The sequence below is a fragment of the Monodelphis domestica genome, chromosome 2 (assembly GCF_027887165.1).
Source record: "Monodelphis domestica isolate mMonDom1 chromosome 2, mMonDom1.pri, whole genome shotgun sequence".
In the NCBI taxonomy this organism is placed as follows: domain Eukaryota; kingdom Metazoa; phylum Chordata; class Mammalia; order Didelphimorphia; family Didelphidae; genus Monodelphis; species Monodelphis domestica.
In genome coordinates this window covers 423,399,667-423,471,755 of record NC_077228.1, presented here as the reverse complement: position 1 = coordinate 423,471,755, position 72,089 = coordinate 423,399,667, and positions in this window count along the sequence as shown.

Sequence of the window (72,089 nt, the reverse complement as noted above, 5' to 3'; positions counted from 1 at the left end):
ACTGTTGCTAAAGATGACAACAGTTTAAAAACATTCACAGAGTTGCAGGTCGCACCAAACTTAGTTAATTCTGTAAATAGCTTTGTGGCACAGGTACCTTTAAAAATTACATTTCATTTTAATCCAGAAGCTAATAAGAACAGTTCAGGGCTTCTTCCCCCTACAGCCAGCCACCAAGAAAAGTCTCTCCTTCAGCCTGGCTTTCCTCCAACTCTTGGTCAGTAAAATACCAGATAGACCAGAGGTCTCTCCCTTGGTCAGAGAGCCCAAAACCAAGCCAGCCCCCCAAGGGTTCTTCAGCCAGCTTGAACTGCCTCTCCTCCTGGGAAAATTCCATTTGGAACCTTCTTGATTTACAGACATGTCCCCAGCCTTGTTTCTTGCATCTTGACTTGTCCTGCAAAACCTCTCTCTCTTGAAGTCTCTATCACATTCTGTAGATAATGGGAAACCACTAGAATTTATTGAATAGGGGGGTGCCTTGGGGGAGGAAGGGTAATAGTCAGATCTATACTTTAGAAAAATCACTTTGGTGGCTGAACAGAGGATGGATGTGAGTGGGGAGAGATTTGCAGAAGGCAAAACAATCAGCAAGCTATTATGCTAGTCCAGATTGAATGACAAGGTCAGAAACTAGGTTGTAGAGAGTTGCAAAGAGAATGAGATGAAAGGAAATGGAGACATCTATTACAAATGGTCTTTTCAAGTAGATTAACAACAAAAGGAAGGAATTATATGGGACAATTGCTTTCAAAGAAAAGAGGATGTGGGAGACAGGGGAATATTTATAGGCAGTAGAGAAGCAGCCAGTTGACACAGAGAGATCAAAGATAAGTAAGAGTATAAATTATAGTGAGAGAAATCTGCTGGAAAAGATGAGATAGAATTTAATCACTTGTGCAATAGAAGAATTTGCCTTCACAAGAAGAGCTACCTCATCATATGAATCATGAGTGAAAGAAGAGAGAGAAGTAGAAGGCATTTGGTGACATAAAAAGAGGATAAAGAGGGCTCAAGAGAGAGATCACAACACATGGTCTATAATCTAGATGGCACCAAGGACAAAATATTGGGCTTGGAGTCAGGAAGATATGAGTTTGAATTCTACTTAAAATCAATTATAATCTTTGTAGCTCTAAATGTCATTTAATATTCTCTTAACCTCAAAGTCTTCATCTATAAAGTGGAAATAATAAATATATCACAGGTTAGGAAGATATAACAAAATAGAATATTAAACTACTACTTTGCAAAACCTGAAGTAATATATAAATTCCATATAATCATATCATCAACCACAAACCAAAGAATCATATGCCTATAACTAAAAGGCACTTCTGAGACCTAGACCAACCTTCTCATTTACAAATAAGAAAACCAAAGCTCAAAGAGTTTGTAACTCTGTCAAGGTCACACAATTAATTGGACTAAATAATCTCTATTGCTTCTCATTTCTATTAATAATATCCTATATATGAAAAATCTGGAAGGTTCCAAAACTCCCAGATTAGTTAAGGATTTTAAAATTTCATTAAATTCTCAAATGATACTGTGTCTTTAGGTGCCTTCCTTCCCAGGAAAAAGAGAAAGTTCTTCAAAATTCACCTGTATAAATGAAAATCAGTTACCCTAAAAAAGAACTACATTTCCCAGGAGCCCACTAGCTTCCTGTCATTACGGACTCTCTATATACAGGGAATAAATTGAGTGGGCAATGTTACTTTCATGCTCTTTGGCTTGCTGGCAAGGATGGTGATGGTAAGAAGGGATTTTGAACAGGCTAATTGTCCATGGGTGCATGGTTTTTACTTTGTATCCCTTTTATTCCTTTATTTCTAATGATCATTAATAAATCTCCTAAAATATAACATTCTACAGTATTATAGATTAAATTTTAATATTTTACAATTTGGCATCAAGAAGTTGGAGAAAAGAATTCTCAGTTTTTTAAGATAGCCTAGATAAAAAAAATTAAGTATTTCTCCTTCCATGTCTTTTTGCCCACCCCACCCCTCACCCACCCTCTCAAACTCCGAGAGAACACCTAACTCTCTTTTTGGAGCTGCTGCCTTACATCTGCCATCCCTACTTTTTTCCAGTCACCTGCCTTACTGCTGCCATCCCTACTTTTTTCCAGTCACCTGCCTTACTGGCCTGACTGTTTTAGTTTGAGGGACTTGGTAGAGAAGGGATAAGCCACTTCTCTCACACATCGGCTTGAGCCAGTGTTCTCTGCTGCTGCCTCTGGCATTTGTGCTGCTATTCCCATCTGTTCCTGATACTGCTTGCTCCTGCTCCTGCTTCTGCTCCAACTCTAGCCCTGGCTCTGGCTGCTATTGCTGGCCCTATTGTGCTCCTGTGCCACTGTGTCTTTGGAACTCACAAACTGGGATTCCTTCAAGCCACTCTACAGGCAGCTGGTAAAAAGTGGGGTGTGTTTTTCCTTAGGCAATAATTAGCCTCCAAACTCCTTGTCCACGTGGCAGGGGAAGCAAACTGCTCCCTAGCATTTTACCCACCAAGTGGGAGGGGAAGGAAGGTTACTCTTCCAAAGAGGAAGTAAAATTGCAAGTGTGGCACACTCCATGAAAGAGCAATGCATTACCTATCTCAAACAGCTCCCAGTTTTATGATGCTTTTTCTTCCTACCATTCCTGGGTGCACTGATCCTTGCCTGAGATTCAGGGGAGAAATTCACCTCCCTACAACCCTTTGCCATTTGGGCCTGCCCAGTCTCTAAGATTCATCCAATTTGGTATTCCTCAAAACCATATTCTCCCTCACTATGGGAGATCCCAGAGTTCTGACAAAAGGAATCTGAATGGATAAAGAACTTTAAAGAGATTGGAGGTGAAAATTTAAAACCTTTTCAGACTCCATTGTTTTATGAAAGTCTCTGTATTTTATTGTATTTTGCTGATTGTTTGGTTTACAATTTAATTTGGTCAGTTTTAAGTTCATATATCAATCTGATCAATACTATTCTGTTATACTGAATCATTTTAATCTACTGTGTTTTCACTATTAGATATATTTTGTTACCTTTCCCCTATGACTACTGATCAAAATATTGTAAAATATTATAAAAGCCCATAAACAGTCCCCCCCACCATTTTGGCTCTATTAATTGTCACATAAATGATGGATGGACTCTGAGAATTTAATGAGCTAAATATCTCAAATTGTTTTTAAGGAGTATTCAGACATGATTTTTTTAGATTTTTTTTCAATAGCTCTGACTGATCATCTTGCCTGCCTATGAGTTATTTATAACAAGAGGTAAAGGGTCCATTTAGTAGCTGAAGTAAAGCATAATTGTATATCCCCACACCTCTGTCTCAGGCAAGGTCCAGCCTCACTCATGAGTCCAGGGGTTCCTAGACAAATGAACAGTCAAGAAAATAACAAATGGAAGAGAGCTGTATATTTATGGCCATGGGTATGCTTTGCATCTGATAGCTGCAAAACCATCCCCAGGCTTGATGTTTATTTTATTCCTAATTTCTTGGCACACAGATATATTACCTAACACACATATCTAAATAGAGATAATTGGAAAAGTGATACATTAACTTTTAACAAATCACTTGATTAAGATTCTATATTCTTGTATTGTAATTACAGATTCTTGACAGCATAAAAGTTTCACACAAAATAATTGATTTTGTCACAGGTGGCTTAATTTTCTCATTACCCTGTGAGAAGTTTTGAGCTTACAAACAATCAAGAAAAATTACTTATTGCTTTTAATAAAAAGAAATAATCAAAAGTTCTTAAAAGACAATTCAACCACCATATCATTGAGGTTGAGGGGTACTGGGAACACAATTCAGATTTAATATTAGACTGGTCATTTTTCAGGGTTTACTAGGGAATTTCTGAGTTATTGGTTTGTGAAATCAAGTCCCTAAGGCATATTGAAGCTTGGTGTACCTGCACATTTTGTATGGGCCTTTATAATTAATTTGTGTGCTGGCTTCATGAGAATAAGTTTCTGTAACTGGGAAAGTCCTGGTCTTGGCTTGTAGCTACAGTTTTACTGGGAGTTATGTACCTAAGTAAAAGTTAACCCATGGTAGTCTTTTGGGATTGGGATTGAGGGTCTGATCTTTTGTTGATGTATTAGAGAAACAGAGTGCAGGTATTTTGCTCTTGTGTTATTCCTTCTGAGGTTAAGGGGAAGAGTAATCATGTCAATTTCATAGGTAAGGGATGTTGTTGAGAGAGGTCATGCAAGGGGGACTGAGAGGGCAATCACATCTTGCCAAAGGCCACTCTATGGCCTCCTTAGCTACCACGTGTGACTTTGTCAAGGCATCGTGGCCTTATGGCTCCCAGCACACCTCTGAATTTGTAAAAATGTAAATATATGGTATATATCACAGTCTCATACCAGAGAAGCTGGGAAGTTATTCCTAGGGAGTAGTACCTCTGGATGGTTCCCAAGAGGGAGCATCTCTCATTTGTAACTCTTCAGCTTATTCTACCCTTCTACCAAAAGGATCTAGATTCTTGATGATTAGTTTTAGACCCAACATAAACAGTGCAGAGGTTTTGTTTTTTTCGAGACTCCTCTACCACATTTTTGTAATGATGGCAGTATAGATTTTAAATATATATATATATATCTCAGCCAAGGTTGAAATATTTCTACACCTGAAGAACTTAAGACAAGTATCCATTAGCTTTAAATGTCATGCAGCAGGCTCATGTGAATCCTAATATTAGTGGGTTTGTTTGATGTTATAATTAAATGGGCTATAATAACTTTGGGAATTTTGATACTTCTTGAATGGCCATTACATGTTATACTACTGCTTTATACAAAAAGCAAAACAACAACAAAAAAAAACCAACCTGTTACTTTGTGAAAATCATTTGCACTCACACGGTGGATCATGACCAAGTTAAAAAGAAAACGGATCTCATTTTTTTATGAGAAAACCTTGTATTCTACCTTTTTCTTAGTGGACACGGTGTGTCAATGATTGTAAGCTATATATATATATTTTTTTTTATTTTTAAAACCTTTATATTGTTGTTTTTTTCTTGAATGTGCAATATAGTAATTGAGGTTCATTTTTTCTCTCCTTTTTTATTTGAAGCACATGTCAATAGTATTGAGAAGATTTTCTTTAACTTTTTTTTGATTTTGCAGAAATATAAGTTTAAAATACATTTGCCCTAATGTCAAAGAATACCCAAAAATCTTTAGACTATAAAAACAAGGGCAAAGAATACCCAAAAATCTTTAGACTATAAAAACAATGTCATTGATTGTTTTAAAAAAAAATATGGGACTTTGTTTAATAATTCTTTCTGATTCCAGGAGAAGTAAATACAAAAAGAATCATTTCACAGTGCCAAAGAAGCACAAAGCTACTTGCATAGTGCCAATCAAGCACAAAGTCAAAGAGACCAAACCAATTGTACGTGGATTTATGACATTCTGTGCAAAGAGTGCAAGGACTTGATCATGTGTGAGACTTGATGTTGAGGCTGTTTAACATGTGTTAAATGCAGGCTTTCCTTATACCACACACTTTATATCAAATACATAATAACATCAATTGCTCTGGATCCTTCCTAGCTCCCATTTGCTGTTAAAATCTAGTCCCTTTTCTGTCTTTCATAGTGTGACAAATTTTCTGTAGTCCTGGCTACTGATTGAGTAAATGCATAATTGCTTAAATCACTTTAATTGGGCCCTAATTCAAAGATCTATTATAGGTTTATTTTCCTTTTCTTAGAATCTTTACACATAAGATTTTGATAGTCTGTATTTCATCCAGAAGTTATCTTTTCTCTTTTATTTGAATTTTTTTGCTGTTTTTTATTTCTCTTGCAAATTGATTCATGTACCTCATAATTCAGCCATGCATCCCTAAGTGATCTCTATGTTTTTCAACATCCTCTTTGGGGGGGGGATGTATTATTATTATAAAATTCAAAGTTTAAATTCTTTTTGAGAGTCATTTTAGGATAAGAAGCTATCTACTTCTCTGAATCCAGAAAGTGAACTTTTTTGGAGAAGGTGCCATGAAGATGCCTGCACAGACCATACAGTGCACCAGAAGATCCAGAGTGAACTTTGGGATGTGGTCATTTGAACCGTGTGGGATTGAATGCATTCGTTTTTATATTTATACTCTTATGCCGAAGGGGACTGCCCCTTAACTGGCTTTCTGTCAAGCAGTCTAGCAATCATGGGTTTGTTCTTTTCCCTTTTAACCTCAAATTATTGAAATTTAAAATTTGATGTTAAATGATCAATTGGGGAGACTAATCTCCCCCATCCTGGAGACAGGGAATAAATTGAGTGGGCAGTCCTACTTTCATGCTCTTTGGCTTACTGGAAAGGATGGTGGTAGTAAGCACAGGGATTTTGAACAGGTTAATTAGCCGTGGGCACATGGTTTTTATTTTGTATCCCTTTTATTCTTTTATTTCTAATAATCATTAATAAATCTCCTAAAATGTAACATTCTACATTCTTATAGATTAATTTTAATTTTTACACACCTCACCAACCTATAATCAGTAACACATTTTTCATACCCAAAGTTGCTATGGAACATATATTTACTAAATGTAAAAATAAGTCACCATTACCTTTTTGCTCCTAATTTGTTGTAGATAAAAAAGACTCTGAGACGGCCAGATCCATGTTACTATCTCCTATTTATTTTAAATCTCAATAGCATTTAGTTCAATGTTGGGCACATATGAGCACTCTAGAAATACATATTACTATAGAATGTTTCTTTGGGAAGGACCTTAGAGATCTTCCAGTCCAATCCCATCATTTTAAATAAGAGAAAACAGCTCCATAGAGTAGAAATATTTTGCCAAAGGCCATGACAAGCACTCAAAATGAGTATGTACAAACTGGATTAGTTTTTGACATTCAGTTTAGAATAAGATGTGAAAACTGAATAGGAATGAGGGATAGAATACATGCAGGGATAAACCATATAAATGGGCTCAAGATAAAAAAAATTGTTTTTAAGCACATGAAATTTGGAATGCCATTCTAAGTACAAGTTCACTTTCAAATATTTTAACCTAATCAATTAGTTTACAGACACATTTAGTATCTATAGAAGCACATGTGAGACATACTGAGTCACACAATCCCCCTATGTGGTAATAGCTTTCTGGGAAGTCACAATACTTCATTTTGACAGAGGCTACTCAAGTCTCAGTTTTATGTCTCAAATTAGTCTATATTTTCTTTCCAAAAAGGAAGAAGAAATATTCTATTGGCATTATAGTATTGGCTTAAAGGAGATGCTAGAGCTCCTGCTAAGGAGAGGATGAGAGACTTGATTAATTTACCTTTATTTTATTTCCCAAAATTTCCCAGTTCAGCTTGATGTCTTTTTTTGCACCTCAAACAGTTGGCACATTTTCCTTGATGTGTAACCACAGGGAGTTTAAGCATATGCCACCTTCATGTTTGTAGAAAAGGAGAAAGACAAAAGGAAAGGCTGACATATCTCACATGCACTATAGTTTCCACATATTAGGTGTCAGAACTCCTTACAAAGGAAGATTGAAGTCATCATTCCTAGTCTTCTTTCACAGTAATCCCCCTCCCCACTCTGCAATCCATCCATTCTAGTCTACTTGGCATTCAGTTCACATAATGTTCCAATTCCTTTTTTTTTTGTATTTGTACTTATCCCCCCCCCCCACCTGAAATGTACTTTCTCCTTAACTCCAACTCTTGGAATCCTTGGTGTCCACTAAGATTCCACTCAAGTATCATTTACTGGAAATCTTTCCTGGTCTAGTCTTCCTCTATGCCCCTACTGCTAGTGAACACTCACCTCAAGCTATTTTGTGTTCATTATATGTAATGTACATGTGTATATGTAGTTACAAGGTGTCTCAGAAGTATTAGTATAATTTTAGGCTTTAATAACTTCAAAATTATAACTGTAATAAACTAAAAAACTAATATTTGAGAGTTTAATTATTTACATTTCTTTTACTCTTATATAGTCATAAATTTTTAAGAAAAAATTGTAATTTTAACTGGACAGAGCATTCTGTCATTATGCTCACATGCATAAGAGTTTCTGTATGGTATTTTATTAGAGCAATAAAATCTAATTCCATTCCAAAATATCTTTAGGAAAACTAGAAAATATAATAGTTAGAGCTACAGGAAGTCAGGAAGACCCAAGTTCAAATCCTACCTCAGTTGCTTACTAGCTATGTGATTGTGGGCCAGCCACATAATCCTGTTTGACTCAGTTTCCTCATCTGTAAAATGAACTGGATAATTAAACAGTTTATTAAAAAGACACACCCAGAAAAAGTTGCAACAGGTCATATGTTGAAGCTGTGTAATGACACCTGTTTTGTACATTATTGAAACATTCTGAGAGGAAGAAACAAACTTCCATGAAAAGGTTTTTGTTGATCTTCTAAGTGAAATCAAGAAAAATGTGGTAAAGTAACTAGAATTCAATGAATACAATTATGATAATTAAGTAAAGTAAAAAAATAGCAATTAAGTTTAGCAATAAATTTACATATCATAAGTAATGTGTAAAGTCAATTTTGCATTTAAATGTAGCATTACATGTTTAGAGAGTAAGTTATGTTAAGCAATAGCAAACAAAATGAAAACCTTCTCCACCAGCATCTTTGCCTGACCTTGAAGGTAGGTGACGTTTCATTAGCAAGTTTATTTCCTTACATTCGTTCTTATTATCTATTAATATAATTATTTGTCATTTATAAAATATATTTTCATATTTAAAAGCATACAAAACAAAAAAAGTCATGTGTTTTGGGGGGGCCAGAACATATTAATTGCATTTCCATTAACTTAAATGGGGAATTAAATTTGACACAGGAGCAAATTGAATTATGAGCTTGGCCATGGAATGAATTAAACTTGTATGTCAAGATAACACTGTAATACAAATTTCCATTTTTGTCATGTTGTAAAACAAGCCAAATGTTACTTATGGTAGAGAAAAATTCATGAAGGAAATAAAGTGAAAATTGTATGTTTCAATCTGTGTTCAGATTCAGTCTGATTTTTCTATAGTAATGGATAGCCTTTTTAATCATGAATCACTTGAAGTTGTCCTGGATCCTTGTCTTATTGATAATAGTTGTCAATCACAGTTGATCATCATATATTATTGTTGTTACTGAATCCATTTTCCTGGTTCTACTTACTTCATGTTGCATCACTTCATATAAGTCTTTCCAGTTTGTTTGTTTGTCTGTTTTGTGTGTGTGCTTATCTTATTTGTCATTTCTTATGGCAAAATAGTATGGCATTACAATCATATACAACTCATTCAGTCATTCCCCAGTTGATGGATCCTTTCAATTTCCAGTTCTTTATCATCACAAAAAGAAACTGTCAAATATGCATCAAAATCTTGTTCTTTGGATGATCATAAGATTAGGAATATATAATTCAGGTACTGAGCAATAACTGATGAAAGATTTTTACAAAATTCAAAAATCAATTAGAGTAATATGTAGCACAAGATGGTGGTTATGTTGAATTTTAATAAGAAAAATACCAATATTTTAAAGAATTTATGTAAATTAACCTTTCAAATATTTGTTTTAAGCTTGCAGTCACATTTATACTTCAGAAGTTTTTAAAGTAACATTGCATTAAGACTTTTGGGATACCCAATACATTCATATATTTGTGTTTCCTCCCCCACTAGAATGTAAGGACCAAGAGGGCAAGGAGTAGTTTGCTTTTGCCTTTGTATCTCAAGACTGTAAAGATAATTTTAGCATTGTGACTTAATATCTAATTTTAATTGGTCATCAGGGAAAATCACAAATAATAAAATACCCAAGTCAGCTGGAAATTTATGGTGATTTAAATGATGTAGTGGAAAGAGATTAAGAAGAAGGAGGAAGAAAAGGGAGTAGGATTTCTCCCACCTAGCTAGTGCCAGAAGGAAGACCAGAGGCTCTAGAAAGTAAGGAGGAAGGAATCAGTCTGAACTCCAAAAGGGCTCAGCCAAAATGCCTGAACCTGAATCAGCTCAAGGGCAAACTCACCACCAAACCCAGACAAATAGCTGCCACCACGCCAAGATGTCGGAACTAGCACACTGCCAGCCAGAGTCACCTCTCTGGGGAAAGAGAGAGAGAGAGGAAGTGATGTGCCTTATATAGACAGCTTTATGCCACTTTTCTGCATCTCATCTGTACCAATGATAGCTTAGCTTGACTTAGGACAGCCCAGGGGTCTGTCCTCTGTTTCTGATTTGTCATTTGCTAGCACATGCCCATGTAATGTGGGTATGCACATTCCTGGGTGCTAGACCAAGCAAGATGGAGAGAATCTAAAACTCACAATCCCCCCTGATGATGATTGAGGGACTAGGCTCCCCAAGTGATCACTAAACATAAGCATCCTACACCCCAAAAATTTCTAACTACAGGTGTATCCAAAATTTTACCCTCTAAGAGGAAAACTACAATAGTTAGAGATAAGGGGGAAATAGAAGAGAGAGAGTCAGCAAAACCAATGTTTTTGCTGGGCTCATTGACAAAAGCCAATTAGGGGGCAGTCCCCTCTGGCATAAGAGTGTACATTCAAAATAAATGTTCGATCAACCTTCAGTTCAATCAACCACACCCCAAGGTTCATTCTAGATCTTCCTGTAGTGTAAAGGTTTAGGTATCTTTCTGCAAACAGTTCATTCTCTGGATTTAGGAGTTAGCAAGCTTCTTCTCTGAAGATCTTTCTCAAACAAAAATTTAATCTTGGATTTTATGAAAATACAATCCCCCCTGAAGAAGGTGTTGAAAAACACCCAGTTCAGTTCAAGATGTAAGGTTTAGTTATGGGGGTGTGTGAGTCAATTTTAAAAAAAGCAAAAGCAAAAACAAAAACAAAAACAAAAAGAAAAAACAAAAGAAAAAATTTTGAAAGAAAATTAAACCCTTTTATTTTATATATATATATATACACACATATATATATATATATATATATTTCTAGACAAGAATTCAAAATCGGCATCAAAATATCAAAAATCTATGTATACAAAATTTTTAGTAAGAATAAATTTCTCACAGAACCTTGTATTAAGGTCCAATTAAGTAATTTCTAATCCCACAAGTCTATAGGACAGAATTCAGTAATATTTCACTTACCCATTTGCAGTCAAGGCTACAAGACTTTTGCACAATGTCTGGCACATACTAAGTGTTTAATAAGTGCTTAAGGACTTATTAATCAGTCCATTAAGAGTCAACAGGGGAAGAAAAGTGTCTTTATTAAACTACTTGTTTTTGCTATGAGACTATGTACTTCATAATAGGAAAAGAATATTTACTAATATCTATAAAAATCCTGATTTCAGGTAAGGTAGACTACAATGGTAAATAGAATTTAAAGGAGTTTGCTAACCAAAGTCATAGAGGAAAGAAATTACTTGGACAGGATCTCCGCTTTTAAACTTATGTTTTAATATTCCATCACTGTTGATCCTTTCTCTGCCAATAGATTGAAACCCTTTCTATAACTTAATAGACCATCTTCATTGGTTGCTGTGGCTGAGATGAAATTCATTATCCAGTGAATAACCTGCTTATTATGAGCTTTTGGCACTCGTGATATTGTGACAATAGCCAAGTAGTGTCATATTAGGCTCACATTCAAAGCCTTTCTAGACAATGGTGGGACCTGGCAGAACTAATACTTTTCTAGTCTAGACTTTAAGAACTCATGGTCACATCCAGACTACAATAAGTTTGTGAAACAGAACTCCAGTGGAGCTATTACTATATAGGTGGTAATGTTAGTAAAGGATTGGTTAAGAAGTAAACAGATCTATTGTGTGCCAGGGAACTGTCATTGGGAGTGAATAGCAGCAAATCACTAGCTTTAAGTGGGATAATTATATCTCCAGAGGTAATTACAGGAAACACATACAAAGCATCACCAAGAGTCCCCATTGATTTGAATGAGACAAAAGGATGGGAGCCTTATTAAAATGCTGTACAGGATGCAAGGACTTGGTAGTTACCTGGCTCAGGATTCAGGATCACAACTGCAGCTCAGGGTAGTAGTATGTCTTTATTACCCTTTATGTGAATATATAACTTCCTTTGGTTTTGTCTATTTCCCTTCTTGTATATCTCCTAAAAAACTAGGATTCCCTGGGAGTAGTCACTGCTGGTTATGATAGATGGAAATAAACAGCTGACTAGTACATTCCTGATCTTAGAGTATTTTCTTCCTCAGAGCACAATCAGTCAATATTTATTAAGCATCTGTTATTTGCCAGACACTATGCTAAGTGCTAAGAGCATAGGAATGACATCTTTATCTCTACCTGCTGCTCCCTGTATTTTTTTTATAGTGATGATACTGGGATTTTATCTACTCAGAACCAAAACAACCAAATTAAAAGTTTTTTTCAAAAGGCAGTCCAGTTGTGTGTGTGTGTGTGTGTTTTACACAGCATATATTTGTTCAATTCTGCCTCCCAATTCTCTCTTTGAGAACTGTTGATTTTTAAAGATACCTAGATGAATTGATTAAATGTTCTCTGATAACTAAAATTCACCCATTCCCAGCACATCCTATGAAACTTACAAATCTCTGGGTTCTCACTTAAGTCCTGTTGCTTATATTACTTTTGACACTTTCAGTCTTACTCTTAATTCCTAGAGGAGTTCTTGGGTGTTTTCCTTTGATGGTATTCTATTGATGAATACTTTGAGAATGAGGCACAATCTTCAGAACTGAACCACTATTTCTAGCCAAGCAGTTGTTGTGTATTTGGTCAACAAGACAATTAAGGAAAAGAATTGGAATGTATTGACCAAACCAGAATATATAACCATGGTATAAAGAGTCATACGCCAATCAATAAATCTTTTAAAACATCAAATGGAACAGCACTAGTGGAAAGTCTCTCCAGAGTTAAAATGATTTCTCTTGTACTAAAAGAGGTATTCACACACAAAAAAATTCTATGCTTTTTCTTATTACACATTATCTCCTATTCCACTTGAGTCTGAATGCATGACCACTTGGAATACTATTTTAGGAAATTGAAAATAATGTTAAAAAGGACATAAACTTTGGAAAGATTAAACAGCTCAAATCAGGCCTCAGACATAACCATTCTTCCAGGGTAAACTGACATTCAATTGAGGCATTTTCATGGTGTTCAGAAACAAGTTAAGAGTGAGAAAAATATTAACATGTACAGTGAAAGTGGTGGGAGAAATTCTAAAGAAAGCTATGTTTAAAGCTAAAAGATTAATTGTTTTTATCTGGAGCTGTGATTTCATTAATGGGGAGAACTCACTGTTATCCAAACTCCCCTCTAAAATACAATTCAGTAACTCATTTATTGCTGTCTTAGAGAACTACCTGTGAAAGAGCTGAGTGACTTGACAGTGTTCACATAGCTAGTATGTGTAAAGGAGAAAGTGAACCCAGGTCAATCTGACTCTAAGGTTATCCTCTAGCAACTACACTAAAGTCCTAAATCTTTTGAGGGTTTTAAGAGATTACTACCAAGGAAAAATTAGAAATATTCCTTTTTGCCAAATGCAGTCAGTCAACACAAAGGACTCAGTGATTCAACTAATAGAGCTGGGAGTGGGTACTGCAAGAGACAAAGACCATCCTATATCAAAAATAAGAAATATGGGATGATTAATTTGAAACAAAAATAATATAATATAAGTTGGTTTTAAAGAGGACCTATTTCAAATAAGTTACAGAATAATGTTCCTATGGTCATGATATAAGTGACAAATAACTCAAAGTATTACAATCCAAAATCTAATCAATGCATTTTAATGCAAAGGGGTAGGGCAAATGAACATTATCTGATGTTTCTGAAATGCTGGAAGGTTTGAATACTAGTGAATATCAAGTTCTGTTATATATGTCCAATTTCTATTAAATTAGCTTACTCATTCTTAAGAGATTTGTTTTCCAATGATGTTCTAGGGGAAAAAAAGCAAGTTAGGATTAATTAATTTTGTTTCTATGAAACTGGACAGTAAAATAGTAACTTTTGATGTTTAAACCTACTCATTTGTTAACACTGGAAAAACGTAGGGATTTATAAACTTAAATCAACCCAATGCATATGCTACCTGGAGAAGTTTTCTGATGTGGATTTATACTTCCAGAATTAGTGTTCAACCATTGTTAATGTTTAGTACATTCATTACAAACCTAATTATGATTGAGATATACTACATATTATTTCATTTTATATCTAGTGCCACATTCCAATGCACTGGTCCTTTTTCAAACTAATTGGACATTTCTTAAAGTATTGAAATAAAAAATTGAGAATATGCTACAGTATTTTTATGTGGGTATTCCTTCTAATGCTGGGGGGGTTCAATCTATTCATTCATTCTAATCTTGTGGAACTCTCACTCATAAATTGACCACAAAAGGTTTACCAAATAAGCTAGAGATTTTGCCCTGAGTTTTATTTTAATCTCATGTAAACCAGTGAAACACTCAGAATGTCTATCTATTACTTCTCATTAAATGAATAAATGACATTTAACTCATTAAATGAACATGTCTTTTCCCAAACCCATTTTTAAGATAATTCTTATGGCATTTCTTACATGCAAGTCAGCATTGGTAATGATCATCTGTTTCTACATTGCCCTTTAGAACACCTGAAACTTTGATCTTTCTGAGAATGTGTTGTTCCATGATTCATAGTCATAAATCATCAATGGAAGAATCAGTAAGTCAATTGATTCCACTGATATCAAAATTTTCTCCACCAAAAGAGTCAGCAATCCATTTATAAATCTTATTATTAGATTTACTGGGATTAAATGACTTGCCATAGTTATACAGTTGGTAGATAATTTGAACTCAGGTTTTATTGAACTTTTTCTGCTCTAGCATTTTATTCAATATGCCTCTCTGACTATCAACAAATACACTAAATGATGTCTGGGTACATTTTGTGTGTTTGCAAGCAACTGTTCTACAATTTCATGAATCCAATCTAGAAGTTTTTTCTTCTGATTTAATTCTGGGTCATATAAATGCAAAGTATATATACGTTTGGATGAGTTCAAGGTCATAAGTACATCATAAGCAAGATAAGCATTATTCATCCATTTGCCTTTTCCTGTGTGGATTATTAGACTGATGTCTTTTGAATAATCATACATATTATTGAAGATAATTTGTAATAATCTTTGGCTGATGCAATAAGCACAAAATTATCTATAAGTAGAAGTAGCTATCTGTATAAAATTCCATTTCTGTTTCTAATTGGTGAAAGACGTCCTCCACTGAAGATGACAATCTTTGTTTCAAACTAATAATTAAAAAATCATTGAGCAAAGTTACTTCTCTGGTTATTTCTATAACTTATGCCTGAGAAACACTGCTGGGGGACAGTTTTCAAAATTCCTTTTTGCTCTTCAAATCAAAGGGTTTTTTTATAACTAATAAATATTTAATATTTTTGTGTCTCAGTTGTGTCTGACTCTTCATGACCCCATTTGGGGTTTCTTGGCAAAGATACTGAAGTGATTTGCTATTTCTTCTATAGTTCAATTTATAGATGAGAGAACTCAAGCAAATAGTGTTAAGTAACTTGCCTAGGGTCACACAGCTAGTATATTGGAGGCCAAATTTGAACTCAAGATTAGTCTTCCTGACTCCAGGCCGAGTGCGCTATCCACTTGCTACCAACTGTCCTGGAGTCAGAAACCATCAGTACAAATCAGAATCTGTTGTTTACTACCCTGGTAACCTTGGAAAAGCAACTTAAGTCTCTAGATTCCCTCAGTTTTCTCATCAGTAAGATGAGGGGGTTAGACTAAAAAAATCACTGCAATAAGCACAAAAATCATCTATTAAGAAAAGCACTGTTTAAACTGTGTAAACTCAAAGAACCCAAGAATGGTTTCAAAATCAAATAGCCAAGTAGTAATGAAGACAAAACTAGAACCCACATATCTAGACTCAATCTGATGCTCTGCATCTATCATTTAATAAAAATTTCCAGGCACACTGAGCAACTGCAATAGAGTGTTTTTCAACTATTTCTTTCTTCTTGAAACATTTCAAAGTATTCATTTTTTAAAAATATGATACGGTTTTTTAGCTCTGTGCAATCATCCATCTAAACTATGAAAAGAAATCTGTAGTCTGCACTACAGCTGATGATGAAAACCAAATTGCCTCATTCCCAGTGTTTATTATTAATGACCAGAGTATTTGTGCAATGATTAGTGGAAACTTTCTTCCCTGAATTCCAATGACAGCAATTATCTCATCCTAACAGGTATTGTGTTGGCATAGTGTTTTTATAAAATGCAATCTACTTCTGATTATTACATTGTAGCATATGAGTGATTGTCCTCCATCATTTCATATACTACTCTTGTAGGAGTGGGTAGCTATTGCTTTAATGAGGACTTCTTAAGGAAAGGAAAATGAAATTTTAATATCTGACAAGCTTTTGGTTAAACAAAATGACTCATTTACAGCATGGTGCTCATATATGATCATTATGCAGAGCAAGACAGAAGAACTGGAAAGAATGCCAAATTACATCATTTATCTTTGTAAAAATGCATTTTTGGAAAAATCAACAAAAAAGGTAATTATGCAAGACCCATAAGCTAAGGATTTGTAAGCTTTGAGCATAGACATGAGAATGGTCTTTCATGACTTACACATTCAATGCTTTTTTGTGTGTGTTTCTTTGTTGGGTTTTTTTAACAACTGTCTGGAACCTTTTGTCAACCTTCACAGAAGATTTTGTGGCCAATTTCACATCCTGCTCTGTGTTTTGTTTTGTTTTGTTTTTTTACTTACTCCCCACATCACCATCCTAACAGAGTCCCTGGTGTGAAGAAAGTATCATAGATGGAAGTAGGAAATTTTGCCCACTATATAGGTAGTAAAGACCTCATTTGGGGTATAGTCAGTGAGGAAGAAGCAAAACCTGGGAAAAACTAATAACATTCAGAAGAAAAACAGGTAATATCATATTAAAAGGAAGCACCCTTTAAATTGTGGAGTAAAGCTCCAGCTGTCCTGCCATAGATAAGACTTTAAAAGAGGACCTCTGCTTTGATTGTCATGAAACCCTTTGGCATACTGGTGTAGCCTATGGACTCCTCAGAATAATGTCTTTAAAAGTATAAAATAAAATTCACAGGATTGCAAGGAAATCAGTTTTACTGAAATAATTATCAAAATATTTTAAAATATAAGCTTATAGACACCAAGTTAATAAGTCCACATTTAAAGGGTAGTAGGAGGTAGGTTCCATAAGTCAAAAATCATTCAGAGAGCATTGTGTGTACCTAAGTTTGTAATAGAGGTTATGGAGATTAAAAGACATAGACCACCTGTGATAGGAGAAATATTACTATGTTTGGTGCCATTCGGATAAGCTAGTTTTCCCCTAAAATATAATGAAACCATCTTCAAGATTTCATTGGTTCAGGTGACTAAAGTTCAAACCATTGATGTAGTTTCCTGGTTTCCTAAGTACAAGAACCCAGAGCAGAGGAGGTGAGAGATCCTCAAACCTCTCATATCTTTCAAACAAGGCATATCACCATGACAAAATGAGCAGTATCCATCTGAATTAAGGTTGCATCCTTGTTGAACATCCTTTCCATGTTCTCGTTGAGTAAACCTCCTTTTGTTAAATGTTAGAAGTCCCACACGTAATACCCAGTGGAATTGCATGTCAGCTACGGGAAGGGAGGGAGGGAAAGATTATGTTTCTTGTAACCAAGGAATAACGTTCTAAATTGACTAAATAAAAATTCTTTTTAAATTTTAGATGTCCAAACCCTGAACCACCAGACCATCTCAAGCCAGGTCAGGACACTATTTCTATGCTCAGGGGGCATATTAAAAAAAGAGGGAGAAACTAAAGAGCAACTTATTATCTTATCTTATCTTTCAAACTGCTAACTACTGTTTTGCCTAGATCACCAGCACCAGAAATTTGACCTTAAGAAATGAATGCTACTAATAACAAAAGGAATGATGGAAAACTGAATTGGGCACAATATCATTGATATGCACAAGCACATAATAAATAATATTCTTTATACTCTCATGCTCTATATAATCCTGTTATTCAAACTAATCAAGAGGCTTTTCTCCCCAATATTATTTTGTATAAATCTGGAAATGCAAGCGATAACAAGAGCACAAAATGAAAGATATTAAGATAAATAGAGATATAACTATACCTCTTTGTTCTGACACAATGATTTACTTGGAAAATCCTAGAGAATAATAAAAAATGCTCATCAAAGAATCAATAACTACAGCAAAGGTGAAGACTACAAAATAACCTCTCAAAAATCAACTTCATTTCTATATAAAATTAATAAAATCCGAGAGGCAATAATAGGAAAATCCTATTCCAAATGTCTACAAAATGCAAAAAATATGACAACAGCAGAGATAAGGTTTATAGGGATAATAAATTACCATTTGGTAAAAAAAATATTATAAATAAAAATTAATCTTGGAGACTTTATACTAAATTTATAAGTATTTATTAGTAAAGGGCAAGTAAATGAGAAATAAGATTTCCAGCCTTTCAAACTTAAAGTAAGATACAGTTCTGGATTTCAGCCCATTGCTTGACAAAAATAACCAGATAGATAGCACCAGGACTGCTTGAGAGAGACCAAGAACAGAGAGAGGGACAGGAGCCAAAAGAGTTGCCATGCAATCTGCACTGACTTTTCAAAGCTAAGCTCCTCCTGAAGATCCTTCAATTGGCCAATGGCCTTCATACATCCTGGACTCTGTGGCATCATCACTCAATCAGGCTGGCAGACTTGTGACTCTGTGACTCCTATGGCTATTCCCTCTGGTTAGTCCTTCTGGGATAGGACTATGCTGAGGCCCATAGATATTTAATTCACACAAATTGTTGGAACACTGGAAAATAATTTGGCAGAAACTAGTTATATCTTGCACCATTCACTAAGATAAGACCAAAATGGATACTTGATCTAGACATAAAAGGAAATATCATAAAGTAAATTAGAAAAATAAGAAACTTATTTATTGCCTATCAGATTTGTGAACAGGAGAGGAATTTAAGAATCAAAATGAGATAGAGAGCATTGTGACATGTAAAATGTATAATAGAAAGTATTTTAATTTGAAAAGATTTTGTATGAATAAAACAAATGCTGCCAACATTAGAAGGGAAGCAGGAAGTTGGAGGGACAGGGTTTATAGATGGCCTCTCAGAAATCTCATGTCTAAAATATATAGAGTACTTTGCCAAATTTATAAGAATAAGAGCATTCCCCAATTGATAAATAGGGAAAAGACATAAAAAAATAATTTTCTGATGACAAAATCAAAGCCATATACAGGTATAGGGAAAAGTGCTCTAAATCACAACTGATTGGAGAAATGCAAACCAAAACAATTCTGAGATATCTCACAACCATCAGCTTGGCTAAAATGACAAATGTTGGAGTGGATGTGAGAAAATGGTGAAACTAATACACTGTTGGTGGATCTATGAAGTCATGCAATGATTTTGGAGATCAATTTGGAATTATACCCAAATACTTATAAAACTGTGTATGCCCTTAGACCCAGCAATACTCCTTCAGAGTCTATTTCCCAAGGAGATCAGGGAAAAAGGAAAAGAACGTTTTTGTTCCAAAATATTTATAGTAGTTCTTTTTGTGGTGGCAAAGAACTGGAAATTGAGAAAATTACCATCAATTGGGGAATGGCTATAGAAATTATGATAGAATATTAGCCATAAAAAATCATGAACTGTCTAATTATAATAAAACATGGGATAACAAATAGTGAAATGAATAGAACTAAGAACACAATGACAGATTTAATTCTTGAAAAAAAAATTGTGAATGTCATCTCTAGAGAGTGACCTCAAAGGTAGAAACATAAAAGATAGAATTTGTATAAACATATCAACATAACTCTCCAACTAGGCATTGCCACCATGATAGATGAATAAGCAAAGGTGGTATCTTATCAACCTAAAACAATGTTTTATCATTATTGATTTTTTTTTATGGCCGAGTAAACTTCTTTTTAAATGTGTTATGGCCTCCTAGTATCTCATGGTATTCCAATCTGGAATCTGAACTATTGGACTTACCTGAGTCAGACTTGATCCAAGACATGAAGAATAACAGATGAACAAACTTTACAAGCAATAACATGAAAGCTAAACATGTGGGCCCAAGGTATATGAAATTAGTTCCCCATATTTTGTATGGAAAATGCCATACTGGCTCTCATGAACTGCCATGTGCATTAACACTTCAAAAATTCAGCCAGAATAGACATAGCCATCATGGAACTCTTGTCCTTCAGTATGAATATCCACACTTACAATAACACTATATTTGTTGAACGTCAGTGGAAAAATTTGAATATTTTTCTGATATCTGATATTAAGCTGTGATATCAACATTATAAAAAATAAAAACCAAGGAAACAGGGAGAGAAAGAGACAGAGAGTGAATGTGACTTCCTAAATTACCAAATCCTAGAGATGGAACATGGAGTGAAGAAGACTAATGATAGTCAACTTAGAGAGATTGAGCTTCAGTAGAAGCACAGACACACAAAACTTGGTAATTTAAATTTTTAGCAAAAAGAGACAGCAAGTAAAATGTGAAGGGTGATTTAAAGAATCAATTTCAGAGCTAAATGAAAAGACAGAAAATAACAAGATAATGTAGGGTTTACACTGAGCTAAGAAGCTATGAAAGTCCCAAGGAAAGCTGTGATTTAATTTCCATTCATAAAAACATATTTAAAAATAATATCATAAGGCATTTAAAATAATATTTTAGATTCTATTTTATAATGACTTAAGGTAAATTTTGAATTGAAGATGTGCCTATAACAGGAGTTCCTTTTGCAAGCTTGGTATCAGGTCTTTCATACTAATGAGAGCTCAGCTGGTGCTCTCTACCCCTTCTGCCTGCAGACATTAGAAAAATGATCCTTTTTAAAAAATGTAAGCCTTATTTTCACTTTCTCCTCAACCTACTTCCTGGAGCAGGGCTCTGGAGGTTTGCATGCTCTAGGATTCATCAGACATCAGGGACACCGCTGATGTTCATGGATAAAGGATACATAAACCCCTTACTTTCTGTGGTGTTATTGGGGAAACATTTGCTTGCATTTGCAATGAGGGAGATTCCTGGAGGGCATCTCTGAACAGAGTGCAGCAGCAGACAGAGAAAATATATCCTATCCAGTGTATAGGATGGAAATGATGGAGAGAGTAATGCTCTTGGATGCAGAAGACTGAGGTTCAAATTTTGGCTCTTGTACTTAGCAGATCTTTTGACATCAAACAAGTCACAATAGCTCTCTATTCCTCAGTTTCCACACCTGTAAAATCCTTGCAATACTATGTAAGTCTTAAAGTACTTAGGTAGATATAGATATATTCACTTATGTATTAAACATGCATGCACATATATGTATCCATATAGATAATATGCTAGGTGGCACAGTGGACAGAGAGAAGGACCTGAATTCAGTAAGACTTGCTTTCCTGAGTTCAAATCCAGTCTCAGACATTTGGTAGCCAAGTGACACTGGACCAGTCACTTAACTCTTTTTGCCTCAGTTTCCTCATCTGTAAACTGAGCTGGAGAAGGAAATGGCAAACCACTCTAGTATTTTTGCCAAGAAAACTCAAAATTGGACCATGAAGAGTCAGACCACAACTAAAAAAGTCCTTTAAAACAACAGTACATATATCACATGTTATTTGGGCAGGAGATTAGATGAGACTTTAAGATGTCTTTCAACTCTAATTCTGCCCTACATGATTCATATTTTCATAATTTATGATATTAGAGCTGGAAAAGAACACATTGCATTTTATAGATTGAAATACTGAATCCAGGGAAGCTGAAATATACCCAAGGCCTGTCATATAAGCAATGACTGGCAGTACTGAGATTTGAATTCAAGTCCTCTCCATCTAAAACCTAGGGTTTATATCACTACACCACTCTGATTGAGACTACCTGGATAAATTTGACTTGAGGGAGTGTTCCTACAACCCCAAATCTTAGATTAGGATTTAGAAAGAATTAGAATAGTGAAGATAGATTAGGATTTTTTATTTTGGGGGGTAGTAGAATATTTAGGATAGTATGTTCTCATAGAAGAGATAGTTAGAATAAATTAGCATATAATTTAGGTAAGTATTATAAATAATGTACAAAAGTCTGGTTGACCTTTGTATGAAAACAGGAATGGGAGATTGTAAACAAGGAATTTGCCAAGAACAAGAGAGGTCTGCAAAGGTTGAAGAAAATGTGTCTGAAGAGGCAATGGAACATTTGGGAAGCCAACAGGGGAAGGAAGAATTCCATGGAAGATTCAAAAAGCAGAAACTGTTGGCCAGGAGGAGTTTCTGGTCACTCTCTTGCCTAAGACTCTGAAAAGAGCTGGTTAGGAGAGTTGCTCTTCTAAAACCCTTTTTTGCCTGGCTGAGCTGAAGAAAAGTGTTCCACCTTAAACTGAAGATCACCCTGGATCACAGTTTCCCTGAGGGGAATTATATCCCTTGAAAGATAGTTTTGATCCTACCATAGTAGCCATAGAGAATAGTTGGCAGGGTCTCTTTGGTCCCTCTCTTCTCTACCCTCTGCCCTCTCTCTCTCCCTTTTCTTTACTAAAAATAAATTAGCTAATTTAGATTACAGAAGAACTGTCTCAAAGTTTGTGTAATAGGAGGGAGGATTTTCAAATCCAAGAAGAAGGCTGGGAGGGGTTGACTCACTCTCTGGTCAAGTCAAGACTTCATTAAAGTCTTCATCATTAAAGACTTCATAAAGACTTCATGTCCAGCCTGGTGGAGGAAAAAGGAATTTGCTACCCAGAAATCTGTCCCCAACAGCAGCCACTTTTCTTGTCCTATCATATTTCAAGCCCCCTCTCCTTTTTCTCTCTCTCTATTACAATTTGCAGCTATGTAAATTCCATTAAAAAAATAACCTGTAATTCCTACATATCATACTTTATTGTTATTGTGGCATTGTTGCAGTAGTGTGCAACTCTTTGTAACCCCATTTGGGGTTTTCTTGCATAGTTTTTTATTTCTTTCTCCAGTTTATTTTACAGATGAGAAACTGGGGCAAATAGGGCTAAATTCCATTCAAAAAGTAGGAATAAGTACCTATGGAGCTGGTAGGATTTTTCAGGACTTTCAGATATGTCTATTTCCTGACACCTACATTTAAATCTCTGTAATCAATGGAAATTCAAAAACAAGATGGTGGAGTAAATAGTCCAGAAAAGTAAGCCTGGTGGAGGCAGCCTCTTATCATGGGCAAAGAGCACAGTGCTGAGCACATACTGGAAGACCTATATTAGGAAATTGAGAGAGATTCTTGGGGATACAAAAAAACATTTAAAATACAGCCCCTGCCCTCAAGAATGGACAAGATGTGTACATGGAAATCAGCAAGGTAAAGGGAAATGATGAATTTGGAATCATGAGGCCTGAGTTTTAATCCTAATCTCTGTTACTTACTATTTAAACTAAAGGAAAAAGACTGTGTTAACAGCTCAAAAAGATATCTCCGAATTTGAGTGCCTCCTTTCTTCTAAAGCCTTTTTTGCACCCTAGTCTTCACAACTTCAGGAGGTCTCTTATGGGCTATCAGAATCATCTCCCCTTTTTTTTCTAAGCAGATTTCACTCCTAATACCTTGTATATTCTTGGCACTTCTCAACCGATCCTCTTCAGTCGACCAAAGCGCCCTTGATTAGATCCCCCAAAACCGCTCCATTGAACAACTTGACGTCCCTCCTTCAATAGAGGAAGTCCAAAAAGCCATTAAACAAATGAGTGCAAGCAAGGCACCCAGTAAAGACGGGATCCCAACTGAGGTGTACAAGGCCTTAAATGGAAAGGCACTCCAGGCATTCCACATAGTGCTGACCAGCATATGGGAAGAGGAAGACATGCCCTCAGAACTCAGAGATGCCTCCATCATAGCCCTATACAAGAACAAAGGCGCACGAGCAGCCTGTGACAACTACAGAGGCATCTCACTACTCTTAACTGCTAGAAAGATCCTCGCCCGTGTTATACTCAACAGACTCCTGTCATCTGTTTCAGAGCACAACCTGCCTGAATCACAATGTGGCTTCCGACCAGATTGCAGCACCATCAACATGGTCTTCACGGTGAGGCAAATGCAGGAAAAATGCCTTGAGCAGAATCTGAGTCTCTACATTGTCTTCATAGACCTGACAAAGGCTTTCGACACAGTGAACAGGGACACATTGTGGGTGATCCTCAGCAAGCTCGGTTGCCCAGCAAAATTCGTCAAACTGATCCAGCTCTTTCATGTCGACATGACAGGGGAAGTCCTATCTGGTGGAGAGACTTCCGATCGCTTCAACATCTCCAATGGTGTGAAACAAGGCTGTGTCCTCGCTCTGGTACTATTCAACCTATTTTTCACCCAAGTATTACGACATGCTGTGATGGATCTAGACCTGGGCATCTACATCAAATACCAACTGGATGGCTCACTATTCGACCTTCACTGCCTGACTGCAAAAACAAAGACAACAGAGAGACTCATCCTGGAAGCTCTCTTTGCAGATGACTGTACTCTCATGGCCCACCAAGAAAATCATCTCCAAACCATTGTGGACAGGTTCTCCATCACAACAAAACTGTTTGGCCTGACTATCAGCCTCAGCAAAACAGAGGTGCTGTTCCAACCCACACCAGGGAGGCCAACGAACCAGCCATGCATTATAATCGACAGCACGCAGCTTTCTAACGTCAACACTTTCAAGTACCTGGGCAGCACCATTGCCAAAGATGGGTCCCTAGACCACATGATTAAAGCCAGGATCCAAAAGGCCAGCCAGGCACTCGGGCGGCTGTGCTCCAAAGTCCTCCAACACAGAGGTGTAAGCACCGCCACGAAGCTCAAAGTGTATACCGCAGTGGTCCTCAGCTCCCTCCTGTACGGTTGTGAGACATGGACACTGTACCGGAAGCACATGAAACAGCTGGAGGAATTCCACCAACGATCCCTCCGGTCAATCATGAGGATCGGATGGCAGGACCGAATCACCAACCAGGAAGTCCTCGACAGAGCCAACTCCACCAGCATCGAAGTCCTGGTCCTCAAAGCCCAGCCAGGATGGTCTGGACACGTCATCCGCATGGACCCACAGCGAATACCAAGACAGGTATTCTATGGTGAACTGTCAGCTGGACTCAGGAAACAAGGCCGACCAAAGAAAAGATTCAAGGATCAGCTAAAGTCCAACTTGAAGTGGGCTGGCATGACACCAAAGCAACTAGAACTCGCTGCCTCTGACAGAAGCAGCTGGTGAACCCACATTCACCATGCCGCCACCACCTTTGAAGATGAGCGACGTCGACGTCTTGATGCTGCGCGTGAACGCTGACACCAGGCCACACCCGCACCTCCCGTAACAACGGGCGTCCCAGGCCCCATGTGCCACAGACTCTGCACCTCAGCCTTTGGACTGCAAAGCCACATGAAGGTACACCGTAGATGATAATGCACAAAGACAATCGTCATTCTCGGTCACTGAGAGACTACCACTATTACCATGTGATACTCTCTCTTTGCACTTGAGCACTATAAGTTCCTGCTCAAGTTATCACTTTCTTATGGGTCTAGGTTTTCAAGGGGAAGGGCTTTACCATATCATTCATTCCATGATCCCTGATACATCCCTTACACGTCCTCCTGAACAACTAGGTAGGGTTAGTCCAATTGCCACTGGCTGCCTCTTGCCCCTGTGGACAGCCTCAGTTTTCTCTTCTGTAAAAAGGGGATTAGACTAGATGAGCTATAGAGTTTCTTCTAATTCTATTTCAAAAATCCTCTGAACAATTAGAAAAGAGAAGGAGAGATGAGGCAATTTCTCCCACCCAGAGCTCGGTGCTAAGAGGAAAATATCTACTATAAGAAGCTGGGTGAGATTACCACATGTAAAAATGGAGATTTGAATCCCAGACTTCAATCCCCAGAAGTCCTTGGCATTTCCTAGAATGCCCTATAATCTCACATGAGATTACCACCTGGGCTGAGATCACAATTTGTATTTAAGCTGACTATAATACCTACTCCTCTCTCTTCCTGTACTTGGAGATTGTAAGGATGTAGTGAGTAGACTAAGTGCAGGGGTTCTGAAGTTGGCTAAATCAGCTTTGGGCACATGGATTATTATTTTGTATCCTTGATTTCTAATAATCTTTATTAAACCTCTAAAAATATAATACTTTTAGTAGAGAAAATAATTTAACTGCTACACACAGTGGTTTGGCTCTTAAATGTTACATTCATTCAAATGTTTAAGGAAATGTTTGTTGCTTTCATTCCTTTTCCCAACTCAATACAAAATATCTTCTTTATTTTATCATTGGTGTTCAGAGGTACCCAACTCTTTGTGATCCCATTTAGGGTTCTTTTGGCAAAAATACTGGAGTGGTTTGCCCTTACTTCTCCAGGTCATTTTATAAATGAAGAAACTGAGGCAAACAGGGTCAAATGATTTACCCACAGTCACACAGCTAGTAAGTGTCTGAAGTCAGGTTTGAATGCTGGAAGAAGAGTCTTCCTGACTCCAGATCCCACTCTAACTGCCCTCTTTATATCAGGTTCTAACTGTATAGAAAGGAGAGCTAATTATCCACTGGAACTTGAAAAGATAACAGGTTCTCCAGTGTCAGGGGTTTTCTAGCAGCAGCTGATGACCAGTCAGTCAGTAAATATTTATCATCAATCAATCAATAAACAATTACCAAACACTAAACAATCTACCTGACACTCTGATAACCCCGGGGGATATAAAGAAAGGCAAAAGATAGTCCTTGTCTTCAAGAGGTTCACAATCTAATGACTGGGCTATTTGTCTAGGATATGATTGAAGGAATTCTTATCCAATTATAAACAGTATTAGATGACTTCTGAATTTCTTCTCTACTCTGAAATTCTGGCATTGTATTAAACAAAATTTAGTTGAAAGTTACCTTTCAATAACATTTGGGTCGCTCAGTTGATGAAGAGCCAAGCCTAGAGATGGGAGGTCCTAGGTTCAAATCTGGCCTCAGACACTTCCTAGCTGTGTGACCCTGGGCAAGTCACTTAACCCCCCATTGCCTAGCCTCCACCACTCTACTACCTTGGAACCAAAACACAATACTGATTCTAAGATGGAAGGAAAGGGTTTAAAAAACAAAAGCAACTAGTTTCATGGGACATAAGACAAACTCTCGAGTTTGTCCCATAATTTTTTAAATAAGTAGTGGCATCATTTTTATAGTCACAAGCCTTTTGGAGTATGCATTGGCAAATGTATCTTAAACTTATAGTACTGAAAAATCAAAAAGTTAAAGAAAATCTTAATACTAGTGACATGTGCTTCAAATATAAAAAAAGAGAGAAAAATAAAAAAAACCTGAAAAAGTATATTGCACATGCAAGAAAAATATAATAATAAAAGTCTTTTAAAAATTCAAAAATGTAGCTTATAATCAGTGACACTCTGTGTCAGCTAAGAAAATATAAAATGCAAGGCTTTCTCACCAAAAATGAGATCCATTTCCTCTTCAACATCTGGCCATGATTCAAGCAAATGAGTTTAGCAGTAGTACAAATATGTAGTTATCAATATTATTTCACCTTCACCAAAGGCCATCCTCATACCAGAAGCAGGCATCTTCTGATATAATAGACTGGAGAAGATAGTTAATATCATTAGCTATTACTGTTTATAGTTACTGTTATTAACTCTTAATGGTGATAACTTCTAGAGATGAAAGGTTGAAATGAGTAATAAACACAAAAAAGAAAGATATCGACCTGAAGAACTTATATGAAGAGAATGACTAAATTATATTCCTTAGTCACCTTTTTTTTTTAATGCAGGTAATGCTAAGTGGTTTTGGTGCTAAAAGATTGTAATGACTACAGTTTTTACATTTCAATTAATGCTGGTGATTAATTAGCATGTTATCTTACCATTAATGAACTAGACATTTGTGACATGCTGAAGACATAATGGTTTCCACCACTTCTTTTGTGGTAATAAATGTGTGCATTTTAATACTAATATTTCTTCTAAGTTGTCAAGACAGCAGCAAATCACCTGTTAAGTGAGTGATAATTAGGGAGGGGATCTGAGCATAAGAATTCTAAGAATAAAAAAATACTCACTGATTTGCAGAAGATGAGAAGGGAAACAGATGGCATAGTCAATGCCGCGGTATTCCCTTTTTGGCATAGACCTCAGACTGGTGATTTTCACTTTCTAGCTTACTTCATTTAGCTGTTGCTAGCCTGTGTGGGAGGAAATGGATTTAAGTAACTCAGCAGGTCATGAAAATATATTTAGACTCCCTGACCTGAGTATATTTTCCACCTAATTTCCAATGGGAATGTATTTAGAAGGTAATTCTCATTAAAAGTGTGTAATTAAGCAATTACAATATTTGGCCTAAAATGGGCCTGTGAGCATCATCATCAATTCAGACTATTAACTATCACCAGGCTGCATGATTCTGAATAATAGGCGTTGTCATTAAAGACACAGCTCTTATTTAGGTGTCCCATTCCTTGACTTGTGTGCTTTTCTCTCTTCTCCTACAAGCTGCTCCCTTGGGAGGGAGGGAGCTGTATAAAGCTGGCTAGGTTGCCATAAACAATGAACTTTCTGAAGCTGAAGACATATTAATAGAACCTGAGTTCAATCTTAACTGGCAACATAATAAGAACTAAGAAAATTAGTCATTCTTTCAAGACCTGATATCAGATATGAGTAAGAAAAGCCAAAACATTTAGGTTAAGTCAAAGATAAATGGATGCTATTCAAGAGCATACAGAATACTATAAGGGGACAGTTCCAAGACCTTATGTGATCATAAAAGAAGTCATACAAGTCATTTAAGAAGAGCTACATTCATACAACCTTATAAATTATAATATAATTATTTTATAACTATAACCTAAGAATTGGCAACATACTTTACATTATAACTATTTCTGTAACTTTATTATAATTCTATCTCTATAACTATTAGAGATAGTATACTTTACAGGCATTATTTCTTTTCATATGTATGTTAAGTATACGAGGTAAATATTAAAGGTATTATCCCCATTTTAAAGATGAGAAAACTAAGATTGAGAGAGACTGATAGAGGCCAACTTTGAGCTGAGACCTCTTATGACTCTAAGTTCAACTCCTCCTCCCCTCTATCACATTGTCTGAATCTGTGAAGGACTCATGGGAAGTCATGGATAAGCCTTATATAGAAGATTTAGATGAGTTGTAATCTGCAGAAGAAAATACCCATACCAATGAGATCAAAGTCATTAAAGTTTTGACTATGGTAGAATCTCATTAGCTGTATACAAACAAGTCAAATGTTACTACCTATCATGGTGGAAATAAAGAAGGAATGTAGGGACATAGAGGGAGTGGACATTCTGGACCTACCATTACAAAAGGGATATAGGTGAGCTATGGAACCAAAACTAAGTCGTAATCCTAAACTAACACTGTCTAGAGAGTTCAACTTAATTTAGTTCAACAAAGGATTTACTGATATAATAGGAAGAGAACAATTTAGTTCCTCATCCCACCCTCCAACTAGCTAATGTAGTACTAGAAAATCAGGTGCAGATGACAGAGGTAATTGGATATTAATACATTAAGAAATTACAAAGCTGTGTCTACACCTGTCATCCATTTATGAAATAAGAAAAAGTTCTGTGATTGAATTGAAAGTCAAGCCTGGCCATTGGTTGGGAAAAAATTGGCTATAACCCAAGTGGCTCTTAAAAGCCAAGCCTGTCAAGCCTTAGCAGTATTTCAGACAGCTTAAGAGTTTTAGACATCCAAGTTGGGTAGCAGCTCCGTAGAAAGTGACGTCTGCAATTCTATCAGATGGCAAAGGAACTACACTCTTCTCCAGTTAGCCATGGTGTCTAGTAGCAGAACATTCACCCAATAAGAGACATCAAATTCAACAAGGAGACTCAAGCAATTCAACAGCAAGGGGGCTGGATAGATTGGGGGTTGTAGAGAGGCACAATGTTTAGAGAAATATAAAAACAGAGGCTATATTCAAGACAAGAAATTTTAAGAAATGTAACCCCTGTCAATCATTCAATAAACATTTATTAAGTACCTACTATGTTTCATGGGTGCTCAGAGAGGACTAGAACCTCTGGTGTGAGGGCATCCACTTTCACTCAACTCTCCTCTGTGGTTCCAAGAAGCTGTAGCATTCACAGGGGCCAAGTAAAACCATCTCCACAGGTGGCTTACACTAGGTTAAGGGTAACTGATATGCTTCAGACCCATCAGTGACTTAAGGGGATATCTATTCCATGAGGTCACTTGTCTTCTTCAAAATGAAAAATAAATAACCACTATGTTCAGACACTGTGCCTACTACAGGGTATACAAAAGAAAAGAAGAAAGATCATCCTTGCCCTTAAGGAACTTACAATCTAATGAGGGAAGACAATAAGCAAAAGGAAGCTGAAAAGGGAATTAGAGGATGAAGAAGAAGGCATTAGGGAGTAATCCAAAAGTGTATTGAGGGGGAATTGAAGAAATGGCAGCCAAGTTGGATGCCTTCCTTCAATGGAGGTTTGAAGAGGCACTCTCCACTCCACCTTCCATACACAGGGATCTCTATGGTTAAGGGTATTGATGAGATGTGACTACCACAGCTGATTTCATCTTCCCAGATAATAAGCTTCCTATTGGCATGATTGAGAAAACCAAAGGAGGGCAATCAGGTGGGAAATGAAGAGAAGATCTCAATAAAGAAGAAAGTCAACTGTGAATCCAAGAGAAAATTAACACTCATATTTAGCAGCTTACCTGTGGAGAAGAGTAGATATAGGGAGCTGGATGAGTGACCCACCCATTAGCAATAGAGGGGAGTAATGCAAAGATTCTGCAATGAGAAAAAAGGGACATTGCAACCTTGAGGAAGTAAAAACATGAATTATCTTGTATACATGTGTTCACTACATGTGTGCTTGTGTATCAATGTGTTCTAAATTCTGCCCAACCTTTCCAATAAGCACTGTGTAGTTTTATAGAAGAGATAAATGATCAACTGTGAATGATTTAACTATTATCAGCAATGCAAGGATCCCAGACAAATCCAAGGGATTCACAAAGAAAAAGACTATCCACTATCCATAGATGGAGTCGGAATGCAGATTAAGACATACAATTTTCACTTTATTTCCTTCATGAGTTTTCTTCTTATATAGTGACATGAGTCTTCTTTCACAACATGATGAACATAGAAATATGTATTTGATGATAGCACAGGTACAACTTATATTACCTGCCATCTTGGGGAGGGGAAAAAGGGAAAACATGGATCACAAAATGTCAGGAAATGACTATTAAAAATTGTATCTACACATATTTGCAAAAAAAAAATGATTAAAAAGTGTATACTCAGAGCTTTTGAGAAGAACGTTTTAATTATATTTCTATTCATGCCATCTTAGTATGTCTTTACATTCAGCTAAATGGTATCTGTTAAAAGTACCAATGTTGGTATCTGAGCTTCAATGATTTAGAAGTGGGGACCCATAGAAGTATGCTAGAAACTTCAACATGAAGGAAAACTTCCTCAAAATTAGAGCCATCTAAGAATCAAACAAGCAGGAACAGCTAGGTGACTCAGTTTATAGTGAACCAGGCCATAGATGGGAGGACCTAGGTTCAAATTTAGTCTCAGATACTTCCTAGCTATGTGACACTGGGCAAGTAACTTAACCCCAATTCCCTAATCCTTGGTACTCTTCTTCTATTGGAAGCAATCCATAATATCAAATCTAAGAAAAGAAATTAAATATTTTTTTTAAATCCAATAGGATGCCTCAGGGCATGTGGAAGACCAGAAGTCTTCAAGTGAAAATTGGTTGACTACTTATGGGGGACATGACAGTTAAGGTTCCTGATTTGGATAGATAGAGAACCAAAAGACCTCTGACCTCTCTTCCAACTTTTAAGATTCAGGAATTTGATAAGTAAGGTCAGAGATGTGGTATCTATATTCAAAGAGTTTACAGTCTAAATCTGGAAGACTGAGCAAGATATCATACATAGTCATCATACAAGTCTAAAGGAAGTCTCAGGACATACTTCTATATATTTTCATGTGCTTTCTATTATTTTTCTCTTTGTTCTCTCTATCCCCGATATTCTTAGGCAGTCAGGCTGGACTTCCTTCCATCAGTATCCTATATGTTTTTTTTTCCCACCATTTTTATCATCAACTTGGATTAAGGCATAGACAAGATGTGTATCCTGCCTGTAGATGTTACAAAACTGGAAAGCGAAGATTATATGCTGGGTGATAGAAGTAAAATGCAAAAGACCTTAATACACTAGATTTATGGGGTTGAATCTAGTAAGATTCAATTCAACAAGCTACACAAATGTTATTATGCCCATTTTACAAATAAAGCAACTGAGGCAGAGAATAATTAGAGTAACAGGTAGTATTTTTCTTGGGGAATATAATCTCTGTATATCTGCCCTGGAAATAGGAAATAGGAAGGGGAAATTGGAAAACATTCACCCTGGTCTTCTTACTTCTCATTAGGGTCCAAAGACTATTCCTATTTCCCCTCGGAGAAAGGGCAGAAGCCTTATTTTTTCTCCAAATGCCAAAGGGGGAAAAAAAGGCACAAATGACACAAACCAGTATAAATGACAGCTCAGATCATAGCTATGAACGTGTTATAAATTTGTTGTTTTATATGCAAATGACAACTCAGGATGTGTATTTACTTTTATGTGTCCATGTAGAAGGAAGATTTAAATTATTCAATTTCTTCTGCTTTATTTCAGAGGGTTCAATTTGGAGTAACAGATATTAGTTACAAAGAACCAGATTTAGGCTCAATGTTGCAGAGAGGGGTCGGGACAAAAACAAACAAACAAACTTTCTTTCAAATAGAGGTTTCTAAAAAATGAAATGTGATGAGTCTGTTCATAGTGGATGGCCCATCATTGAACCTCTTAAAATGGAAACCAGATGATCATTTGTCATAGATGTTATAAAGGAGATGTTTATCAACCTAAACTAGGTGGTAGGTGAGATTCTTTCCAACACTTAACATTCTCGGGTCCTGTGAAGTCTCCTTTGGCTCTAATTAAGCAATGTTCCATAAGCAGAGTGCTTTTTCTTTTTCCCAAGCCACACCACAAAATGAATTATTAGCTTTAAATGTTTTAAAAGTCACCTGCCACTCTGGAAATAGCAACCAATAAATTACACATTCTGCTGCACATAAGATCTCATTGGAAAGGAACCATTCATTGCAATGTGTCCAGAGTCCAAGTTGTCAGACTCACCAGACTATTGGCACCTGCAAGAGCAATAAACATTCTGAAGCTCACATGGATGAAGAAGGCCATTTGCTTTGTTGTGGTAATAGATGGGCAGAACTGGATTCCAAAAAGGTTCCATTTTCAGGAAGAGTGACTTGCCCAAAACTATAACATCTGTTCCTACTAGAGCCAGGATTTCTTTGGCAATACCCAACTACTGCTTTCATTCTGAGGGGCTGGTCTATTCAACCATCTCACTACTTCTAAAAACAATCAACTTTGGGGGAATGGGATTTGGGCAAGGAAAGCTTTGTAAGAGTTTTCTGTTTTCAATACTAGCTTTTTCATGATTGCTTAAGACCTACAGGAGAGGGGAAGACAAGGGAACAAGCATTTAAATAATGCCTAGGACACATACTAGGAACCATGCTAAACATAGTGCAAATACCTTATCTGAGATTCACAATTCTGGGAGGGAGGTGCTATTATTAGTCCCTTTTTATAGTTAAGGAAATTGAGACATCAGAGGTTAAGTGGCTTGTCCAAATCTACAACCTGAACAAGTATATAGGACCACAGTTGAATTCAGATCTTCCTGACTCAAAGCCCAGAGTTCTAACCATTGTACCACCTCACTGACCCTACAACTTCTTCATATTTTAATTTTATGGGTAAAAAATTAAGGTATGGCAAAAAGAAAAAAAAGCCAGACTCAGAGTCAAAACATTAAAGAAATGTATAAGATGCTGTCCTTTTATGAGTGACAATCAGATGAGTTGTTAGCTTAGCATATTTGGATGAAGCTATAAAGTCCATTTTTATATTAAGGAACTGTACAATGATGATATCTGGTTGTCATGGGAATGAAGAGACAGGAAAGGAGCATTTTCTAGGTTCTAAACATACAAATAAAGAATAAAGTTAACCAACACGCTTAAGTCAAGGAGTAGTACAGTTGTACATTCTGGAAGCTATGCATCTAAAGCTATTAGGGTAAGTTTTGTTTAACCTCAGTTAAGTTTCTGATTATCCTCTCTTGTAGTCCAAGATCTTTTTTGAAAAGCTTCAGTATAGCACAGTCAATTATATATTGCAAGAATCACAAATTGTCTTGGGGCAGAGAGAGGGAGAAAAAATTGCTCAGATTTGCTTTTGATTTGGTTTTTAAAGATAGCATCAATGTTGCATAAAAGATACCTAACCATAAAGCTAGGAAAACCTGTTTTCAAGTCCCACCCACATATTAGGTCTTTGACTTTTGGTGTTCTAGGCAGCACTGTAAGATTACACATTTCAGAGAAACTAGCAACCTACAATGGCAGCAGAACTTTTTCATCTTAGATTTCCCTATACTAAAGAAATCAGAGGTTTAATCCCTATCCTTATCATGGACTCAGAATTAGAAAATGAGTATGAGTCTTGGTTCTACCATTTATTATCTATGGGACAATAGGCAAATCATTTAACTCTTCTATGCCTTATTTTCTTAAGCTGTATGAGTCAACTAGTGACATTTAACCTATATAACAGAATGTAGGAGTTGGAGAAAGAGAAAAGAGAGCAATGTTGTCTTAAAATATTTGAAAAGGAGCCTTGGAACCAATACACAGTATTGATTCCAAAGCAGAAAGTAAGGGTTTTAAAAAAATATTTGAGAAGTGTCATGTTGATTAAAAGGCTGATCTTCTTCTGCCAGGTCCTAGAAGGCAAGACTAAGATGAGGAAGGAAGTTGCAAAGAGGCAGATTTGTTGTCAATATAAAGAAATAAATCCTAACAAATTTTCATTTGTAAAATTGTGACAATTGGGGTGCTCTTGAGTAAGTCAAATGTCATATAACTATAAAAATCTGAGAAGCACCAGTATTCTTCTAGGGATGATGCTATATGATTTCCAGTAACAGAAACCCCTAATCTCAAAGGAATCAAAAGTGTAAGGGGCACAAAAGGCATTGGAAAGACACATGGTAAGTAGACAGCATATTCTAATAATAACTTGTATGCTAAAAGTAACATAAAAGATACAATCATGGATAAAAGATCACAGATCAGTTCATGCAACATTTTCATTGGACAGATGAGGAAGCCAAAGTCTTGAGATTTTATGTGACTTGTTTGGGATCCTACCAGAGCTCAAATTTAAACCTGATTCCTCCAATCCAAAATTTAGTGTTCTTTCTAGTATATAGGAGGAGTGGCAAACTAGGGCCACAACCAGCTACCTGTCTTGTATGGTCAACCAGCTAAGAAATATTTTTTAATGAAATTTTATTGTAATTAAAATTATGAAAGCTACTTTTAGGACACAGGCTTACAAAAATAGACCACAGGATGGAATTGGTCCTTGGGCCATAGTTTGCTAAGCCCACCATGATTACTCAACTGTCAGGGATATACAACATGTGCCCAACTTCTATAAGTTAATAAAATAGTTACAATTATTGTTCTGAACACTTTTTACTGAAATTGCTTTTATTAACTTACAGAAATTGGGCACATGTTGTATATCCCTGACAAAATGTAAAGTTGACGGCAGGTATTATTTTATTTTTGTATTTAATTCTGAGCACCCAGGACAGGGTCTGATATATGATTGGCTCTTAATAAATGTTTGTTGAATTGAAATAACTGAATTCTAAGACTACCCTCCCAAGATCTGATAATTGTATATAGGTGTAAAGTATGGTATCTAATCTATTTTCTATCTCCAATAGCATAATGATGGAAACAAATGGAAAAACAATACATTTGAAGTTAAGGGACTTTGGTCCAAATCCTATCCTTGATTAAAATCCCAGTACTGAAGGGGCAACTGGGTAGCTCAGTGGATTGAGAGCCAGGTCTAGAGACAGGAGGTCCTAGGTTCAAATCTAGCCTCAGACACTTCCCAGCTATGTAACCCTGGGCAAGTCACTTGACCCCCATTGCCTAGCCCTTACCACTCTTCTGCCTTGGAGCCAATTGGCTCCAAGATGGAAGGTAAGGGTTTAAAAAAATAATCCCAGTACTGAAATTTACTACCTATATGTAGCACTGGGCAAGTCACTTAAACTTTCTAAACCTTAATTTCTTCTTCTATAAAATTAAGGCGTCTCAAGCTATGATTTACTGGATACTTAGATCCAGTTAATATACAGTCAAGTTATATCAAATGTGTCATATACTGCTAGCTTCCAATGATGAATCAAAACTAAAATATGATTACCTTCGAAAGCCCTTCGACTTTTATTTAAGTCTTTCCTGTTCAAAGAAAATAGTTTCAATTGAAAGAAAAAGTCTACTAAAACTTAGGATACTTGACCTGGGGAGGTCAAGACTTATATGTTTCATGGTTATTACACAGTATTCAAATATGTGAAGGGTTGTCTTAGGGGAAAGAGATTAGATTTATTTTATGTTTCTTCATAAAGCATGGCTAGGACCAATAAAAGAAAGATTCAGGGAATCAATATGGGTTCAATAAAAGGGAAGACTTCCTAATAACAAAAATAACTTAAAAAAAAAAAAAAGATTGGTCTAACTATTGAGAAACTAAGTTTCCAGTCACTGAAGGTGTTCACAAGGCAGCGAAGTGACACATTGGATAAAGCAATGGACCTAAAGTCAGGAAGATCTGAGTTCAAATGTGGCCACAAATACTCATAGCTATGCTAACCTGAACATATCACTTACCCTTTATGACTCAGTTTCCTCTCCTGTAAAATGGAGATAATAGCATTTACCTTCCAGAGTTGTGAAGATATGAAGAATTCATATTTTTAAAGCACCACTCAAATTTTAAAGTAGCATGTAAATGCTAGTTATTTTCAAGTAGGGTTGATGACCATTTGTCAGGGAAGCTATAAAAGAAATACCTGCACTGGGAAGGAAATTGGACTAGATGACTTCTAATATCCTTTCCAACTACATCTCAATAGATCCTTTCTAGAGTAATTCATTCATCCATTACTTCACTCACTCACTCAATATACATTTACTGAGGCATACCCCTATATTTGCACATTCCATTCCTTCTCTAGCAGATTATTCCATCCCATATACTCTCTTACTTATCTTCAATTTTTCCTTATATATGAGCTACTTTTCTGTAATCTATACATATGCTCATTCCCAATTCTCATTTGATCTATCCATGCCTGCTAGATTTCATCCCATATCTCTCCTCTATTTTATGGTTAAACTGGTAGAGAAGGTCATCCATAGTAGATGCCTCTGCTTGTTTTCTTCTCACTCTCTTTTTAACTCCTAACAACCTAACTTCTGATCTCTTCATTTATCCACAATTGCTCTCCCCAAAGTTACTAATGATGTCTTAATTGCCACATCTAAAGGTCTTTTTCAGTTCTCATCTTTCTTGAATCTCTGCAGCCTCTCACATGGTCAGTCACCCTCTATTTCTTGATACTTTTATCTCTCTAAGTTTTCATGACACTATTCTCTTTCTTCCTACCTATTTAAATACTCTTAGGTCTCCTTTGCTGGACCTTCATTCAGGCCTTGCTTATTGTCCCAGGTCTTTTTTCTCCTCCTTCTTAGTGATCTTAAGAGTTCCTATAGATATAATTATCATCTTTATGTGAATGATTCTCAAATCCACTTATCCAGCCCTGACTCTTCTACTGATAACCAGTTTCACATCTCCAACTACACAGTGGACATTTCAAATTGATTCCATAGGCATTTTAAACTTATTCAAATCTAAAGACATTATTTTTTCCCAAACCTCCCTCCTTCCCCATTTCACTATTACTAATGAGGGTATTAACCTTCTCCCATTTACCCAGGCTCACAACCTAAGTATCATCCTCATCTCTCAACTCTCTTTATTCCCCTATATCAAATCTGTTGTCAAGGCCAATCAATTTTACATTCATAATATCTCTTGGGCATGGTCCTTTCTTTCCTCTGACACTGACACCAACCACACTGGTACTGACCCTCATCATCTCACTCTTGGACTACTGTAATAGTCTGCCGGGCATTATGCCTCCCTCAACTTCCTCCTCCTATAGTCCATCCTCTATCGAGCTACCAAAGTTATATTCCTAAAGTATAGGTCCAACTATGTTATTCCTCCATATTACCTCCTAAATGGAATCTCATTTCCTTGGTCAAATAAAAAAGAATCCTCCACTGGTGTTTAAAGCCCTCTAATATCTCACTACCCTCATCAGTCCAGTTTTCTTGTACGATTTTCTCCAAATACTCTGAGTACCAGGGATACTAGTCTCCTTGTTCTTCTTTGAACAAGACGCTCCATTTCATTACTCTTAAAAATGTTCATTGATGGCCCTCTAACTCTAGAATACTCTCTGTCTTCATTTCTACCTCTTGACTTTCTTCAAGATTCAGTTAAAACTCTACCTTTTAAAGGAAGCATTGTTGATTTCCTTTTAATGCTAGTACATTTCTTCCATCAAATATCTCCAATTTGTCTTGTATAGAGCTTGTTTACATATTAATATTTGTACATTATAATCTTCAATAAGGCTATAAGCTCCTAGAAAATAAAAACTATTTTTTTTTGTTTTTCTTAGCAGGATTTGATAATGTCTCTAGCATAGAGTAGGTAATTAATAAATGTTTATTGACTAACTATTGACTTGTAGAGTTTCTCTTATATGTAAGATATTGTTAAAAAGGAATTAATTTATGTAAGATTAATCCTAATTTTATGAATTTTAGCAAGTTAATTCTCACCTTCTGGAAGATGTGCAAAGGGGATGATGAATTTATATTCAACATAATAGTGGACATTACCAATGAGTCAGCATGGTCTTAAGTCATTTAGCAGTCTAGACCAAAGAAACCCGACAAGCAACCAAAAATATTCATCAGTAGTACAGAGGTGAAAACCATTCCTGAGCCTTTGTTCAAGGCTGTCTCACTGTCCAGCCAGATACTGCTACATAAAATGTAGGAAACTGAATTAAGAAGGACAGCATGTCCTTTGGGAGACAGGAAAGTAATGAATGTAGTTGATGTGGCATCAAGCTCTAACATGATGTGCTATTATTGCCTCTTCTTCAGACAAAGCTCAATTTGTCACAAGGGTCCTCTGAACAGTACATTCCAAATTAAATTGAAGGTCTTCTTTACCTCTAAAATACTATAATTCTCTGACTGCCAGTCTTTGCTGCCAACACTGATTTGCTGTATAATCCATTTGTTTATTCATTCATTCAACAAATATTTAGTGAAAGTCTACTACATTCAAGGTATTTTATATTTCTATAGAACTTGAGTTAATAAAACTTTTCATATATAATACTTCAAAGCTCTTGACTCATTGACAGGACAGGTAAAGAGGTTAAATGACTTTTCCCAAATCAGGACTTTAAAGGTTCAGCCCATTCATTGCAAGAATGAGGAAAACCAGGTATGTGACCTCAGATTTGCATTTGTCTTCTGATTCCAAGACCAGTGACCTTTATGTTTACCATACTGCTTAGGGTGTATGGGGTGCTCAGGGAGGGGTAATATCTCTTGTATGGAGGGCTTGTCATGCCCTTCTAGGGCAGCTCTCCAGCCACTGACCCTCACCTGACACCCAGCTCTCACTTGTGGCTCCCAGTAGCTGCTAGCATGCGACAGCGGCCACACCCCGGTCAACGGCTTCGACAGGCTGGCTAAACCTTGTGAAGGTAGCCATCGGGTCGACGTTGACCCCTGGTGAACCAGGGCTTTGCTCACCCAGCATGTGAATACTGCTTCAGCAGAACAGGCGGAAGAAACCAACAAGAAGGTTCAACGGCTGAGATGGCGATGCAGCAAGGCACTGTGGAGTACTTAGGGCATGATGGAGCACAAAAGACAACACGGCCATCCAATGCAGCTGAGGAAGTCTCCAGGTGTAACAACTTTTCGTGCCACTGGACCCAGGCTTCCAACGCCAAGAGAGTGGGACTGTCTCTGTGAATCGACTTTTCCACTTAAATCTTCATGCACAGGTGTCTTTGTGCACAAAAACGCACAAAGACAATCATCATCCTCGGTTCGAGAGACAACCAACAACAACTGCTTATCACTTAGCTACAAAGTGGCAAAGCCAGTCAAGAATCCAAATATCTTCACATCTAGCCCAGAGAACTATCATACCTATGAACTGGCCAAGCAATAAAGTATGCTTGCTTCAGTATATAATTTCTAGACTGGGCTTGGGTAGAAAATGGCTAACAAAAAATGGGTTCCCTCATCCATCTTTCTGAAATTGACCCATCCTGGAAAGTATATCTTAAATCAATAAAGTAGTGATGGTGAACCTTTTAGAGACAGTATGCCCAACCTGCAACCCTTATGCCACATGTGAGCCCCTTGCCTTATCCCAGACAGGGGAAGGAGGAATTACTCCCATTGGACTGCTGGGCAGAGGAGTGGATGATGAGAGAAATGTATTCAGGTGCTTGTGGAGAGGGGGAGAGGATCAGCCCCCTCCCGCACATGTGCCATATATTCACCAACACAGCTAAAGCCTTTCCTGACCACTACCAGTTGAGAGTTATCTCTCTTTCCTGTAAGCTTTATATTATAGCATATATTATCTGTAATATCCATTAATAAATATTCACTGAGTATAAACTATTTGCAAAGCACCATTCAGGGAAATGTGGTTGTTATAAAATAAATAAGAATTGACCTCTTCTCTCAATGAATTTATAATTGTATAGAAATATAGGACCTATACTTAAGTAAAGACTGAACAAAACAGTATGTGACACATATCCTAAGAGAGTTAAGAACAAAGTAGTAGAGGAAAGTAGAAGGAAGGGAAATCACTTCTAGAAGAAAATGATCAAGTAAGACTTCATAGATGAAGTGACATTTGAATTGAGTGATTTGAATGGTTAAAATAGATAGAAGATACTTTTCACTGTGTCCTCTGTTGAATCTATCTATGTTGAGGGAATAGCATGAACAAAACATGGAGACTAAGGAGTCATGCCTAAAATGGTGAGTTTTCCAGTGTCTATTGTATACTGCCTTCAATAATAGCTATTTTTAAAAATTTTGAATATATCCTCTCTCCTTCACTAGACTGTAAGTCCCTTAAGGGCAGAGACTTTTGTAGTTTTATTTCCCTATTGCTGGAGGAAAAAAGAAACTCCCATATTTGGACATATGAGTTATTAGTGACATATCAAAAAGTGTGTGCCTTTATTCCCCAACTCTGTAAAAGAAAAGTAGAAAAGAACCAGGTGATTGCTATGGCAACAATAACACTTCAGGCAAGCAGAGGAGACCACATTTACTATGGAAAGGCTAACAAGGAAGGTAAGAGCTAAAAATGCCAGGACAAAAATAACTCCAACATTTAGAAGACTATGAGGCTTCACAATCCATATTCAAGGACAATCTTTATGCGTATGCACATGAAAAGGACTGACAACTGACAGTACACATGTGAGCTTTTCAGCTACCCTATATCAGAAAGATTAGTGGGTCAGCAGCCTTCAGAAAATCAATTTTCTATATTGCTAAATCACCAAAATCTTAGAAAACTATTTGGTGTATTCTAAAGTCATAGTATATTACAGTTGTAAGTCAGGTTAGGAATATTAATAATACTTCACTTTATTTCCCCTATAAATTTTTCTCTAGTAAACGTGGTGTATGTCTTGTTTCACAATATGACAAACATGGAATATGTATTATATGATAACACATGAACAATCCATATCATATTACCTGCCCTCTTGGGGAGAGAGAACCTGGATCACAAAAATGACTATTTAAAATTGTACTGATGTAATATGGAAAATAATTTAAAATAGTAAAGAAAAAATAAATGTAGAATGAAGGAAATGATAATATTAAAAGTTAACATTTAGCATTGACTACCAGATGATAAAAGCAAATCTTAACTTTAGGAAAATCAGAAGTAGCACTTTTCGACGCATCCCCAAATTCTGCCTTGTTTAAAGTGTGCATCCCTCTGTCCTATACACTATGATTTCATTCTCTAAATCAATAATTTGTTTTATTAATAAAACATTTATTCATGAGATAATGTTCCTGAAAGTTTTGGGCACCACTATCCTTCTAGTGTCATCTTCAAGTCCTAACTCTCCCTCCTGCCATATATCCAATGGGTGGTGAAATCTGTCATTCTGAACTTCATGATTTCTTTCACAAATGTCCTCTTCTCTCCACTTACATGGCCTCTACTTTAGTTCAGTGACTCCTAAGCTCTTCCTCTGACTATCTCAGTAGCCTCCTAATTGGTCTCTTAGATTCATGTCTCTCCCTACCATGTTTATCCTCTAAATAGCCATCATAGTGATTTTCCTAAAATGAAGATTTGATTATATCATCCACCTATGTCCAGTGATTCCCTGTTATCTCTAGTACCAAAAATAAACTCTGACATTTAATTTGACTCCTTACTTTTCCAGTCACATATATCACTCTCCTCCAGACTCTATAATCTAGCAATACTAGTCTACTTGTCCTCACATATGAAAAAAGCTCCATCTCCTGAATCCTGCCTTTTTTTCTCTTATTTTCCGTATGCCTGAAATACCCTTCCTCCTTATTTCTCTCTTGAAATCCTCAGTTTCTTTCAAGATTTAAGTACAGTGCTATCTTCTACAGGAAATCTTTTCTAACCAATTCCCAACTGCTATTGACTTCCCCTCCATATATGTATGTGTATGTGTATGTGTATATACTTTATGTGTGTATACATACATTCATATATATATATATATATACATACATATATACAAAATATATATATTGTGCATACCTAGATGAGAACACATTATCTCCCCAATTAGAATATGAAATCCTTGAGGACAAGGCCTATTATTCTTTTGTATTTGTATCCCCAGTTGTAAGAACAGTTCCTAGCATATGAGAGTTTAATAAATTTTTATTGATTGATTGAAATATGCAATATTTTTCAAGAAAAAATCATAATTAGGCTAAAATTGTGGAATGGAAACTCAAACTCAGTTTATCCATGTTAATAGAAATCTTTTCTGTTCAGTCCATTCTTACATAGCTCAGATACCAACAATTCATGCAAACTGCAGAAATGGAGAAATAGGAAGAGCTGATCCTGTGCCTATGGGTCTTTGAAACCCATCACACTAAAGCAAATGTGAACAGTATTTTGATGTTTCTATAGTTCTCTAAAGGAACATCAGATGGCATGGTCATTAGAGACCTGGGCATAAATTAGGGAGAACTTTATCTCAAATCCCAACTCTAAAACCTAATAGCTTTAAAGCCATTGATATGTCACTTAACTTCATTGAAGTTCAATTTCATTATCTATAAAATGAGGATAATATCTATCATACATATCTTACAAATTTGATATAGCTCAGAGTAATGTTTGTTAAGGACTTTGCTAATTTTAAAGGATCATGTAAATATCAGTTATTATTTACAAAATACTTTCCTCAAAACATCCTCCTAAATTAAGCTGTGCTGATGTTATCATCTACCATTTTACAGATAAGGAAACTGAGGTTAATGATATGTCCAATGGTAGAATTCAACCCAAATCTCTTGGCTCCTGGTCCAAAACAATTTCTAGTATAGCATGTTTCCTGTAACACAATGCATAAAGGTAGAACTAGAAGTAAATGCCTACAATCCACTACCTATGATGCCTCCTCAAAATCGAAACAATACAAGGGACCTAAAACACAGTGCTTTTTAAAAATATACATATTCAGAAAGTCCTCTCACCATGTATGTATTTAATAATAAAATAAATGACGTGTTAAATAAATTCTCAAATGCTCCATGAGATAGCAGCTAGCAGAAAACCTATTTGTCCAAATTCTGACAAGAGGGATAAGAAAAAATGGGATAGCAATAGGAAGAAATGGAATAGAGTCATTAATCTTCACTCGTTGGAAAATAATAATCTAAGTTTTTGTTTTATCTTCTATAAAATGAGCACTCCTTTTTTAATATTTTATTTTTTCCTCAATTACATGAAAAACAATTTTTAACCTTCATTTTTAAAAAAGTGAACCAAATTACCATCCTCTTTCCTTCTAGCCTCTCCCATCTCTCTGAGACAACAAGCAATCTGATATAGATTTTATATGTATAAAGTGCAAAATATCTTTCCATATAAAATACCTTTCCATATCTTGTGACTTAAATGAAAAAGGAGGAATAAAATAAAATATAGTATGTCTTACCCTGCATTCAAATTCCATCTTTTCTTGCTTTGTAAGTGCATGGCAGTTTTCATCATAAATCCTTGAGGATAGCCAAGTCATTTATAAATGTTCATTATATAATATTGCTGTTACAGTGTACAATGTTCTCTTGGTTCAGCACACTTCACTTTACATCAGTTCATGCAAGCCTTTATGTTTTTATTCTGAGGTTTTCCTTCTCATCATTTCTTATCTTAGTCTTTCATTACAATCATATACCATAACTTGTTCAGTCATTCCATAATTGATTGGACATCTCTTCAGTTTCCAAATTTTTGCCACCACAAAAATTGCTGCTATAAATATTTTTTTACAAATGGGACCTTTACCCTTTTTAAAAATCTCTTTAGGATACAGACCTGGAAGTAGTGTTGCTGTATCATAGGGTATACACAATTTTAAAACCCTTTCAGCATAATTTCAAATCACTCTCCAGAATCACAATTCCACTAGCAGTACATTAGTATCCTAATTTTCCCACATTCCCACCAACATCTATTATTTTCCTTTTCTGTCATATTAGCCAATCTGACAGGTGTGAAGTGTTGCTTCAGAGTTGTTTTAATTTGAGTTCCTCTAAACAAGAGTGATTTTGAGTGTTTTTCATGTGATTATGTGTAGCCTTATTTTTTTTTTCATCTGAAAATTGCCTATTCATGGCTTTTGGCCATTCATCAATTGGATAATGATTTATATTCTTATAAATTTTACTCAATTCTCTCTATATTTCAGAAATAAGGCCTTTATCAGAGATAATTGCTGTAAAGATTTTTTCCCTCAATTTTTTCCTAATTGGCTGCATTGGTTTTGTTTCTGCAAAAATGTTTTAATTTAATATAATCAAAGTTACACATTTTATATACTATAATGCTTTCTACTTCTTGTTTTGTAATAAGAGTTTCCTAATTCATAAATTTGATAGCTAGATTATTCTATGCTCTTCTAATTTGCTAATGGTGGAACCCTTTATATCTAAATATGCCTCCATTTTGACCTTAACTACTTAAATTTACCAAACTTGCACTGATTTTGAAAACAAGTTGACATTCTCATTAGAGAAAAAAGAGACTTTGATGAGAAAGTTTTAAAATTTCAAGTAGTTAATCCATAAAAGTTAGAAGAATGATGCATCAGATGAAGAGTGTTAATACTATCAAACCAATTGATAATCCAATTGTCTGTTTGAAAAAGAATTTTAAAAAACAGTTCTTTCCTTCATCAATTACTGTTAACAAAAATAATTTTTAAATCTTCCCTTTAAGCTATTTCTTTTTTTTTCCTACTGAAATTAGTGAGGCCATTTGGATATAGAAAATAAATAGATTTCTTTTTAATTACTATTAACTCTTCCAGAGGCTTATTTTCTGTCATTGTGTTTCATATAATTGGAGAATTTAATCCATTCACATTTAAGATTATATTTGTTATGTTTTCAGGTCCTTCTACTAATTTATTTTGTACTGACACTCTTCTTCCTTTGAGTCAACACTTTCCTTCTGAAATTATATTGCATTACACTAATATGATCCTCATCTTTATGTTCCACTACCTTCATTTATCTCTCCTCCCTTAAGTTCCTTAGTTTTTCTCTTTTTTTTTAAACCCTTACCTTCTGTCTTAGAGTCAATACTGAGTATTGGATCCAAGGCAGAAGAGTGGAAAGGGCTAGGCAATGGAGGTCAAGTGACTTGCCCAGGGTCACACAGCTAGGAAGTGGCTGGGGCCAGATTTGAACCTACGACCTCCTGTCTCTAGGCCTATCTCTCAATCCACTGAGCAACACAGCTGCCCCCAGTTTTTCTCTCTTCCTGCCCATACTCCTTCCACAGATATAGGAGAGAGTCTTAGGCATTGTAAATGGAAAAGGAATAAAGTGCTGGGAAAACATTATCCTTGCCATTTTCCCCTTGAAAAACCCATTATGAGAGTCCCTTGACTTGGCTAAACCATAGGATTGTGCTTCAATGGCAAACCTTTATTTCTCCATTTTAAAAAAGATCAGCCTCCCATTCTCTTCCACATCCCCAGTTCTGAGCCTTTCCCTCTTTGCTCCTCTGTACTCTAATACTCCAATGCTTGTTAACTCTCCTCCAATCTTCAATACCCCAATTCTTATAACTGATTACTGTCCCTTATCTGTTCACATCTAGGTGTGATGAGAGTATCTATATATCTGTCTCTTCCCACCTCCTTTCCATTCAATCTGCTTTCTCCCTACAAAAAAAAAACCAATAACTCATTTTGTTAGAGAATGTAATATTTAGCATGTAAAATGAAAACATTAAACAGTCATTTAGTTCTTCCTCTTTTTCTTGTCTTAAATCTTTGGTTTCCTTAAATATCTAGCACCTTAAGTCTTTTTGTTTTTTGATGAATAGGTTTTTTTTCTTTTTAAAGTTTATATATTTTTTATCCTCCTGCTCCCCAGGACTGGCCTCTTGTGAGTAAACTCTCCAAGTAATCCATTTAATCCTAATAAACTGTACCTATTAACAACCAAGCTGGCATGCCCCCTCTTTTGTGGTATTCTCTGAAGAAATAGAGTCAACAATGACAACACATGTAGCAATTAAAGAAGAAAAAGAAATTGAAGGTATTAAAATAGGCAATGAGGAGATCAAGCTATCACTCTTTGCAGATGATACAATGGTCTACTTATCCTAGAGAATCAACTAAAAAGCTAGTGGAAATAACCAACAACTTTAGCAAAGTTACAGAATACAAAATAAATCCACATAAGTCATCAACATTCCTATATATTTCCAACACATCTCAGCAGCAAGAGTTTTAAAGAGAAATTCCATTTAAAATCACCCTAGACAATATAAAAGACCTAGGAATCTACCTGCTGAGACAAACACAGGAACTATATGAACACAACTACAAAACACTTTCCACACAATTAAAACTATATCTAAACAATTGGAGAAAGATCAATTGTTCATGGGCAGGACGAGCTAACATAATAAAAATGACAATCCTACCCAAATTAATTTACAGATTTAGCACCATACCCATTGAACTACCAAAAAACTTTTTTACTGAATTAGAAAAAACCATAACAAAGCTCATTTGGAAGAACAAAAGATCAAGGATATCCAGGGAAATCATGAAAAAAAATGCAAAGGAAGGTGGCCTTGCAGTCCCAAATCTCAAACTAAAGCAGTGGTCATCACAACAATTTGGTACTGACTAAGAGACAGAAAGGAGGATCAGTGGAATAGATTTGGGGTAAGTGACCTTAGCAAGACAATCTATGATAAGTCCAAAGATCCCAGCTTTTGGGACCAAAATCCACTATTTGATAAAAACTGCTGGGAAAATTGGAAGGCAGGGTGGAAGAGATTAGGTTTGGATCAATACCTCACACCCTACACCAAGATAAAATCAGAATGGGTGAATGACTTGAATATAAAGAAGGAATTATAAGTAAATTAGTTGGACACAGAATAGTATACATGTCAGATCTTTGGGAAAGGAAAGATTCTAAAACCAAGCAAGACATAGAAAGTGTCACAAAATGTAAAATAAATAATTTTGATTACATCAAATTAAAAGGTTTTTGTACAAAGGCAATGCAACCAAAATGAGGAGGGAAGCAACAAACTGAGAAACAATCTTCATAACAAAAACCTCTGGCAAAGGTCTAATTACTCAAATTCATAAAGAGCTAAATCAATTGTACAAAAAAAAAAATCAAGCCATTCTCCAATTGAAAAATGGACAAGGGATATGAATGGGCAATTTTCATTTAAAGAAATCAAAACTATTAATAAGCAAATGAAAAAGTGTTTTAAATCTCTTATAATCAGAGAGATGCAAATCAAAACAACTCTGAGGTATCACTTCACACCTAGCAGATTGGCTAACATGATAGCAAAGGAAAGTAGTGAATGCTGGAGGGGATGTGGCAAAGTAGGGACATTAATTCATTGCTGGTGGAGTTGGGAATTGATCCAGCCATTCTGGAGCAATTTGGAACTATGCCCAAAGGATGCTAAAAGACTGTCTGCCCTTTTATCCAGCCATAGCACTGCTGGGTCTGTACCCCAAAGAGATCATAAGGAAAAAGACTTGTACAAGAATATTCATAGCTGTGCTCTTTGTGGTGGCCAAAAAATCGAAAATGTAGGGATGCCCTTCAATTGGGGAATGGCTGAGCAAATTGTGGTATATGTTGGTGATGGGATACTATTGTGCTCAAAGGAATAATAAACTAGAAGAATTCCATGTGAACCGGAATGACCTCCAGGAACTGATGCAGAGTGAAAGGAACAGAACCAGGAGAACATTGTACGCTGATACTGATACACTGTGGTACAATAGAATATAATGGACTTCTCCATAAGTGCCAATGCAGTGATCCTGAATAATTTGGAGGGACCTACAAGAAAGAACACTATACACATTCAGAGAAAAAAACTGTGGGAATAGAAACACAGAAGAAAAACAACTACTTGATTACATGGGTCCAGAGGATATGATTGGGGATGTAGACACTAAATGAACATCCTGTTGCAAACATCAACAACATGGAAATAGGTTCTGTTCCAGGACACATGTAATACCCATTGGAATTGCATGTCAGCCACGGAAAGGGTGGGGGGAGGGAAGGGGAGAAAGAATATGATTCTTGTAACCAAGGAACAATGTTCTAAATTGACTGAAAAAAATTAAATTTAAAAAAATTTAAAAAAACACTGCCACCCACACACACAAACTCTGTCTTGACCTAGAAGCTATAAATGTATTTCATTGCTTAGTCTTTTCTAGATGATTATATTCATTTCTTTTGTTTCTCTGGCTTTGAGTGTTTTTAAGTCAAATGTTCCAGTTGCCTCTGGTTTCTTTTGACATAATGACCCAAATGCTTCTTTTTTAATGAATCTTTCTTCATTGGTGATTAGTCTTAGCTATATCAGATATTCTCTTTTGGGGTGCATCCTGATCATCTTTAATTTTTGGAATATAATTGCAATTGCTTCTCTGATTTTCTTTGGCTGACTTTTCTTTATAGCTAAAGACCTTTCTCCTTAATGACTATATATATATATATTTTTTAATTGAAATTCTCCACCTCTCAGCTCTGGAAATTTTCTTCAGCTATCTCACATTCTAGGAATGCTCTCCCTCCTCTACTCTGACTACTGACTTCCCTGACTTCCTTTAAGTCTGAAATAAAATCTCACTTTCTTCAGGAAGTGTTCCCCAATCCCTGTTAATTCCAATACCTCTATTATTTCTTATTTATCCTGTAGATAGCTGGCTTTTTATATATTGGTTTGCTTGTTGTCTCCCCTATTACATTGTAAGTTCCTTGAGGGTAGAGACTGTCATTTCCGTCTTTGTGTATTGCTAGTGCTTAACACAGTGTCTGACACATAGTAGTAATGAACCAATTAATAATGAAAGAGACAATAAGCACAGATAAATATACATTATATAAATTTAATAAACACAAATAAACACCATGTAATTAAACAATAAGTGACATAGTTTGAGATGGAGAGAGTTAAGTTTGGGAGGAATCAGGAAAGACTTCATATAAGAGATGTTATCTGTGCTATATCTTAAAGTAAGTTTAGGGACTTTATGAGGAAGAGTTGAAGAGGGGGTGAATTCCAGAAATGGGATGAATGGTTCAAAGCACTGATGACTCCAAGGTTAATATTTTATATGCTGTTCCATACTGCCAAACACAAATAATTTATGTATTAATATGTGTTCTTGTATATTCATGTACAATTTTTGTAATCCATAAAAATACAAATAACAACCTTTAAGCAAAGGGGGTCACTTAGTTGATATGTTCATTTTTCAAGTCCCTGAAAACTGGAAAGAGGAAGGCATTACAGCAGCACATTTAGAAATCTTCCCTGAGTTATCAAGGAATTTCAATGACAAAGGAAAATGTGGAGGGCAGGAGGGCAGGACCAAGGGCAGCTTAGGTTTCTCACTCTGTACCACCAGATGACCTATTTCTACCCCCCAAAGCTCTTTTCCCAAATTAATTAAAAGTTAAAAATCTCTGAGAGAATAAGCCATCAGGGAATGAAAGACAAGTATCAAAGCCCAGTTGATTGGAATGATAAGGATGATGGTTCCAAAAGCATTATGTGAAAATGTAGACAAAGAAGGCAATGAATAGGCAAAAAAAAAAAGAAGAAGAAGAAGAAGGAGAGAGATAGAAAAAACTTCTCTTTAAGAGGAAGGATAATGAGAAGCCAAAGGATGTGGCTCTAGTGAAAGAGAAAATGAATATATACAATATGTAGCCTTGTCCCTAAGGAAATGATCTTCAAGAATGGGGCTGCATGACTATCATCTGTGTTATTTAGCATTTTCCTTTCCCCACAGCATTCAGGGACTCTATTACTTAACCCCATCATATAACCCTACACTCTGTCCTTCACCATCAGATAGCATTTGGATGCCAATGGAATGCAGGGTAATTCAGGGTATCAAAATACTCCATTTTTATTCTTATTCATATGTAATTGCCTTCCTCCCCAGAAGGCCTATCACTATGAATTATTTTAAGGGAACTAGAGGCCCTTAGGCCTTTTAAGACAGTTCTGCATTTTTTTTCACATTAACTTCCTGGTTCCAGGAAAATTCCCAAGAGAGTAAAAATTCTTGGCCTCTACCAAGAAAATACACAACTTTCAGAAAATGTTTGAGACTGTCCCAGAAGAATGATGAGGAAAAAAGGAGTTACTCTTTCTTCTAAGTGACTGACCTGTAGTAGAGTGTGTTGGTAAATGTTTAACAAGCAGCAAACTGGTAAAGAAATAATAAGTAGGACTAAGAGTTTAATCTTCATTATTAATGTTTTTATTACTTAAGTGATCAACAAAACAGTAACATGATTTTTTATTTTATTTTTCATTTTTTTAAACCTTTACCTTCCATCTTGAAGTCAATACTATGTATTGGTTCCAAGGCAGAAGAGTAGTAAGGGTAGGCAATGGGGGTCAAGTGACTTGCCCAGGGTCACACAGCTAAGAAGTATCTGAGGCCAGATTTGAACCTAGGCCCGTCTCTAGGCCTGACTCTTAATCCACTGAGCCACCCAGCTGCCCCATGTAAGGGGTAAATTTATTATGCTTATGGTCACCAGGGATTAATTAAAAATCCCAATAAAAATACTCAATCCAGTTTGGGAATTTTGTGGTGGTTTAATTAATATAGAGGGAAGGAATTAAGAAGAAGAGAGAGGGAAAAGGGTATAAGATTTCTCTGGCCTAGCCTGAGCCAAGGGGAGTTCAGAGACCTTCCAGCCACGAGGCCTCCTCCAAGATTTAATCTAGCTAGGCTTCCAGCCATGAGGCCTTCTCCGAGATGAGGGGCCTCCTAGGAGGATAGCATTTTAGGAAAGGTAAAGGAAAAAAAAGGAATCAGTCTAAACTCTGAGAGAACTCAGGGAAGACACCTCACCTGACCCACACCAAGATGCCAAGACGCTGCCACCAGCCACACAGCTAGTTGAACCCAAGTCCCCTAGAGAGAGAGAGACAGAGCTCAATGCCTCCATGGCCAAAGAGAGTCTGGCAAGAGGAAGTCACACGAATATATAGACTTTTTTTTTAATATAATTTCCTGCATCCCTCATATACCAATGGTAGCTTAAGCTTGAGTTAGGACAGCTCAGGGGGTCTGTCAGTTGTTTCTTATTTTTCATTTGCTAGCACATGTCTGCCATAGGCCATCCTCCTCAACACTTAATTCTTAAGTAGGGGTGTAGACATTCCTGATTGCTAAGCAGGGTGGAGTAAATCTAAAATTCACAGCCAACAGTAACATTTTAATAAAATTTTGCTGACTAAAATAATTGAAAATTCAAATCAAATCCTGATTTGGATATTTTGCCAATTCCTCTAGGTAGAATGCTTACTAACTCTGAGACCATGAGCAAGTTATTTTATTTGTCCAAGTATCACTCCCTTCACTTGTAAAATGGGAGCAACATGTACTATATTATCCAAAAGAATTATTGAAAAGACATCTTCTGTAAAGCTTCAAACATATAAATGTGAGCTGTAATTATGTACAAGAAGGGGGAAAAAAAGATTCTTGGTTATAGCTTTTAGAGAACTTTTACATTCAAAACTTGAAAATTGTGTCCTTATATTATACCTGTAGTAGAATCTTTTTTACAAGAATTTTTTCATGGCTAATGTTATTATCTTGCAATCATCCAAGGGCTCAATGTGGTCCCTATGACATGGGCCCTGTACCCCCCAGAAACCCAGGCTAACTATTATCAGGGAAACTCCCTTGGCTTTGCATCCTTGTGACTCTTAACCTAGAAACACCCAAGGACCCCACCAGGGTCCTGAGATGTTTACCCTCTTTTGTCCTCTAGATTTAAGATGGACAAAGAAATGAATCTTTATGCCTCCAGTCAGGCCCCCATGAGATGACCACCCCATCCCACCATATGCCTGAGGGACTAATACTCTAGGTCACTTCTACACCAGGACATAGCATCTGAATAGTATATAAGCCCCAGAACTGATGTCGTCAGGGGGACAGCCTTTCCACCCATGCTGTCCCCATGGAGGAACAGCCTTTCCATTCATGCTGTCATCCCAGGAACTGCTCCCCATCTTGCTCTACCACCTTGCTATCCTCCTGGTCATTCTCAACATTACTTTCTAAATTAATAAATTTCTCTTTTTGTTTTTAAGTTAAGTTTTGGAGTCTTGCATTCTTGCAAAAGGTATCCTTCCCAAACCCCAAAGGTATCCTTCACACCCATAACACCTATCCTTTGATATTGCCTATAATCAATTTATTAATCTGTTTGGTGTATGTGTTTATGAGAAGGAAAAACATAGAAGGTGGGCAATATCCAAACAACTATGTACAAACTATCATCTCTACCATTTCTGTCATCTCTTCTATTTCTCTCTCTCTCTCTCTCTCACACACACACATGCACATACACACACATGCACCCACAGAAGAGGCAATCTCAAAGGGTTAGCATTGGAGGCAGTGTGTGTGTGTGTGTGTGTGTGTGTGTTTGTGTGTGTGTGTGTGTGTAAGGAGGTGGACTGCCTTCTTGAAGAAGGTGGGAATTGAACTAAATCTTGAAGGATGCCAGGAGTAGGGAGTGAGGAAGAAGAACATTTTAGGAATGCAGGGCAGATAGTGAAAATATAGGTACAGAGTCAGGATATAGAGTTTTATGTTTGAGGAACAGCAAGTATTATTTCAAATATTCAAAATGAAAACAAATTGAAAAGGGGCATAGTAGGAAGGAAAGGCACAGCAAGTAAGTTCAAATTTTGCCTCTGGTGCTTGCTACCCTCCCTCTATGACTTTGGGTATAACACTTACTACCTTTGTGACCTCTCTCATCTCTCAGATCCAATTAGTTCCCAAATCCTGTTTTGGAGATGAGAGTTAATACATAGTTGTTTGAATGTTGCCCATCTCCTTCTCCACTGGAAAATGAGTTCCTTGAGGGCAGAACTAAATTTTGCCTTTCTTTGCAATTCAATGTCTGGCATAGATTAAATGCTTAATAAACACTTGACTATCTGCTTTCTTTTATTCAGACTTCTGTTGAAATGTTCATATGCAAAATTGCATGTGATGTCCACAAATGTATTGGAATTTCTAACCAGAAGTTTAAAATGTAAATTGAAAGCTCTTTCTTCTCCAGATGATGTTAGAGTGATCCATAGAAAAGGTTTCCATGGGAAGCTAATGTAATGTCATAGTAATCAATCAATCACCTAGCATTATTGAACATCTATTATAGGTTCATCACTGTGTGTACATCTGGAAGTCATGATTATCAATATGACCCTCGTCAAAAATTCTCGGTAGAATCAAGAGCACAGAATCAAGGTAGTTAACATTTGAAAATGAGTTCAAACACAGAAATGCTATTAAGGATGCTAAATTACTATACTCTGCTGGTGACTTCTATTGAATAAAGCTGAATAAATCCAAACATGCCTTAAATTTAATTCTGATAAACCACTAAAAGCCATGAGCAACTTAGCAGTATGGACTGAATTTATTACTACTATTACTATTATTGATATAATGATTTCATATGAAAGAAACAGCCCTTCTTTTAAATTCCAACCTTCTGCCAATACTGTTATATGGCAGTAAAAAATAGAATATAATGACATCAAAAGAATTTTAAATGAGTATCCTATAGAAGATATTGGACTGGCACATAAGTGCAAAGAATGAAAGAATGACAAGTGTGCTACCATGATGTGGTATCCTTAGGATGTCAAAATAAAGTGAAGAAGCCATCTGACATGTTGGGTAGAACCCTTGTGGTGAACTCAGAGAAGGACATGAACTTGATTCACACAGGATGGGCAGCCATTGGTAGGTTCTGATCTTCTCATAACAGTGAAATCTAAAATCAATAAGAATGAAGGTTCATTTGAATGTTATGTACAGACAACACTTCAGTCAACCAATCAACATTTATTAAATGCCTACTATGTGCCAGTGGAGATACAAAAGAGAAAAGAGACCTTTCCCTTAAAGGCTTTAATATCTAATGGGGGAGACAATATGTACATAAAGGAAGCTATCTCCAAGATAAATAGGAAATAATTCCCAAAGAGGAAGTCCTGGAATAAAAGGGGTTGGGGAAGACTTTTTAGAGAAGGTGGGATTTTAGTTAGAACTTAAGGGAAGTCAGAGAGGTCAATAGTCAGAACAGAAAAGGGAAAGCAATCCATGTTTGGGAGACAACCAAAGAAAATGCCAAAGTTGAGATGTAAAATATCTTGTTTCTGGAACAGCCAGGAGGACAGTGTGGCTGGATCAAATAATACATATTAGGGAGTAAAGTATAAAAAAAAAAACTGGAAAGTTAGGAAAGGAACTAGGGTATGAAGGCTTTGAATGACAAACAGAAAGCATTTTATATTTGCTCCTGGAGATAATAAGAAGTCACTGGATTTTTTTTTTTTAAGTAGGAGTGTGACATATTGGGTCTGTATTTTAGGAAAGTCACTTTAATGGATGAAAAGAGGATGGAATGGAGTGGGGACAGATTTTTCACATATTTTTAGCTCATGTTAGGTTCAAAAAAAAAAACCCTATGAGATGAAGAGGAGATATTGTTATCTCCATTTTGAGGATGAAGAAAGGCTTAGAGCATTAAGTGGCTTTCCCAAGGTCCCACAGTTAGTAAGTAGAGGAGCCAGAACCATAATTCAGTTATTTTGACTCCCACATCAATTTCCTACAACACCATAATATCACTTATAACTTGGTTAAAACTCTAGCTCTAAAAATCATTGAAAATGAATTTAGATAAAAGTGTCAGAACAAATTTTCTTATTCTTTTTCTACCCCGATAAGTCCACTAGAAAAATACCAACTTGTCTAGAAATATAAATACAAAAAACTTCCAGTCACAGAATTATCGGAAAGATTCTTAGCTAAATCTTAAACTGCAAAATATATATGCTCAACATCACCCACAACCAATCATTATTACACATGGAAAGCATCTGCATTAATAGAACTATGTTCTTGGTAGATTGTTCAGTTTGCTGAATAAATGTCAAAGGATAGAAAAATAAGAAAATGATATTTAAGAACAGCAGAATGAATTCATAAGACAATTTTGGTTCCTTTAAGAAAATACAATATTTCCCTCAATGATTAAAGTTAAGGTCATTTGATTGCCTTAATTAGTCAAAGGCAGGCATATTTTGATTTTTAAAAACATCACTTTCACAAATATTTCCCCACTCCATTCATTTAGACCATATACTTCTGATTACAGAGTCATTTTTTTAGCTTTCACTGATTTTTCCAATTTAGCCTTAAATAAACTTTGAAAAATAGGAGTGAATTCACTTCAGAATACTATAGTTCAATATCCCTCATAACCTGTCATTGGTTGAACTCATTCATAAATGTTAACCATCTTCAATCTATGCTGCTGACTTTTGACAAAGATCATATTGCTAACTATGACCTAGAAATGTGTGCACAGAGCTGAGTAGGCATGAAGTACTGGTGACTGATTGATTTTTATTACATTAGCTTTGGAAAACTCTAACATTATCTGAAAGAAGAAAGTCTTCAATTTATAACTCAAACCTATCCTGGTTAGAGAGCAATTCTAACTCATCTGTACTCATGGCATAGCGTTTTTGTGTGAATTCCAAAAGCCATCTGTGTAAAAGAAAGCAGAGGAGCAATCATTTAGTCAACGTACATTAGTTAAGTGATTATTTCTCCAGGACCAGAAACAAATAGACTTACATTTCTTTAACTATTAGGTGCCATGGTTACCTATCAACCTGTTCCTATTAACCAAAAAGATCAAGCACTAGGAAATCCCAAGGCCAACATGGTAGTCATGCCAACCATCCTACTCCAAGAGGAGTCCCAGGGAAATGCCTCTCTCTAAAGGTCTCAGAGAGTAGCTTGTTCTTAAGAGTAGGTGTCTTTCTAATCCTCACTTCTACCTTTCTCTGAATGGGCATACTGCTCTCATTCGAATAGCTCTGAGGCCTTATGATCTACAGAAATCTGCTTCCTCCTGAACTATGACATATCTCTGACCCTTAGTTTTTAACTTTGGAATAATGAAGTTGGCCATCCATATATATAGTGAGGCATGATTAATCCTATATAGTATGTTTTGTTTTTAACATAGAATCAATATGCAAAATGGGCAATCCAGATATACTCCAAAGGTACTCTCATGTTAAGAAAAATAGGTACATTTTTTGCCTTATTTCCTTCGTGATTTATTGTCTTACGTGTACAATACATGTTTTTCATAAGATGAGGAAGAGGGAAATTTGTATTGCATGACAGCACTGGAATAACCTATATCAGATCGTTTGCCACCTGGCAAGGGAGGAAAGGAGGGAGGGAAGGAAGGAGAGAATTTGGATTGTAAAAGGTCAGAAAGCAATGGTGTTCTTTTTAACCCTCCCCTTTCATTTTATAATCAATGCTGTACATTGGCTCCAAGGCAGAAGAGCAACAAGAGCTAAGCACTGGTGTTAAGTGACTTGCCTAGGGTCCCATAGCTAGGAAATGTCTAAGGTCATATTTGAATCCAGGACCTCCCATCTCTTAGCCTGGCTCTAGATGAGCCAACTAGCTCTCCCCAAGAAAGAAATTGTTTTTAAAAATTGTTTCTACATAAAATTGAACCAAAGAATAAAATAGGGGGCTTGGGGATTGGGGTATGGAAGAGAGAAATGGGCATGGCCAGGTTACACATAAAAAGAATTAATCAAGAGACATCTAATAGTACAAAGGTTATGTTGACATGCTTTCCCTTAGGCCTAAGACTTCCCACCCCATGCATTCACACAATCATTTTATGTATCCATTGTGGAGAAATGATAGGAACTTGGGAGTTTTAGGATACAGTTCAAGGTGCCTGAGCTGTACTGATAGCTCTCGACAGAAGAGTTTTGGGAAAGGCATAGTTCACTTGTTTTAGCACAACTGATTGTTTTCCTTCAACCAAAAGTGAACAGAGGATTGTGTTATTAAATACAACTCCTGAATGCTGCTCAATTCATTGCGTCTCAGGAGCATTAATGTCCATATTTGAGGCAGAGGTGGAAGTGCTCAGGAGCAGAATATAGCTCATGGCATTTTTTTGTTCACATTGCTGTCAAATTTAGTCTCTTCTGACTGCTCCCTGATTCACTCTCCATTGTTTGAAATATATAGACCTACAACTATCACCTCCTGACTAGCCCCTTCCTATTGGAGAGATAGAAACTAGGCAAAAAAAATCAGGCTAGATGTGGATGGCCATTTGCCTTCTTGCCTTCCTTGTACTTCTATGCCCATGAATTTCCCACATCCTTTCACTCAGTCAAAAATTATGTCTGTGTGAATTAAATATCTGGGGGAACCTCCAACCCAGTCCAATCCCAGAAGACTCTCCAGAATGGTGGCCATCGAAGTCACAGAGTCATATGTTTGGGTTTCCTGGAGTGATGGGTGAGGTTCCTGACTAGTGGAGGTCACAGATGTCAGGAGATGTGACTTCCATGGGGACTGAGTTGAAACCTTGGGTCAATTGAAGGATCCTGTGGTAGGGCTTATATTGAGCTTGAAAAGCCAGGGGGAAGTTCACGGGCACTCTGTTATTACTTTGGGTTCATGGAAAAAGCCCTTTCTTAGCAGTCCTGGGAGGTACTTATCTATGTAGCCATCTCTGCAAGCTGTCTGGTGGGGACCAAGCTTGGCTACAATCCAGGACCTGATCTTACTTTAAGTTAATAAAGACTGGAAACTGTATTTCTCTCTTTCTTTCTATTTGCTAATGAATTCTTATAAATTTAGTATAAAGTCTCCAAGATTAATTTATTTATAATAGTCATTTCTTTCTCTCTCTCATTCAGCACCTAAACTTGTCAACTCACTCCCTTTCCTGTCTCCAGTGCTAACTAAAAGAGGAAGGAGTGGAGTGAAGATTATATTAGAATAAATTCAAAACATTAAATAGCTATTCAAAAGACTGGGGAAAGAGCAGTAGACTAGGAATCAAGGATCTGGGTTCTCATCCAGGCTGTCATTAAAGAGTTGCATGACTCTGACCAAGTCATTTTACTTTTCTATTTCTTCATTAATATTTAAAAAATATGAATATAATCATTCTTAAGCTGCCTATTTTACAGTGTTATAATGATTGAATGAGATCATATTATATAAAAGCTCTTTGAATGTATAAAGTGCTATAGAGGAGGCACTCCAAAACCAATGATTCATTATTACAGTTTGTGAATATTCATGACTATATTTTTCAAGATTTTTCAGATGACTCTTAGTTTTCACTGGGTTCCTTGCAATGGCAGGGAAAGGATGAATATGCAGCTGCAGAAATGATTACAGTGCATTTTATTTCCCCTACAGGCTAGGTAAAAAGGGAAATATGATCCCCACTTCATGGCATACATATAGAAGCAATTAGATATTATAGGAATTAACTAGCTTCTCTCTTAAAATGTAAATGCCCCCTGGGTTGGTTAACTCTCATTTATACCTTAGTGGGAATTACTTTAATCTGATCAATGCTTTGTTAATACTTAACAGATAGGAAACTAGCTTTGATTGGGCCTGGGAGGAAATAGGAGAAATATCAAATTAAGACCACAGAAGATGAAGTAAGAGAGTTTGATAGCCATAAAGTAAGATTATGATTATCTGAGAGGCAAGTTGGCAATGTGATCCAGAGGAAAGAGTGCTGAACCTGTAGTCAGAGGATGTGAATTTGGAGTGGAACCTTGCCACCATCTGAAAGAGTACATTGCCTAGAGTTTAGTAATCACTTAGTATGACTGATTGTGCACCTAGAAAAATTATTTCTCTTCTTTTGGGCCTGTTTCTTCCTCTAATATGAGGCTACATGACCTCTAAAGTCTCTTCTAGCTATAGATCAAGGTTCCCATAAAATCCACAGAAATCAAAAGAGAATGTTTGTCCTTCATTTTTCAGAAGACCAATGGCATCATGGGGTTAAACTTGTCTTGCACACGAATTGGATTTAAGCACAATTGCACAGTCACTGGCCTCACTTTCTATTCCATAGTCATCGAAGTCCAGTGACAGGACAAAAGTCAAGATGACTGGCTGCTGATAACCTGGGATGCAGTGGATGACTGGCACATTCCAATATTTGATCAAGCCCTAAGTGCTCCAGAGTGTCTGCCTTAGCCACCTTCATTGCCTTGGGAAGATACTGTTCTCATCCATTTTGCCAGGGAAAGTCTTCACACACTTGGAGTAGACATTCCCCTAACTCACTCAAAGGTTTGAGACCTATCAGTTACCTTCAACTTGGTTTAGCCCATCTATCAAGACAGTTTTGCCAGGGTATGGCCTCTGTGCAACCTATAGCTTCTTGGTGTCACAGGTGAGGTTTTTAGGTAAGAAGTAGACACCAAAGATGAATGGACACTCCTAAAAGGACTCAGAAAGCTCTCATGCCATGGATATCAGTACTTCCAGAATACCCTATATACTGTCAAAGAGGCAGGGAGAAGGAACAGAGACACAAAGCCATATGTGACCTTTTTTGCCATTTTGCTTATGGTCTTTGGAGCACTCAATATGTCAGTGAAAATCAGTATCTTAGGAAGCTAATAACCAAAATAAAACATCAAAAGAATTTAAAAGAAAACTTTAATTTATCCCAATTCAATCCAATCTCTCCAGCTTTACTAGTTCATCCCTAAGTCTCTCAAGCTGAACCTCTTCACTCTTCCATTGGAATGAAAAGGAAAAAAAGAGAAAAATCAAAGAAGAAAAAAAAATGAAGAGATAGAGAGCTCAGAGCCTGGAGTCAGGAAGACTTATTCAAATCTGGCCTCAGACAGTTACTAGCTTGTGTGATCTTGGGTAAATCATTTAAACCTTTTTGCCTCAATTTCCTCAATCTGTACAATAAGCTGGAGAAGAAAGTAGCAAACTATTCCAATATTTTGCCAAGGAAACCTTAAATGGGCTCATAAAAAGTCAGACCGTACTGCAAGAATTCCTATTTTCCTTGAAATTTCATTTGAAAATTTCATTAGATGAAAAGGTCATTCTCTTCACCAAGGCAGATTACAGTCTCCTTATCAGGCATCTTTATATATTGCTGTGGCAAGGAAAAAAGAGAAAATATCATTCATCTGTGGCCAATCCCTCTGGTAACAAGCTTCTTTGTACTTCAGCTTATTCTTACATGGCAAAAATATGGTTCATTATTGGGTTCTTGCTCTCAATGCCTAATTTGGTAGGACTTGTCAAAGTTTGTATTCCACTGGTAAAAAACTTTATTATGAGGAAGTATCAGAGTAAGACATTAGTGGAAGGAACTCAGCTAGAGAATGTCTATGGCCTCTAATTCTAATAAAGAATCGTAATGATGATAGTTCATATTTAAATGATCCTTTATTGCTTACAGAACATTCTTATACTAATAATCCTAATGATATATTGGTTTATCCTCATTTCACAGATGAGGAAATAGACCCAGAGAAGTTAAGAAACTACTCCAAACTTGAATAGCGGGTAAATATCAAAAGAAGGTTTCACAGGCAAATCTTTGTTTTCTATGCCCAAGGTATTTGCCATTACAATAGTTCAGGAAGTACCTCTTTCCAGGAACTTGTACAGTTTCCTTAAAAACAGAGTTATATTTTGTGCAGTGAAAAATCTCAAGCTCATAAAGTGCCCTCTTTCTTTGCTCTGCCTCAGCTCTAAGGAAATTTTATGATTTTACCACCTGGGTTCCCTCTATAGCTTTGATGTATTTTCATACTCTATGTTACTTAAGCTTTGGGCATGAAAACATGATGGCCATCAAACCTAACTTGTTCATTTATTAAATGCATGACAGAGCATGGTATTTGAAGCCAGAACATGTAGCTTCAAATCCCAATTGTGGTATTATGCTACGTGACTTTGGACAAGTTACCTATCCTCTGTACGTTTTCTCATGAAATAAGATGGTTACAGCCTTAGTTCTAAAGTCTCTAATTCCAAATTTAGAAATGTTATGTTTACCCAGTCAAACTTTTTCATTCCTAAGAAACATGATAATAAACAGGATTATAACCATATATTTTATATAAGTAACAATGTATTTTACATAAGCATTTTCTCCCTTCATTTTTTCTTGTTTTATGCTCAAACCATAATTTTATTATAGATTAGAACCAAAACATGGCAAAAAAAATTTTGAAACATTTGAAAGAACTTTGCTTTTATGTCAAAAGTTTTCCCAGTTGAAGCATACCCAGGCAAGAACTTTAAACTTGGTAAAGCTGAGGACATGTGCTTAACTTAATTACACATTTATTTAAATTGTAGAAAGCCCCAGAACATGCTTATTTTAGATTGCTAAGGACACAGATTGTATGTAGTCTTAGGTGATTTAAATAACCCACCCTATTTACAGTTTGCATAGGGAAAAATGAGAATGAAGTCGGATATTTTGTCATCTCTGACAAGGATACCCCACCTTTAAACAAGGTTAAAGCTTCTTTCAAATAGTCAAGAATAGTAAGAGTTATAACAAGGGTAAAACAGCTGGGATTCTCTTCCATGGAGATCCCCCATGGAGAGAATCATTCTTCTTCCCTGTTGTCGCCTGGAGACCACCATCATTGTGCATCATAATGTTCCTCCTCTTTTGGCTTGTGCTGTTTTTTCCTCATCCATGAGCTGACAACCCCAGGAAGTCTGTCACCACAGCACTTCTTTCCCCAGACTTGCATTCCCCAACAATTGTTGGAGGTACTTATTATATTCTTCAAAGGACAGGTGGCCCCTCTCCCATATAACAGTGAGCCTACAGTCAGACTATATTCTAAAATCGCACTCCAATCCCCTATCAGACTATATACTCCATGCCAATGTCACTAACTCCTCCTCCCACCCCACCAGGCTATATATACTCTGCTGCCATCTTACATCAATCCTTTCTTTGTCATACTATCCTCTGTGCTGCCTCTTGCCTATAATTATTTTCATACTAGATGGAAAAAAAGTCTTAGTTATATTTCTGGGAATAATGCTTTTTTTCAGGAAATACCCTCTTAAAAGTAGGAAGGAAAGTAGAGCTGAACCCAAATTCATCACCTTATGTGAAAAATAGGAGAGTGCCACTGATCTGCCATGAACCTAAGTGCAAAGGAATTGTCTTCTGGCTGATGGGTGAATGAGTATGCATGTGTTTCTGTGTTTAGAGGGAAAGCTTTTATAAAGAAGAGGTCATTATAATAATAATATTGACATTTATTTATATAAATTGTTGTAAAGCCATTTTTAAGTTTTACAGAACACTTTATATATAATCTCATATGATGTTTACAAAAAAAACCTATGAAATATTCTTATTATCTCCATTTTACAAATAAGAAAACTAAGGTTGGGAACTGTGACTTGCCCCAAGGTCACAGAGGATTTGAACTCAGACCCTTTCAGACATGAAGACCAGAGCTCCTCATGAAGACTATTTGCTGTCCTAAATGTCTTTTCTAGAATCCTCTTCTTAGAAATGTAAGCTCAGTCAAGAACTGCTATAAACCAAAGTCAGACAAGAGGAATTATTCCACACACCCCAACATTATGGATACTCAGGAAAATAGTAAACTAATGCTTGAGAATGGCATGCTATGTGTTAATACTGCCTCACTTTTTGAAAAAGACGTTTTTAATTGCTAGAAAATCATGTCAGTATAATTTTCAATAAACATTTTGTAAAAAAATTTTATCCATATTCTCTCTCTCCTTCTCACCCCAACCCCTTCCCCAAGATGGCAGATAATATAAGTTAGTGTTATTATAATATATATGTGTATATACATACACACATATATATTTCCATGTTCATCATATTGTGAAATACATATTACATACTAGAGGAAATAAAATGAAGACGGATTTCCTTAATCTGTATGGAGATTTCATCAATTCCTTATATAGCAGTGGATATCTTTTTTTTTTCCCCCATGTGTCCTGTGGAGTTGCCCTGGATCCTTTCATTGTTGATAATAGTTAAATCCTTCCCAATTGGTCATTTTACTTTGTTGCTGTTACTGTGTACAATATTCTCCTGGTTCTGTTCATTTTACTTTGCATCACTTCATATAAGTCCTTCCAAAAAAATTTTTTTGTGATCATCTTGTTTGTCATTTCTTTCAGCACAATAGTATTCTATTCCAATCAGTCTGGGATTATAATTGATACCCCTACTTTTTTAACTTTGACTAAAGCATAATATATTCTATCCCAGCTCTTAACTTTTACTTTGTGTGTGTCTCCCTGCTTTAAATATATTTTTTGTAGAGAACACATTGTGGAATTCTGGCTTTTAATTCACTCTGCTATCCTTTTTTCATTTTATGGGTGAGTTTATCCCATTGACAGTCACAGTTATGATTATGTGTTTCCTTCCACATTATTTTTCACCAGTTTGTCCTTCTCTTCATTTCCTTTCAGTCTTTCCCTGTTTGCAAATACTTTTGTTTCTGACTACAATCTCCTCAAGTTAAAGTATCCTACTCAATACTTTCCCATGTAGGAATTTGACTAGTTTAATATTTAGTTCTATGAGTTTTTCTTTTCTTTTTATTTTTTATGCTTCTCATGAGTGTCAAATATGATTATTAAATATTCTCTTCAGCTCTGGTAATTTTATTAGGAATGTCTTTAAGTGCTCTATTTCATTAAATGTGTATTTCTTCCTCTGGAGGATTTTACTCAGTTTTGCTGGGAAGATAATTCTTGGTTGTAGTGTTAGATTCTTTTTTAGGGAGCCATTGTCTTCTTTGAGATTTTCTACTTCCTTTTTTAGAGAATTATTTTCCTTTTAACATTCTGTATTTCCTTTTTTAGGAATCTATTTTCTTCAGTAAGTTTTTGCCCTAAGCCATTCAATCTCTTTTTTTTTCTAATTTTTCTTCTAAGTCTCTTGTTATTTGTTTTTTTTTTATCCTTCTTTGAAACTCTTCCAGGAGTTCATTTTGGGTCTGACAACCTTTTACATTTGCCTTTGATGATTCACACATTTCCATTTTGGCATTGCCATTCACTTCTAGGCTTATATTTTTGTCTTTCCTTTCCAGCTTGTGTAAATGTTGGGATGGAGAGAGTACTGTCCCTAGATTATCCCTGGTGCTGCATGAAACTGGATTCCACTCCTCCACTGCCAGCTCTCCACTGTGTTGTGAGCACTGGAATTGTTCCTTCCACTGAGGGTTCCCCTGGAGGTGTTTGCATTGGGTCACTTCTTGACCTCTTCAGTATGTATTTCTGCCAGACTGTTCATTCAACTGCTCTCATTTCTTACCCTAGTAAGAAAAGACCTTCCTATTGCACCTTTGTTTTCTTTGGTGAAACCCTGCTTCAATATATCTTCTTTTGGTTCTGTTGCTCCAAAATTTCTTTTGAGCTATTTTTTTAATTTTGTGGTTGTTTGAAAATGGGTTTGAATGAGTTTAGAATATTCCTCTTTCTGCCATCTTGGCAAGTGGAGGAAGAAGTCAAAACGGTATACTTAGACATATTGAGTGAGATTCCCAAAGAGGTAACAATTCAAAGAGCTGTCACCTGAAAGCAACAGAGATAGTGAGGATTGAAAACATTCATGGAAAGTTTCAGTCACAGGAGAATTCACATCAGAGACCGAAAGGAACCCTGTAAATTTATATCATAGTGCCTTATGAGAACTGAAGATGCTATAAAACCATTTGATATAGGAGGGGAATTACTGTTTTTGTTTCCATTTTACTCTCTAATACAACTTTCTTTAACATAATATGACCATCATATTTGCAAGTATGGATTTGATACCAGTTTCTAGATTCACAGATTGCCTCTGATTTCTAGGTAGAGGCCTAAATCTGGTGAAATATGGAACCTTTATGCCAAAGGTGTCTCTGACCCAGGATTTATGAGTGAAAATATAAAAATGTATTTCTAAATCCTCTAAGGTCTAATCTTCAGAAAGATAAGTCCTTAAAGATATAGCCAAAAACTATTTATGGCATAGCCACCATCTTAAAGGCACTATAGTGAGACCTAGATTAATGATTCTTCTGGGAAATGTGTCTTTTAAATGAAACTGGTCTATTAAAAAATACCTCACAAAAATCATGAAGCAGCATTGGTATGCATCAGATGAGTCCTACCAGTCATCCAGGAACTTCCTAACCTCTAATTCCTTTTGCCACTAAAAACAGTGAAGAATTTATTTTGAATTTTCCAAAAACAGAGAATGATTATTATTCCTATAAAAATACCAAGAGTCAGAAATAATACATAGAAGCCAGTTTTGCTAGATGTCAATGGGGTCTGGAGATGAGGTTTAATTCTCTTCCCTACCCTTCCCTACCCCAATACTATTGGCCTCTACAACTAGTCTATTAGCTGGATCATACTAGATTGTCCTTTCTATCCAGGCCCTATAGCCATCAGGTCAATTCAATATTCATTTACTTTTATATGCTAATTGAAAGGGTTTTTTTTTCCCCCCCTTCATTCAATAAACAGTTATTAAGTGGTACTAGGTGCTAACTACTGGAGATACAAAAAGAAGCAAAAGACAATCCCTACTCTCAAAGAACTTAAACTCTAGACTAAAAATAACTGGAATTTTATATATTGTCTTAAATCTTTTATGTCACCTACATTTCCCACTCTCTCTCATTCTCTATCCTAGAGGGCCATTCCTCATGAAAGTTTAAAAAAAAAACAGTTCAACAAAACTAATCAATACAGCAACAAGTGGAACATTACATACTTCATTCCACACTCAAAGTTTTCACAGTACAAAGAGGAAAGGTTGGGTCAAGCATCATCATTATGATTTTATAGCATTCAGGTTTTTTTTTTAATTTTATTGCTCTTTCCATTTATCCTACTTTAACCATTTGGCATACTCTTTTCCTAGTTATACATCCTAGGATATATATGCTTATGTAATTCTTCCAAAATTTCTCTGAATTCATGTAATTTTTTGTGATTCCATATAATTTCTCATTACATTAATTTACAACAATTTGTTTAACTATTCCCGAATTTGTATTCACCTATATTATTTCTAGTTTTCTACTAGTCTATGGGTATTCAAGGAGGACTAGCACCTCTGTTATGTGGGTTTGTGAAGCTCTTTTCAGAACTGCTCAACCACTTTTGTTATCTACCTTTTGCCCAACTCTCATCTGTGGCTACAAGAAGCTTTAACAAGCTCATCCTTTCTCTCCCTTACCCCATAAACCATCTCAGCAGATAGCCTAAACAAAGTTGAGTATAACCAATGGGCCACAAACCCATCAGTGAATTAGGGAGGTGTCTACACCCAAGCATGTGAAGACTTCCCCAGTGGAATGGACATATAAGGATAATTTGTTTCCAAAACCATGAAGGTGACTAAGGCAGGTACTGTGGAGTACTTAGAACTTGGTCAGACATTGAAGACATCCAGGTTATTTGCTATATCACAGGCCATCACCAGTCATTCTGATTTTTGTCTTGCCACTGGAATTCAATGATTCTGGAAGACAGAGTGAGACCCATGACTTTGTGCAACTGGGCCTCACTTAAATCCTGAATTGTCTTTATCTACAATTCTCATATTACTACATTTCCAAATGGATAAGTTTTTGCAATTCTAATAACTGTTTATTTATATATTTTAACCATACATACACACATGTGTGTATGCATGTATGCATCTATAATTTCTTACATATCTGGGATGTGAGCCCCTCAGAGACATCTAATACAAAGTTTTGTTTTTCTTTAATTAACTACCTTCTTTCTGATCCTAGGGACATTATTTTGTTTGTGAAAAAGCTTTCTAATTTTATCTAATCAAAATTATCTATATTATATTTTGTGATCACCAGTGTTGCTTTTTTAGTTGAGAATTATTTTTAGCTATAGTTGTGAAAGTCAACTAAGTTTTCTTTGAATTTTGTATTATTACTTTTAGTATCTATATCACATCTGTTTTGAGGTTAATATAATTTATGTATATAATAGAAGGTATTGTCTAAATATTATTTCTGTCTGACTCCTGATATTCACAGAAATTCGTTTCAAGTAAAAATTTCAATTTCTAATCTACTGTTAATCGACTAGCCATCAGACAAATCTCTTCCTCACATTCCTTCAATATTCTGGTAGTGACTAAAAGTTTGATTTCTCCTGAAAACAACTGTGTTAAAGTTAAATTCAGAAAGGGAAAATCAAAATCCAATGGGAAAAGAGATTTTTCTCCCCTACCTATATAGTCTGAGTGAGGCAAGAGTTAGTCAGTTAATTAACACTTATTAAGTACCTAAGGTGTCAAACACTATATACTAGGTTCTGGGGATTCAAAAAAAAAGCAAAGTTAAGTCCCTGATTTGAAGAAATTCACAGTCCAATAAGGGAGACAACATATAATCAACTATGTGCAAATAAACATATCCAAGAAAAGTTGATAGAATAATAGATGATAGTAATAATAAGCAAAAATAAATAATAATCATCAGAAGGAAGTTCCTCAAATTATAAGGGAATGGGAAAGGCTTCTGTAGAAGGCAAGATTTTAACTAGGATTTGAAGATATCCAAGGAAGCAGAAAGTAGAGATAAGGAATGAGGGAATTCCAATCATGGAAGACAGCCTGTAAAAATGAACTTGAGTGTAGAAGAAAGTCTTGCGTAATAAACAGCAAGAAGGCACAGTATCACTTTTTGAGAATGAATGCTGATGAGGGTGTACTTTTTATTAATAATCTTCCAGAATGCATACATATTCATTAGATATCCAAGATATTTTACTTTTAAATGCAAAGAGGTAAACTGATATGGAAATGAATCCCCAAACCAGTAACAGCTGGTGCCCTGTTTTACTTAAATGCTTTGTGGTACTTAAGGGCTCAGGCTTGCTGCAGTTGTTGCTAGTCTTGTTGGGCATTAAATGTTTCTCCTTTTAGAGGACCTTCAGGCTATTGAGGCTGCTGGCTATTGAAATGCATGCCTAGAACATGCATACCCACAAACACTCATACACAACATGGGGCGATTGTTTCTCAGAGTGTTCACTCAATCCAAAGCACCCTCCATTCCCTTCTAATATTCTATGTTTAAGCAAACAATTTAAGCTTTGGAAAGGATTTCCAGGTTTGGGGTAATACGTGTGAACTAAAACATTATAGATTTAGAGCTGGAAAGGACTTCAAAATTTTTTCTAGTCTAATCTCTTCATTTTTACCGATAAGAAAGTTAAGCCCCAAAGCACTAAATGACTTGTCCAAAGTCTTACAAGTCATAAATGCCATAAATGAGATGTTGGAAAAGTCTAGAAACCGATCTTAGGATAACTGGAGTCACCAATAATGAGAACTATATCATTCCAAATCCCTCATACCCCTCTAACCAAAACTGCCACTCTCTTCCTAATATTGGCAGAAAGTTTCATAGTAAACTTAGTTGCAATGAAGAAAATCCTATTAATTTTAAATATTTTTTTCTAAACTGAGTTGAATGGATTTTGGAGGCTACCATAAGATGGCAGCCTAATCTTTTTAAGGCTTATGGCCATTCTTGGACAAAATCTTTAGACTAAAATATGATGATATACATCATGATATAAGAAATTGCTTAGGTCAGGAATAGTTTTAGTTTGGCTGTATAATTTTCCCTTCTGATAAGGCCAATGAACTACAGGAAGTGCCAGGTGCTAATTACTTAACTCGGGGTACTGTAGTTTTCCTGAAGAGAATCATCAGAGAGAGAAAGGGAGTTCACAATTCATCAGAGGAACTTTTGCTCACCTTTCTTTGCGAATTTCTTTTTGCTGAGTTAATGTAGATGAATGCTGATGAGATGAAACTTGGACTATTCCTAGGGAGTTTGCTCTTGAATTCTTTCTAGGGACCCAGAATAAATATGCTGTGGTCAGAGGGTGAGAGTGAGGTAAGTTATCTAACTGTACTTGGGTCTCTTAAAGATGGAATATGGCCCAACACACATCTTAAATAAGACCAAGGAAAAAAGTTGGCATTTCAAAGTAAATTAAGAATTAGTTACTATAAATTAGTTACTATAAATATATTGAGCTGTCAAGCTGTGTTGCTCAGAATATAATTTCAAGTTCTACCCTTTTCCTTTGACAGTATTCTGATACACTATCACTGGCAACTGAATGAACATAAGGGGTACAAAAATGTAAATTAAAGCACTGCATGAATTTAATAGAGGATAGAACCAATTTTGCAATCAATATGACATAGGTTCAAATCCTGCCTCTGATTCTTACTATGTGGTTCTTGAAAAATCAGTAAAATTATCAGTTTTCCAAGGAAGTTTTTTAAACCTATTGTCTTTTATAAGATTATAAGTTGCCAATAAGATCCCAACCTGATAGAAGGCCAATGTGTATGGTAGAAAACCACACCAAGAATTCTCTATATCAATTATATCACAAATTAACCATATACACCCAAATTCTTTTTTCAAAAAACACTTGCACATGGTATAATGGATAACCTTCTATATTCCTCAAGCAATTCTCTTACAATTTATACTTATGGGGGAAATTCCCATGCTAGAAGAGTTTTACAATGACCAGATTTATTTATCATTTATCCAATTATGTTATCTCATTGAAATTTCTATAAACTTTTTTTCCTTTAAGTAATTAACACAAAAGAGAAACAAATAAGATTGTCAATGATCCCCAAAAGGAATCATCATTATTAACATTTCCTACACCTGGGTGCACAGTGATATGATTTTCCAATTCATTTCAAAAAACAGTAGAACCACAAAGTCCTAAAAATAAGCATAGACATTTTATTAATTTATTTTTAAATTTAAATTTATTTTTCAGTTATATTAAAATACTCAGGTATTTTATTCTATTCTATTCCATATTAGGGAAGGTATCACTTGACAAAATGCCTTTTTGCCAAATTTTTTATCAAATTTTATTCATCAGTTCTTTCTCTGGAGGTAGACACACACAAGTCATTCTTTAATCAATATTTCTGTTTTTGTATATAATCTCTCTTAGTTCCACTAGTTTCACTCTCATAATTTTGTGTAGGTCTTTCCCTGCTTTTTAAAAAAAAAATTTACCTGCTCATCATTTCTTCCAGTTTAGTAGTATTCCATTACAATCATATGCCACAACTTGTATTCATTATGTGCCAGGAACTGAGCTAAGAACTGGAATACAAATCAAAGCAAAGAAGATAAGCCTCTACTCAAAGAATTTACATGCTAATTCAGGAAGATAAAATATAATAGGAAGTTGAATGGCAAGCTTGTGTCAATGTCTAAGAAGTGGTATGATGGCTTGGTATCCTGCAAGATTAAATAAAAGCTCACCTATCAGAACCCATCATTTGAGGATAGAATCCAAAGGTGAATGCAGGAGAGACAGTGATGATGACCAGAAGTCAGGTAGCATGGTGGGAAGATGGTTGGAAAGGATCAAAATACATTATAATAATATAATAATTAATAATAAGAGTGACTCCTTAAGGAATTGATGAATGGAGCCCAGTATTTTTAGTACATCCAAACAGCTATCCATTTCTTTAAAATTGCTCCCAATTAAAAATATAGATATGGTAATCAATAAACAAGTCAATGTAATAAGGTACAAGCTACTGGGAATACAAAGACAACAACAACATTGTCTTCTGTTAAGGAGTTTTCATGCTATCTATAATGTTAGAAATTATTCAGTGATGCATCAGGATACTGAAGAGTGCTAGTTTTGTAATTAGAGGACCTATATTCAAATCCCAGCTCTGCTACTTGCTTACATTGTGTGAGCTTAGCAAACTTCTTAAAGTGCTATAACTCAGTTTCAACATCAGTAAAATAATGAATGCTCTATTATGAAAAAAAAAAGTTCTAACCCATTATTAACTAGAGAAATACAAATCAACAATCACACCTATCAGATTAGCTGAAATGACAAAAGGATAAAATGACACATTTGAGGGAAATGGAA